General features: G+C 38.9%; 2 protein-coding genes across 3 annotated transcripts; one reads left to right on the top strand and one right to left on the bottom strand.

The window, feature by feature from the left end:
* Positions 1-16,063: 16,063 nt before the first annotated feature.
* IL7 (interleukin 7) lies at positions 16,064-26,501 on the top strand. The gene is made up of 5 exons (XM_067292345.1): positions 16,064-16,157; positions 19,417-19,559; positions 22,908-22,994; positions 23,796-23,948; positions 25,449-26,501. Exons 1-5 carry the CDS (start codon positions 16,148-16,150, stop codon positions 25,599-25,601), a joined length of 546 nt encoding a protein of 181 aa, XP_067148446.1. The 5' UTR covers positions 16,064-16,147; the 3' UTR covers positions 25,602-26,501.
* Positions 26,502-31,603: 5,102 nt separating this feature from the next.
* Positions 31,604-68,364, bottom strand: ZC2HC1A (zinc finger C2HC-type containing 1A). 2 transcript variants are annotated; one of them, XM_067290571.1, is made up of 11 exons: positions 68,337-68,364; positions 55,651-55,724; positions 54,876-54,992; positions 54,520-54,655; positions 50,863-51,011; positions 49,691-49,790; positions 48,698-48,806; positions 40,356-40,475; positions 36,140-36,247; positions 35,128-35,282; positions 31,604-33,152 (listed from the first exon to the last, which is right to left on the bottom strand). In XM_067290571.1, the coding sequence occupies exons 1-11, from the start codon at positions 68,350-68,352 to the stop codon at positions 32,992-32,994; spliced, it is 1,245 nt and encodes a 414-aa protein (XP_067146672.1). In that variant the 5' UTR covers positions 68,353-68,364; the 3' UTR covers positions 31,604-32,991. The 2 variants fall into 2 exon arrangements, with proteins under 2 accessions (XP_067146672.1, XP_067146673.1); XM_067290572.1 differs by having other exon boundaries at positions 33,066-35,282.
* Positions 68,365-72,089: the final 3,725 nt, after the last annotated feature.

Below are 72,089 nucleotides of genomic sequence, written 5' to 3'. Positions count from 1 at the left end.
TTTTGACTTTTCTTTCTGAGAAAAAGACAAACAATTTCTGGTTCTGCTCCATTGGGAAAAATCATCATGAAGAACTGTACAATGCTGTTAGAGTACTCAGACATGCTGCAAAGCCATTCTCCGGAGCAGTGATAGTACAGAGTTCCTCCCAAGATGATGTACAGAGAAATCCCATCCACGAATGCATGGGCTTCAGTGGGAGATATCACTAGACAGTGGTGTACCCGCTCTTTGGAGCTGATGGAGAGGACTTCAGAATGGTTCTGCCTTTGGGAGGTCTGACCAAAAGCTCTGCCGTCCTAGAAACAAACCACTCTGCCACACCAGGGCCAAACAATGCTGGGTTCCCTCTAGATTTGCCTATCAGGTTGGCTGTGAACTCAGAACACAACGTAAAGCTTTATAAATCTCTCTCTCAAGTTGATTACCTGGTGTACCACAAAGTGCAAGCTTACACTAAAGGCTTTCCTTCAGTCAAGACATTAATATGGGTCTCTTCAAACTACCTGATTGTTTTCGCAAAACTTGTAGGAATTGAGTGTCTTTGTGGTTGATGACTTGCTGCTAAAATCCGCCAATGAAACCACTCAAAATTTTGGGATAAGAAAGTACAAATCCAGTGAGAGCACTGTTGAACTGTTAGGCTGAGAGGAAAATGCTGCAGTGATGATGTAGTGGGTAGGGAAGGACTCCTTGCATAATATAGTTGCTTACAAGCCAAGTACTAACTGGCCCTAAATAAACTGTCTTTAGGAAAGTACTGACAACTATTAAACATTTCCAAAATTGGTTTAAATTGATTTTAGTTTCAAGTTTTGGAAAACTTGTTTTTAACTAATCTGCTTTATTCTATTGAGCCTTTAAAATGTTTTCTCCTGAGCACTAGAACTAATATCTCGTGTCTTTTTGGCAGAGAAAGGGGTAGATAATGGGGGGAGGGGTTGATTTCTCATATAATCCTCTTACCAAAACAGAAGAAAGCTCAAGGAAAAAAGTAAATTTTATAGATGTTTTATAGCCTGAGACTGCAGACAAAATATTGCTAGCACTCTGGCAGTATTGGTTGCATAGTGGTAACTGGTTTAAAACCAGCTGTGGAATAACTTAAAAACATACTACATATATAAAAGTCATAACAGAATGCTAGCAAATGAGAAAGTAAAACCTGTGTTTTTTAAAAGCCTCTGAAGTTCACATTTGTGATATTTAGATAGTAGGTATTATTGTCTAACTCTGAGAAAAGCTTGCCAGATTTATGTGCAGTAACTATTGCATTATTGTATGATCTAGTGCTACAAAAAGGTCAATTATTTAATAAATGTTTGTATCTTTAAAGTTTATAAAATAAAGATTTTTACATCCTCCACTGTCAGCACTTCACACCCTCACATATCAAAACATTAAAAAAGTCAAAATATCATTAAGGCACCTCTTCTCAGAATAATAACCTAAAATAGATTTTTAGACCAGAACTTCAAGATGAATTAGGAAGACTTCTTCAAAAGAGAGTAATAGGTATTCCAGAAACTGACCCACTTCTGCACATGCTATTTTATTTTTTTAATTACATTCCTTCCAAGAATCTAGAATCTAGATCCAGAAGAAGACACCTGTAAGGTATGGTACATTAGGGAAGTTTGGTATATTTGGGAGGGATTAGTGGAAGGTAAACTGTTATGGAAAGTCAGCTACCCCATCTATGAAGCAGATAAAAATTCAGACTTATTAAGAAACTCCATACAACAGCAGGTCAGAGTGTTATGATTTCAAATAAACAGCAGCTATAAAAGTACACAGCATATCTGACCATACTAAACTGGGCATCTGGTAAGAATAAGGCCTCAGCCAGTGATCAGCTATGAGGAAAGTATCATACCTGCTTTAGCGTTCAAATTCAATGTGTAAAACATCAGACAATTAAATTTCCAAATGCATAAAGGAATAAGGCTTCTTTTATGAGAACGCAGTATTTGCTGCAATTCCCTGAATGTGTTCTGTAGGGAAAAAAAAGGTAAACATGTCTATGCAGAATTTAGCTTTACAGCCTGCCTAGACTGCCAAGTTTCAGCTAGTAGTGTGTTGACTGAAATCTGTTACACTGAACAAATGTTATGTAACACATCTCTCCCAAACACTGAACTGGGCTCCACTTACCTAAATTAAAAAGGTAGAAGAAAAGGATTTGGAACAACTATCAGGAACTTGTGGCTTTAGACGTGAGACAGAGGATATAGTCTCATTTTTACAAGGGGCAACTTTCTTTGTTAAAGTCCTACTCAGAGCTCTCATAATATTGAAAAAAATCTTTAAGACATCCTGAATGTGATTCCAGGTAAGATCAAAACTACATTCATCTCCACCAGAGAAGGGAGACAGGGAGACAAAAGCATAGTTTTGCATAATTTTTTTATTCAGAACTGGAACAGTTTTTGTTCTACAAAATTACCTGAAATAACATGGCATCTTGAGAGGCACAATTACTCAATGCATGTGAAAAATATCAAGTGCTTTATGACCATGAGGATTACTCAACACGTAAGTGGCAGAGTTCAGAAGCTTCTGGCTTATAGATCTGTTTGACTTGAAGCTCCACCAGAGATGATAATATACCAGGATCATAAATAGCTCTTCTGGCTTCTAACAGGTCATATCCCATCATTATCTTTTACTTTGCAAAACTGCAGATTATTACTTTTACCTAACAGGTAACTTTCTTCAGGACAAGAGGCAAATGACCTATTATGTAAAAATAATTACACCTGCATCCTCCTTTTTCATGTCAATGGAAAGCTCAGTATGACACTTAGTAGCAGTAGTTCTGAGTACATAGCCACCACTTTAAGTGTAAGGCCAGCACTGAGTGTCAGCGGCACTAGTTGAAGTAGTTAACTCTGTAACAATTAGGGGTGCGCACCACTGGATTCAGTCAGCATTACACTTACAAGTTTGGCAGGTGCGTGCACTGAACAGAGATGTCCCTGCAAATCAAATAAACTGTCTTCCAGTGTTGGCACTCCCACTGATATCACCCTTTTTGCAAATCTTTTTTTGCAGTATGCATCTATTCATGTACCTTCAAGGGCGGGTGGGGAATGATTATATTGCATAGAAAAGGGAAAGCAAACAAAATGTTCAATGGTTATGGAAAAGGAGAAGGGAAATCTGATTGCTTTTTTGATAAAGGACAGATGAAATGTTAAATTACATGAGAAACAGCATGTACATGTTTTCATCAGATGCAACACCTTTTACTTTGGCCCTGTGTACGTGGAGAAACGAAATGCTAAGAGCCTTTTGCCATGTGCCTTCTGTGTTTTGGGGGAGCAGAGGTCCTTCTTTGCCATCCTACTGCCAGCACCCTCAAACAGCATCTGCACACACAAGCAGAGCCAGCAAACACTGACAGATATTGGCAAAAGCCAGCACAAACATTTTCTACAGCTGACAGGTCATATCAAGTTTTAATTGGAACACTAAAAATGCTTTGTATGGAGCCACACCAAATTTTGGGCAGATACAATGAACAAATTACATGTGTCTTAACAAGTATTTTTCTTCAGCAGTTGTCTTCCTTTCAGAAGTCAACCAGCCTGTTTTTACTTAACTTTTCTAAAATAATTTATCAATTAATATTGTCAGTCTGGCAACAGGCATGCCTTGCTTCAGTTTAAAAGTTAAGGGACACAAGAATAAAGCAGCAGCCAAGAAACTTCTAGAACATCAGTTTTATGTATAATTAACTCTATGTGTTACTGTTGTCTTAGGGGCTTTTTCCAGCTTGATCTGCTCTAGCCCCCTCTCTACTCTCTGAATAGCCTTGGGAGGGAAACAAAGCCATTTAACCTTTTCTTTTCTTTTTTTGTAAAGACATTTTCTAGTAGAGAATGTTTTGCAGGATATTTCAATAATAATAGAAGCTAGAGCCCTCTTACTTAGTGAGGTATGCTTTATTCACTTTTCCAATACCTGTATTGTATATGTTTGCTTAACTTCCTCTAACTCTTCTTCAGTGATTTTTACAGAGATGTCTGTGATGAACAAAAGCTATATGTGAATCCCAGTCCTTACTTCCTGGAATACTTCCAAATTTTAAGAAATGCACAATTTAATTTTAAAAAGCATGAACACTGCTGGGAGCAGAAACTGTCACCCAGATCTCTCCTAGAGATCAAGGCATTGTATAGACAATTTGATTCTCTTGGTGCCAGACAGAGAAAACATCCTACGTTCTTGATTGCACTTCTAATATTTCCAGACTGTCTAGCCCATAGTCTTGTGCCAGAAAACTCCACATGATCCACAAAATAGTGCAGCACCTTGTCATGTTATACATGCCAGCAACCCCTTCCCAGCCTGTCTCTCCTTCAGGGACATCTCATACCTGCCTTGTGATTTTATTTGGCTGCTAACTCTATTGTATCAGCCCACAGGCAATATAGGTAGCTCCCATGCCGCATGCAGCACCTCAACTTCACACATAGGACAACCAAAGCCTGTCTCGCCTCCAGAGCACCATGCAGAGAGCTACCTGGGTGAACCTACCTCCCATTTGTCTGGTTCCCTTGTTCAAACACAACCAGGCAAATGTGGAGACATAACTTACCAAGCAAAAACCTATGTGGGAACTGGCTACACCAAAACCTATGGTATCAGCTGGCACCACATGTATACCCATGTTCACGTCATTTGATTCTTAAACAGCTACTTTACTTGATGGCCCTGAGTGCAGCGATGCCAACACATTGTAAGAGGGCCCAGGTGCTGCAGAGCCCTGACAGTGATGTAGTCCCCACACAGACACACACTAGCCTGGGAGGTGAGCACTTCACGCTGGCTGCTATCCCAGGGCAAAGTCAGCACAGGAAACTCATGAACTGACACAACCTCTCTCCTAGCCAGCCATCAGCCAACTTCTGTGGTGATAACTGGGTTCTCACCTTTGCCTCAGTCTGCCTCTCACGAGGTGTTTTTTCCACCAGGTGCATTTTGTTGTGGCAAGCTTCTCAGTGACAGTTAGGAGAGCTGGCTGTGGCAAAAGAAACAGGCTAGACACTGAGTTTATACAAAAAAATAAAAGGATCTCTGACTTTTTCCCCATCAGTGTTGCATGGGGAAAATCAGGCCACCTATGCCTTCTCCCTATTCATTTTTTGTAACACCATTTAAAAAAAAAAATCAGTCTGTCATCTTTATGAACTCTGATTCCTGTTTGGGGGGTTGGGGGAAGGTAACGATGAAGTATTCTCACAAAGTATTTCTGGAGGGAAGAGCCAAATTCTACTCTCTACTTCTCTCATGCCCTTCTACTCTCCCGTGCTCAGATATAGCAAAATCAGGCAAGGAAGGTCACGTCACGCACATATCCCTGTGAACATTGGCCACCTCATGATTCATATGGAACAGGTTCCTTCTCAGCGCGCTCAGAGTTAGCACATTAGGGTGTGCATTTGGTGGGTACAGAGCTGAAAAGGGAGGGAAGGAATCCCTGAGTAATTAATAATCTTGTTTACCAGCAGGTCTGGCCATGTCCTATCTCTGCATACTCCCCGTGAGTCTTCCAAAAACACTCATCAAAGCCATGTTCCAGGGATTAGTACCAGTAACTCCAGCCCTTCCAGCCCTGAGACTCCTTATCAATTGACCTTTCATACTGAAAAAAAGCACTGTTTTTCTGAACCTTGACACTTTTAGAAACACTTCTAGAAAAGAGAGAAGAATAGATTCCACTGGCACCATGAGGACCTGAGGGGTATGTATCCTTTTGCTTGAAACACAAGGAATTCAGAGAGTCAAAGGATAGAAGCAGGTGTCCCATTCAATTCCCCACAGACATGCCTTGGGGAAAATGCCTCTGTCACTTTCCAAAGCTCATGAAGCTCACACTGGAAGCACCTCCTGGGCAGAGACAGGGAGGGTGTCCTCCTTTTCCTCCTCCCTCCATGCATTAGTCCCTCATGGTGTCACCCTGTCATGTTCTGACTACATCAATTTCTCGAGTGCCTGGGTAGCAGTTTCCATTTTGGATTTAGGTAGACCCTAAAGCACACAGTGGGATGTAGATCTCCTTGGTGGCATTCTAGGAAGTTTATCTATCAAAAGTTCCTGACAAAGGAGGGCTTCTTTGTAGGGTAACAGTTGAGAAGATATCTTCTGACAGAGTCAGTGAGGGGCAGGTTTCCAGGGTCCAGTGCTCCAGCACTTGGTTTCAGATTATTCCAGGATCCTTCCTTGGGTGGATTCTAGATGAACAGAGGACACTTGTGACATGGAAAACACAGTCCTGTGCTGCATATGAACTCCAACTGGTGCAGAGTGGAAAGACTATCAAGAGGCTGATAATCTTTTACTGAACAAAACTGGAAAAGCTGACACTTGCTAGCACTTCCCATGTACTAGACAATTTTGCTATTTTATATGCATTTAATTTAATTTAATTTCTATGCATTCATATGCCAAAATGCACAGAAAACCTAGCCAAAGGGAGACCAGTCCTTGGGAGGTGGAGTCTGACTGGTGGTGATGACTATGGTGCCCATGCACCATTATATCTTCATATTGTTCATTATGTAATCCCGTTTCAAGGAAAAATAGTCCACAAATTTCAGTCCAAACTTGTTTTATAGTGTTAGTTTTGCAGCCACATACGCAATGCTGTATCAATTAAAATACTGTTCTGTGAGATAGACTTAGTTTTTTAATGGTTTTGCAACCTGAGTAGGTTGCATAGCCTTTGTTTCTCCCATTTTACTCAACTATGGTGAGGCAGCAGGAGAGGCATGCTTCAGTTAAGGGGTTCATGGTCACCCACGGCTGTGGGGGCAATGGAATTTTCTATACAACATCAAGACCCTTGAGCGCTATTTTCTATGGGTACATTCTCTGTTTACCATCTCCAAGTGCTAAGAGACAAGCTTTCTTGATTTATACAACAGTAAAGATTTTTTTTCTTTTGCAGAATTAGAACATTTCTGTGTATCTTGTCTCCTGACTCACTCCCCTAGAACTGTATTCCCAGAACTCTCTTCCTAAGAACACACAAACCCAGGAAGTTGCCATGTCTTCTGCCTGCCAAACTAAGAGTAATTGTGAGCTCTGAATAAAGCCTAGAGGCTCTTCTCCAAGAGGAGGAGAGGTTTACATGTCAGGGAGATGGAGGGGACAGCAGTCATAACTTGTGTCTCAACATTTGGGAACAGAGAAAGCTGTCTGCACAGCTTCCAAATGCCCTACTCCAAACCAATGGAAGCAAATGCTTAAGGCTTTGATCTGCCACTATATATGCCACTAAGAACCAGGGAAGATTTTTTGCCGAAGTTCACATGCTGTATTATGAGCACTGTTGGATAATGTTTAGATTCAGACAAGACCCTTTTAAGTAGAGCAGGGAAATTTAAGTTTAGGTAGAGCAAGGATGAGTGGAAGAAGGATGCCACATAGATTTGAGATCAGTGTTTTACCCAGGAGCACCCCACATAAGGGTGCACTGGAAGCACCTTAAAGGATCTTAACAGAAACATGAAAACACTATGGCATAGGTATCCCTTTCTAAGATGTTCCTCAGAAGCACTTGAAGACAGTGCAGATGCTGCCATTGTGTCTACAAGACTCTGCGTCCATGGAAGAAGATGTGACACTTCCAAAACCTTCTAAAACCACTCCTAATTTAGGAGCCCAGGTTGCCAATAATGGACCAGAACTCCCAAAGAGTCCCATGTTCCTTCTACTGCAACCACCATTCATCTCCTTAAATGTCACAGTAACTCAGTCTTACCTACCAAGTCCTTTAGCTGGCTTGCTCACAGCCATGCCCTAATCTTAACCATACACAGAAAAAGGCACTAAATTGCATCATCTGGGTCAGACGTGATAAGAGACAACACTGGGTGTGACACATATTCAGAATGACACAGCTTCTCCCACATGTATAAAAACATTAATAAAATAGGTGGCAACATAGAATTCTGCCTGTGAAATGGCCTGTGAATTATGAGTAAGTTATTTTTCCTTCAAAAGGTGTATGGCCCAGAATTCAAACAAAGAAGCAAGGGATAAGAAATAGAGATGTATGGGATATTTTTTCAATGTATCTAGAGAGGAAGAGGTTAAAAACTGAGGACTCAGGAAGCCTTTACCACACATTTCCTAAACTTCATTAGCTGCATCTGCTATTGCTGCTGTTCCTTCACATTTATATGCCTTTTTCACAAGAATCTTCCTTAAAAGAGACTTGAATCTTTCATGCAGGACAGTGATTCTGCAGCATGTTTCCCAAATCACAACAGCTTATTAAAGATTGATTAATTAGATCATAATAATTGTAGTGTGAGGGGGAGAGAGCCTGTACAATCACGTCAAGCTTTGGTCCTTCATTCTCCTTTTTAAAAATGGTTGATTCAACTGTTGGATATTGTTTTTAAGAATAACTTCTGAATATCATGTAAAACAAAAAAGGCTACTATTGATCACTCATTTTTTCCTTTTAGTCTTAGAGTTTACATCATTATTTGATCTATTTTTGTAGATTAGAACAATTTATAGCTCTTTGCACATTTCCATTTCAGGTCACTTATTCTAATTCTTGACAACTTTAAGACTCCATATTGTTACCTCTACTCAAGGAGATAATATAAAAACACTGAAAGACATATGCACTGCTACAAAGTTAGCCCTTTAAAATGCTTAAGATGAAACAAAAAATACGGTATCTGGTCACTATTCCTGTTATGAAAAACATTTGGTAGGTCTTCAGGTAATATTTAAGTGTACTTTATGTACAAAAAACCCCCAAGTCTCAGCATGTACCAACTGTTTTGATTTCCCAAGTGATGTTTATAAGATAAATTGCATTACCACACTGTATTTTGACTGTAATTCTGTTTTATTCTTAAACACACCCCCTTCTATGTCACCCATGTATCAGACACTCACTACAAACAAAGAAAGGCATATTTATAATCACAGTCTTCAAAGGTAGATACGTGCTTGGAATTATTTCAGGGGGATTCCAGACACCAGCAAAACAAATGTCAGAAACAAGCCAAAGCTTCAAAATGGAGATGTTCTGTTTTCAGCTGAGCTTTAAATCTGCAAACTAATCTTTGGCTTAAAAGTAGTCATGTAAGTGAGCCATGATGAAATCAGAGCTAAACATGCACATTTACAGGATTAGGCCCACAAAGTCCATGCTGACAATAACTGATCTCTGTTTCAAATATATTTTGTATTGATCTGCCAAAACCTTAAGAACAGATTTCCTTTTCAAGGTAGTTTACTACCATAAAATAAATGCAGCTTTATGCTATTAAAGAGCACGCTTCACAAAAATTTTTAAAGGCACGATTGGCTTAAACAGCAAGTCAATTAACAGTTGTTATGACTGGAAAGGTACAGCTGGCAAAAGAAAAAGCCTTGAAGTTCACAGAACTCATCACATTTAAGTTTATTCTGACATTTAGAGAAAATAGTCAGCTTTCTGTTATGTATGAAAAACAGACTATCCTAATCTAAATTAAGCATTTATTCAGAGAAGGGATTTTACCCCCAAAAAAGAAAAAAAAACTTCTGGCTGGAAAAATTTTTTAAAAATGTGTCTTTCAGTGAGTTTAGTAACACACATAAACTCTTCATCAGAAAGTTCTTAATGGAACACATACATTTATTAATATACATCCAATACGATATGATCATGTATACTTACAGAAAATGTGAAAGCAAAGAGAAAATAACCATTCATGTCATGCAACATATTTGCAAGATTTAAGACCTGGAACTTATTGCAAGTGGAAGGTTCTGGTTCTACAAAAGTTCAGATATTTAATTTTTATGCCCCTGGCAGTGGTTCCACTGAAGTTGCTGACACTTCTCAGGGTGGTCTTATGCCTCCATTCAAAAACAGGAGCAAGTCTGAAGTGGAGGCTGGGATTTCACTCATTGTGAGCAAGGTCAAGGGTCCAACTGTTTGCAGGATCAGGGCCTAACAAAGACAGATACAACCGCATGCCTAGAAAAATGCAGGTCTCAAAAGCCAATCCTCTCAGAAGTTACCCTTAAAAAAAAAAGAGAGTAATATTTCAGGGTCATTTTGTCACAGTTATTACTCACCAACCACATTTTCAGAAGGTAAGTAATAAGCAATGAAGAAAAGAGAAAAGGGAAAAGAGGAGAGAGGAGAGAAGAGAGAGGAGAGAGGAGGAGAAAGAAAAGAGAAAACAAAATAGAAAGTGGAAAACAAAAGAGAAAAGCGAAAAGAGAGAGAGAAAAAAAGAAAAAAGAACCACCACAAAAGACACAAGCTGGTACAAATACTAAGAACAGTTGTTATAATTTTGGATAAAGAATTGTTAAAACTAAAAAAAACACCAAACAAATGAATTCCCAATACCCCCAGCTGCAATCATATTCTATTAAAAAAAAAACCAAAAAAACCCTAAAACCATACTTTATTAAGCAGAAAAAGCAAGTGAAAATGCATTACCAAAACAACTCCCCCAAACCCTTCTTTCTTCCATTGCTCACTAAAATAGAAGCAGGATCTTCACAATCTGTCCCGGTTGAAATACTGTTTTCTACCACATCTGACAGTCTCATTCAAGGCACCTAAACAGACAACATCCTGCTTGAATATTTTCACACAATTAACAGGACAACTCTGCAAAAGCTTTTCACTATAAGCAGTTTGACGTGGCCAACTGAGACAACTACTTGTGACCGACAGGCAAAGGCAAGGACTTGTTTCTGGGCACACCCAGAAAGCCAATAAACTGAGTCCTGAAATGGTTCTTGTGTCTCAGATACACTCACCCACATCTCTCCGGCACATCCCAGCCCTGGTGCCTGGGAAAATGCCTAACCCAACTGGCCTCCCCACAATCCTGCTGGAAAAAGGACATCATCCTTAATATCCTAGCAATCACTGCACTAGGATGAAATCCTTTACGCAACAGAGCAGACTGGGAGCAGTAGCAGAAAGTGTTCTGGGGCTGCTCCTCTTTATTTAAAAATCAATATTCACGCGTATAACGGTTCTGAAGCTGGTTCACCTCTTGGTGAGCTGAACCAGCATCTCTCTTCCTACCTGCAATCAAATAATAAATATTTTAGCAATTCAACAGGAAGTAAAAAAGTTTTCACAGGAGGACAGTGAGAGCCCAGAATATTCCTGGGGCTGAGGATCTGGCAGGAGTTTGAAGGTGTAGATTCAAATCCTTGCAGGCAGAGAGCCATGGGATTTGAAGCCATTTCTTGCCTCTTGCGTGGGTGTGCTAACAGGACAGACACCTAGAGGGGTACCAACCCTCCTGACAATGTCAAACAGGGACAGTAAAAGTCTGATTTAGATGCAGGCTCCACAATCAATTTACGACTGGGAATGTAAGAAGATGGAAGTGCCCCTTGGCAGCCACGAGTTAGGAGCCTAATTCCTGCTACAACTGCCTTCAGCCACATGTTCTTCTCACCATTTAGTAACAGTGAGTTTAGGAAATTCCCCCTTCCCGGTCCTTGATTATTAAAATCCCACTATTTGGCACGTTGCTCTTGATTCTTAGAATCTTTATTGGCTTCTCAAGGACAGGAAGATACAGTAACTGCTGCTTTCTATTGAAGATATAAGGTTTTCAACAGCATGATAAAAAGAAATATCCTGTGAGCTTTCCATGTGCTTCCTTGATTCCTATCTTAATAGCTTTCCAGGAAAATTTTCTTTTCTTTCCCAATTTTTGCTGGGAAAGCTGCTTCTGAATTCTTATCAAAAAGAGATATACAGTTATGTTACATTTGATTGAATGTAAGAGTTGACATAATCCTGCATTAAAAAAAAAGCCTATTAGTTCATTTGTTTTGTTAGCAAACGCTCCGAAGACAGGACAAATGATCTGTGAGGAAAAAGTCAACAAAATACATGTTTTGGTGCTACAACAAAACTGGGTTCCTTGTTCTTGCTTGAATACTATGGAAGACTAGATCTGCCCAAACCTGAGCATCCATGCATTTGGTGCACCGTAAATTTAACTCTGAATCCCCCTTAAGCTGGGATCCTTTCTCTGGGGTGAGGAGAGGAAGATATATGTCTCTTCCTCTCCTCCCTGCTGCCCATAGATGGAAGAGAACAATTTAAGTACCAGACACATTTACTCTTAAAAATAAGAACATTAATAATTTAATGTTCTTATGGCCACAATTCTTATGGCAACAACTCTTATGGCCACAATTTCTGGAGTTCCATCAGTTTGCGCCAATGCACCACTCATATTTTACTCTAGAATAAAAATCAAAACTTTCTATCTATATAAGGAATATTATCTAATGATATAATTATTCACTAATGGTAGCATAAGTCTGCAAACAGGATAATGTCAAATCTAAAGTCATGAGAAAAGATCATCTCAAGCTGACAAGCAACAGCTGCAAAAAGACAGCAGCATTCCCAGAAGTACTTAATCTTCTGAAGACTGAATCTTAACATGGAAGCAAGCGCTTTGTGATTCAAGTAGGTACTCAGAAATACTGATATTCCAATAGATTTTAACATATATTGACAAAATAACTGCTTTTCCAAGATGTAAATGTTACCAGGTCAAGAGACAGGTCTACTTTAAATTTAAACTATTTTGTTCTGAGGAACTAGACCTATCCTCAGAAAATGTACTGAACAGAATCATGGAATATGATCATCCATGAACAGATAAAATCACTGATGCCTTTCAGTTGTTAGCTATGCAATTTGCAGTACCTTCTTTTACTGTTTTAAAAACTATTTTCGAAAGTAGGGTGAAAGAGAAAACTATATACATTTGGAAAAAGGTCCAGCAGCAATTACATCTTTCTGAAAGTCACTTACTCAAATTTTTACTCAGTGAAATTATTTATATAGTAGAGCTAATATATCTCAAATTAAAACAGACAGCTCTATAAATTTTCAGGGTATTAAAGAGAAGTGAAACATCTGATGGCTGAGAAATTCTACAGAAATATTTCAGTTTTACTCTATCGCTGAAGTTTTTAACTGTTAAGCCATAGCTTACTTCTATCCAGAAGGAGGGTTTTGTAACCCTGTTTACAGTTGGATGAGGTTTTTATGCATCAAATGCATTTCTAAAAATGGACAAACCAATATCAATTTATACAAATCCTTCAAGACTCCTTTCATGAGTTCTTGATTAAAATGGGCTATTAAGATAATGTACATATAATCAATCTTTAATTCCTTCTTTCAATATTTCAACTGGTTGGTGTCCACTCATTCTTAAAAAAAATACGCAATTATGTTTGCTGAACAAACTCTTCTGAAGACTTGTTTAATCTTTTTGTAAATAATCTCCTTTTCAGAAAAAATCATTATTATATATTATCATTATATATCCTGAAACAAAATGTATATGATGATTCAAAATATAAAAAAGTACATAAAAGCTACAGTCAAAGCTTGAGTATTTATCATTCGCCACACATAAATTCATCAAATAACATCTATATCATAAGACTATATAATAAGCGTGTGCCACAATCCAGGGTTAGATCACCTAATAGAGTTGTTGTGGATTGATTTGGATCTAAATATATGAATAGGGACAAAGTACAGATCACACCATCTGTTTGTCATTTTGACTAAAGGAAAAGTTTCATATACATGTTTCCATATACATGAAACGGTTTCAACACCCAAGCTCTTCATTTTCTTAACAAACAGCAGGACAGGACTTTGCCACTACCAAAGATGAGAGCAAAACTCCTGTTACACTCAGGCATCATCTTTCAGAGTCATGATCAATTGCCCGTTACTACTTCAAGCTCCTAAGCCATCTGCTTCCATGATTTACATGGAGATTTTCTTAAAATTGAAATAATTATGAGTCTTTCTGGCATTTTAGTCAAAAAGTTATCATAACCAGCTAAAGAAGTGTGCCTGTAAATTTTACACACTGACAATTTACCAGTATCTGCATAAAATACTTCATTTTGTGAGCACAATAGTATTACCATAAGAAATTAGAATCTACTTGCATAGAAGGAAAGTTGATCTTCTGGATACCTTTTTGAAAGGTTGGAGCTTAATAGTGCAGATTTTTCAAATCCTTAGTGTTGAAAGTGCCAGATCACAAAAATAGCTAGTCATAAATTTGCATGCGTTACACCTACAAGTACTATTCCCCCAAAGAAAGCAGATTCCTCAGCATTCACTGTGACCTGAGCACACCAGCAGCTTCAAATGTGCATGGAGGGGTGTTTTCAGACAATATTTGCAGGAGGAGGGAGAGAAGACTTAACAAATGAAAAAGAATGACAAGAAGCATTGAAGAACTAGATCTTGCTATTAGTGAGGCAAAATCCTTGTCCACATTCAATATCTGAGCTACTTATCAAACGTAGACTGACACACACATTAAGGGAACCAGCAAGACAAGGACTGCTTGCCCTTTGAATGGAGATCTGTTGAGATTGACCAGTGTCCCTTGCTCAAACAGGACTTTAGTGATCTTTAGTTTTTTTATCACTAAACCCAATTCGCTTGAAGCTGAACGGGTGGAAAATATCCTCTCTCTTGAATCTTGTTAGAATACTTTTACGCAAGAGTTGACTATCGCTTTTTCCAAAGAAAAACTAATGAGGAAAGTATGCGCAAGCCAAAGCAGACTGCAGTCCAGGGGCGAGTTCCCAGAAAGTAAAAAGGGTTAAGCACTTTGGAGGCGTTTGTACATGAATGAAGAGGAAAGAATGAAAGGATGCCATCCTGAACGGTCCACAACCTAGCCAAGTCCATGTACTCGCTACTTGAGACTCACGCCCCAGTACTGCCTCCCTACCCCCGCTTAGAAAAGCACCCTTGTCAGAAGGGGATGGTATGGAAAGAAGCAGCTTTCTGTGCTGATGAAGAGTAGTAAAACTGATGTAGATCTCAAAACTGAAAAAGTATGGGATTTGGGGGGGAAAAGGAGATGGGAAGCGGATGCTATGAAGATATTTCATACCCTATTTATTTGTTTATTTATTGTTCTAAGTCTTTTCACATGCAGTGAGGCACCAATTTTTGCATTCTAAATTTAAGTAGAAAAAATCTAACTAGAAAAAAAAAACTCACTAGAAACAAAATCTAGCTAAAGCTGTGTCTTTTAAAACTTGAGCTTCTTCACATTACACTACAACACCTGCCTGAGGCATACACCGTAGTTTCTTAATCCTTCCAGCTTTTTTAAGATGGGATAGTTGTAAAAGAAAAAAAAAGAAAAAAAGGGTCCGACGACAGTCTTCATCCACCCAGCACTTTTGACCTGCTGCCAGGCAGCCCGGGTATCCCACGCTCTGGGATAAAGCCGTCCTCGCAGTTCCGCCTCCCATGGAGGAAAACGACCCATGTAAGGACAACTGAGCTGGCGACAGGAAACTGGGGAGTACCTCGGAGACCGAGCCTCTTTTTTCTTCCAAAGGAGAGACTCCAGAGCAGAGTGAGAGTGTGTGTGTGTGTGTGTGTGTGTGTGTGTGTGTGTGTGTGTGTTTTAAGGATTTCCTCCCTGCGGATGAGCGGCTCTTTCCACGCGCACTGCCAAGGTCCATCCTTCCCTCCCCGGCCGCGCACGGCACTGGGCGTGTAGCCGGGGCCCTATGTAACCCCCGCCGGCGCGGCACGGCCCCGCCACAGCCGCTCCGGGCCGCCCGCGCGGAGCCCCGACGGCGCCCGCCGCCGCCCGCCCGCCGCCGCCGCCCGCCCGCCGCCGCCGCCGGGCGCTCTCCGCGGGCGCGGGGCGCTCGCCGACCTCCCGGCGGCGGCCGAGGCATGTGCCCTCCGCTGGCGGCCGCCCAGCCGCCCGCGCCCGCCCCGGCGCGCTGAGGCCGCGCAGCCCGGCGCCGCGGCGGGGAGCACCGCGGCTGCGGCGGAGCAGAAAGTGAAAGTACCTCCCGCCGGCGGAAGCCCCATGGGAAAAGCAAAGCCCTGCAGAGCCAGATTCGGGTCTGACAGCGCCGCGCCCCCCCCCGGCATGCGGCCGGCGGGCAGCCGCTGAGCACAGCGCGGCTCCGCCGCCCGGCCCGGCCTCCGCGGCTCCCTCGCCCCCTGCGCGGCGCTCCGCATGCTCCAGGCACCATGGGCGAGACCGCGCCGCCACCATGACCGCGGAGCCGCCGGCGCAGCTCCCTGCAACCTCCCCCGCGGACCATGTTCCATGGTAAGGAGCGCGCCGCACCGCACCGCGCTGCGCCGCGGGCGGCGGCGGGCAGCGCCGCGCAGGGTGCCCCGCTCCACCTGCGCCCGGGCTGGGCTTCGCCGCCCGCGCTGCACCGCACCGCACCGCACCGCCCCGCGCTGCGCTGCGCTGCGCCGCCCCGCGCCCCCCTCCACGCTGGGTCCTCACCGGCTCCGCTCGCTCCGCGCTCCCGGCCGCGTCGCCCCGGCTCCAGCAGTGGCGCGGCGCTTGCCGGTGCCCTTTTATCCCCGCAGCGACGGCCGGGGAAATTCCCAGTTTTGCTTTTTTTTTGTCTTTCCCCCTAGAATGAAACTAAAAGCGCCCAGTTCCCATCCCGGCCGCTGCCGGGAAAACGGGGCCGGGAGTGGCGGAGGGAGCGGGGCGGGGGAGCCGGGGGAGGCAGAGCTCCGCGCCGCTCCGCGGCACCTGCCGCCCGCCGCTCCGCGGCCGCGGTCCGCCCCGCGGGCGCGCCCGGAGCAGGTGCGCGCAGGTCGGGGGCGCCTCTCGCTGCCGGCCGCTGCCGGCGCCTCTCTCCTCGCCGCGGTGCCAGCAGGAGCGACCCCGCGGAGCCCCGGCGCGCCTCTCCGCATCCGTGTGCGGAGTCAGGGAAGGAGGGGGAGAAAAAAAAACCTTTAAAAAACAAAAGGAGGAAAACCCCGTCCAGGCTTGCATGGGCTGCGAGCGGCGCCGGGCGCGCCCGGGGCACAGGGGCAGAGCGTGTCGCCTTCGGAGATGCGGGTCCCTGCAGGGGGGCAAATGATCTCCCAGGTACGTTGCTGCAGCCGGAGCCGGCAGGGTCCATCTGGCAACAGCTTGCGGTCCTTCGCCGGCACAGGCGCGGGCACGCCAGGAGTGCCACTTCCAGACTGTGTGCAAAAAAGTCACTTTTTTTTTTTTAAGAGGGGCTTTTTTAGATTTGGAAATACTGGAATGCTTACTGTTCCTGGCTTTTTGTCAGACAACTTGTTGGGGCTTTCCAGATACGACTTAGGAGTTTTGGGGAATTTTACTGAAAGGGCGCAGCATTCCCAGTAATACAAGCTTCCTTCCATCAGAAGCACTAGACATGTGGAGCGCAATCAGTTCTGCTTCTTTTGAAGCTGCTTAACTTTAAGAAAAATTCTTTCACTTCTCAGTTGTCCAAAGCTCTTGGCATTTTTTATGATACCACTCTACGGGGTTCCAGAGGACTACTTTAGATGTATCTAAACAGGTTTCTTTGTAGTGATTCTGCCATGGGTGGAGGGCCCTGCTGACTGTGCAACATCTCTTTTAGAATTATTTGCCCTTATTCTGCAATTTCTTTATTTAAAAAAAATCTCAATCTGTGCATTACAGAGAAACTAAAAATAAAGAAATAGAAGTGACTTGACTTTTTCCTGTGCAGTTTTCATCTGTTATCTCCACATGTGGCTGGACAAACAGAGTTTTAAAAGTGATGAAATCTGTTACATTGATTTAAATTTAGAGGATTGATATTTGTGTCTTTTGAAGTACATTTTAGAGGTAACATATCCAATTTAAGTTATTTGGAAACAAATATTACAGTTCCTTTTTTGTACTGGAATCAAGAGGTGTAATGCTATACTGGAAGGAGTTGTTAAGTTATTGCATTTTCTGTAAACTATTTTTTTTCCTTTTTTAGTATTAAATCCCAGTCCTACAAACTGGATTTTGGAATTCAGCCTATACAGGGGAAAACTTTCAGTCTTGATTCTAGGACAGGGGTTTATATTCACAAATAATCTATAAGGAAAAAGGAATTTGGTAGTCAGGAAAAATGGTATACGTTCTTCTTTGAAGAGGCAGCATTCAGTAGGAGTCAGCTGGGATGGACTGTGAGGGATAGGGTTTCAATGAAAGCCAGACCAGCGCACAGCGTGACTGTGGTTATTGCATCACAGAGGTTAGGTGGCTCAGTTCAGATCATGGACAAGTTCACTGTTTTCTTTTTTGAAGATATGCAACCAGAATATGCAACTTTTTTAAGAGTGGATTTAGGGATAGGTACTGTACTTTCGTCTCTAGTATTCTACAGTTCAAGATTTCCCACTGAAGCTGGGATTCACCAGTGAGGCCCAAGAGCATCTCTAAGTGTCAAACTGGCTGTGCTCAGTGGATCAGCTCCTCTCCTTGCTGGAGAGGAAGGACACTAGCAGTAGGATCAGGACATCCCTTCTGCTTTTCCTGTGAGCTGTGGTGTCTCCCAGTTGCGCTACACTGGGGCTACTCTTCTTACTGCTCAATGTAGAAGAGAGTAAAGGGCAGCTGTGAGGGTACAGAGTATCCGAGAGAGGTGGGATCGGTGTTTCTCGTATTATCCCAGTAATCTGCTGCAATCTTTGCTCACCCACCAACCTAAATTTCTAGCCCTGTTTCTGTTATCTTCTTTTTCAGTATCATTCTACTCCAGTCTCATAGCTGTAGGCCCATCTCCAATTATTAGCTTTGTAATCCCTGTATCATCCTGTTTCCCTCAGTTTCCCTCATTCCCAGTATCAGGCCAGTCACCTGCATCCTTCAGTTACCCTATCAGTTCTTTCAGGCTCTTATGGTATCTTGGTCCTTTCTCTCTTTGCCCTTCCTCACAGAGCTCCTGGTTTCCCAGATGTCATCCAAGGACAGAAGAACAGAGGTCTGAGCAAAGCAGGATGGTCCTGTGAGGGGAGAAGCAAAGCAGGGGAGCAGTAAGACTTGCTCCCAAAGATTGCAAAAATACTTGCAAAGAAGGTTATATTGCTGCTTCATCTCAGGTTACACTCACTAGCAGGGATCTGAACATTTGGGCAGCCTGAAAATGTGTTTCAACACATTTTGACATAGAGGCATGTTCACAGGCATTTGCAGAATTTAATGTAAGCAGAATTACAGTGGGATTTAGCTCCACATTAAGACACTTGAATTTATTCATCTACGTATGTGCTAGGTGCTTATGGTCCTGTTATGGTCAATGGAGAGACCTAGTCAACGCTTTCAGTAAAGCCTGGAGAGGTCTTCAGCCCAGCTTGTAGCATGAGGGAGTTTAGACACCTAGGGAGCATGAGGGAGTTTAGACACCTAGCACCCATATGGTGTCATAATCTGGAGTGAATTCTTTCCCTTAAGGTACAAGTCATTTGGTAGAATTGTACAAAGATCCCCTTTAAACTATTTTAGCAGATTACAGTGTATGTATGTTTGTTAATAGAGCATACACTCTATGGCATTTAAAATGTACTTAACTGTTCTTGTTGTAAACCAGCCTTTTTTAGATCTATCTTTTGGGTTCTGCCACTGTTCCTTGTTCTGCCACCAGTGAATTCATCTAGTTGTGCAATGGGAAATAGAACAACTGAAATCCGTGTGAAGTATGAGAATATACTAAGCCCCGACATCAATGAGCTGGTAGGTAATATAGTTCTTGGTCCTGCTAAAATGTTAATTATCTTAAATGAAAGCAAATAATTAAAAATAACTCTAATGTTAACCTATGATAAAAGTCAGTTTTAAAATTATGCATGATACTGGGTGGTGTCTTTATTTGGGTGTACAACAATCCATTTTCTAATGTTACTCTGAAATCTGTTTGTGCGTATCACTTACTTGCACATAGAAATAATGTGATATAGGTGTTTGTGCCTATGCAGCAAATAGTTAGACAGATGTACCATTTTGGCCTACATTGTACAATATATTACATTAAGAAGTACTCACTTCTGAAGTAATTTCATTTAAGTTACCCCAAGCCCTTGTGGATTTTTCCAATCAAAAGAAGAAAGCATTACAAAACCTATAATTTGCTCTGCTAACGGAGTCTTGATAAGTTTTATGTTGTCTGTTGAATACAAGTGAACAGAGGCGCAAAATTCAAACCACTAATTTTTAAACTGATTTCTACCTTTTATTCCAGACAGTGATCCCATTCAGCTGACCATTTTAAAGATGAAAATCTGCATTTGAAATTTTAGATTAATTTGGAGATTTCTGGGTACTGAAATGTTTCTTATGGAGAGTGACTGAAATCTTTCATTTTCCGAGCATTTAAGATTTTTGTTTCATTAACCAATGAGCAGAAAGTGGTATTATTTAATAGTCCTAAATTTTCATAAACCTCTCCTCATAATCACTTAGAATTATAAAGGCATCTTTCTTAACATTAACCAATAAATTAGTGCTTGCATAAATTGGCATGAATCTCATCTATATAACAATAAAACAGTTTCTCTGTGTTTTACGTATTAGTGTATTTTATTTAATCAAGAGTCAAGTTTTCTAGATGGCAGCAGAGAAAAACTTAACTTACTCAATTGCAACTAGTAGCCTCTCCTCCATTTTGGCTTTATCAGTGAAATAATATAGCTTTGCAAAAACTATCATCATAATTTAATGATCCCTGCCCCAAATCTACCTTTTGGCTCTTTATCAAGAATTATTAATAATTAAATTCATCTGTCAGGAATACTTTCATGGCAGAATAATATTTTACGAGGTTGGATTACCAGAGGCATTTGTGTGAAAATGGAATTTCTCTGACGGTGTGTCAGTAAACTAGAATTCACCATTCTGTTGCAGTCTTAAATCAAAATCTACTTGCATGAAATACAAGTGACATATGATGCTTTTCCAAAAATGAAGTCACTAGGGGTGAATGAGCTTTTGTATTTCTTCACACTTTTGATCCACCACTGTCCTTCAGAGTTTTATGCCAGTGGTTTCTAACCTTTCTCTGCCAATATATACATCAGCCCTCCTGTGGAAACAAATATCTTTAGGGTCAGGAAATGATCATTTAATCTTCAAAAACATTCTGTTCATGTCTTGTTTGTTGAGATCACGAAGAAGGAAAGGCTGCTTACCTAGGGGGAAAAATGTCATTATCCTGAACAAGACACAAAGGCAGGGAAAATAATCATGGCCATATTAAAACAGATAAATGGCCCCTTTAGTTTGTCATCCTATTCCCAACAAAGACAAGTGTTTCCCTGATTAAAAAAATAAACTCTTTTGGTAGGCATTTATGAAATAGTTGACCTAAAAGGCAAAGGAATATGACAGGATTAACTAAACTTGCCTCTGGGAACTACATCCTACAGTATTCCTCTGGGAAAGAGCCATGAGGCAAATCACAGACCTGCTGGAGCTGGGAGGTCAGGGAAGCCTGGGGACAGTTCCCGTATATATCCCATATATATATCATATATATCATATATACCATATATATCATATATATATCTCATATATATCACACACACACACGTGTGTGTGTGTGTGTGTGTGTGTGTGTGTATATATCACCGCTGTAGATGGCGGTGCATCCTGAGGCACTGCTGCAGTGTGATGCACTCCATGCCCAGGGTGCGCTGAAGGATTTTGATGGAGTAATGCAGTCTTCCCTTCTTCCAGATTCATTTTAAAAGTCCATATCTTTTTATTGTAATAAATATTATTGCTGATAGAGTTCTTTAGGAGACTGTATGAGAATTAAAACTATTAGCTGTTTAATTAAAAAAAAAAAAGCTTGAGAATTAATGTTTGTGAAAGGTAATAGGAATGTATTGGTCTCTGAAGTTCTTATTTCCTAGAATAGGCATGCACAAGCAACTAATGTACAAGTCTTCATTTTTCTGTCTGTATTTTATCCAGCTTAAGACACATTAATTTATCCTCTATGTAGAGTCAGTGCATAGTTTTGTCATTAGTTTACCAACAAATATTATTGATGATGCTGTTTGGGTGATAGCATTTGTCCACTAGAAACTTTCCTGCAATCACATAGCCAAAGTCAATAACTTTCAGTCCTTAATAGTCAACCTGATGTTTGGAGGCAGTGATCTCTGAAGTCAGTGAGAATGGGTGGTTAGAAAGTGAAGCCACCAATACCTAAACTAAGTTTTAGGATACTTTTTAAATCTTGCTGCAGCTAAAATTTCAGTCTTTTGTGATACAAGCATAGATGTGTATTATCTTCTCAATTTTTTTTGTCATTGGACATTTGCCTCCCAAAACTTTTGCTGATTCTGAAAACAATTCTTGTTTTAAAAAGTTCTATCCAGCTTGGGTGAGCTTCTAAAATACGGACAAAGTTAAACAAAATCATGCAGAAAAAAACCTAAGAATGACACTGACTGATGTAATCACATACGTGCTTATGTGAGGAAAGCTAATATAATATTGACACAAGTTCTCTGGGGGTGTTTTAGCCCTTCTGATAGTAATAGGTTATGTGGATGCGGGCTGAAGAAGAAAGGGAAGGATTTTTATTGAGTTGGGTTCAGTTGTCATCTGAATGACAAGCATGAAAGTAGAAGAAGGAAAAACAGAGAATAAACCATTCATAAAAGATAACAGTCAAGCAAAGGGAGAAAGTGTTATGACTTAGGATATCTAGAGATACATCTTCTGTTAATGCCTGTGCAAAGTGAATGCTCAGATCTCTTCAGATGCCTGGGGCATGTATTTATTGAGGAGAACAAACAGCCCACGTAAGATTTAAACATTACTGTATTTTTTTGAATGGTGAAAGACCAAGTAGTTCAATGGGATGTAAAGGTTTAAAATGAATACCTATACAAATTGTAGTTGGATCAGGCTTTTTTGTGCCTGCTTGCCAAGGAAAGCTCAGAATTGTACACTTGCTATGGCTGAGGAGATCCTAAAGAACAATTTAGTGTTCAGATCACCAGCTGTTAGTGAGAAATCAGGCTCACTTGATTAAAAGTACTCACTTGATTAAATATATATTATCTATTACAGGTAAATATGTCTGCAGAGTATCGTGATAGGTGCTGCAAGAATAAAAAACATGAAAATGCCAAAGTGTTCTTCTGCAATGATACTCAGGTAAAATTTAATTTCTCAGAATTTAAGTTAGAGAATATGAGCCCAAGTGTGGTTTTTTTTTTTTACAGTCCAATCCCTTAATAACAGATTATGATAATGATTAATGTTGCATTGTAATAGTCAAATCATGGTGTTCAGGATTGTCCTTTTTACTCTTTTCTGCATCTGGAATCAAACAGTCTGTCCAGTAAATTGTGATTTTTTCAATTAAATATTAATTCATTTGCAATATTAATTAATTCCATATCCAATGAATCTTTTTTCTACTGTAAAGATTCTTTAATATTTTAATCCAAAATAGTACCGAAAACATATCTTCTTTGTTTTGCCCATGAAAATAAATACAAACTTTTCCCAGCATCGATTTTCATTTTTCTACAGAAATTCATATTGGCTAAGCTTTTCACTTCAGGTTTGAAATCTTTAAAAGTAATAGTTTGAGGTAGATCTTAAATGACAGAAGGTACAATTGTCAGCTGTAGCTCCCGATTTTATCATGACTTAACAAAAGGACTGACTCCAAAAATGGTTCAGTGTTTTCCTAACTGTATCAGCTGATTTCATAAAAGGTATGAGTTCTCCCCAATATCCTTAGGATACTATTATTTCTACTACAAATTGGTATTTTGAATATTTTAAATAGATGGCAATTAGATCAGGTTGCTCAGGTAATTTATTGGAAAAGATTGGCACAATGACAGCAAAAGAAACTAATGGTCACTGATGGAACATTTTAAGACAAACCAACATTACATAGAATTAATGATGCACAGACTTTTCAGGACATATTTTTCTTTGCAGGAAATAGAATCACTACAGAGTATGGCATGCAACATGCTTAAATTCTTTAATAAGCAAAAAATCAGCAAAGACTTTAGATGGAAAGCTGCAATAGTCTCATGTGGGACGTTACAGGTTCTACAGTGCAAATGTGAAAGAAATAGAAAAGAAAAGGTGAGTGGCAATGATGGTCTACAGATTATTAGAAGTACATGACTTATTCCTTAGAGCTCTTCAGCACAGATGGAGTATCATATCTGCCTAAGGTACATCTATCTTGTACATGTTATATGCATGACAAATTTTGCTGTCTAGCATATCTCTTACAATAGATACTAAGCCTAGTGCAAAGACTAATTAAGCCAATGATCTGGAATTCTGTAGTCAAGAGGTGTGCCCTGGATCAGCGCTGAAACACCTCAATTAAATCTCCAGTAAAAGACAAAGCCCACACTTATGTGAAGAAGGCCTTTAACTTCTCTAGAGGATAAAGTCATAGTGTGAAACTCTATGTTGGGGTTCTACCTTAGATTAATGTATAAAATGCCCTATATGCTTAAATTGGTTCGTTTCACCAAATAATTAGTGGAAGTTTCTACCCTTTCTATAATCCCTTTGGCTTATCCTTGATCTTTATTTTAATCAGAATATCTCAAACTCAGCAACAATACTTAGATATGAAAATATTTGAATTTTCAGTCATTGCAGAGTCATTTCTTTGGAATGTCACTCAGCTCTAGTGCAGTGATCTACAGACTACCGTAGCAAGGGGAAAGTATTCTTTTAATACTTTGTGGTTCACAATTATGTACTGAACTCAAAAATATTGACCAACATTGAAAAGCCTTCCATAGGCACCAAAGCATGTAATTCTTCATGGTTGGCTTTACATTGTTTGAGTAAAGGTTGCATTTAATTTATTCTTTTTCTCCTTGAAATGACTTGCATAACCTAGGAGCATATCCTCAAAACAATGTTGGTTCTATATTTTCCTTAGGCAGCTGTAGTGGAATTTAACTTTTGCCTAAGTATAAAAGGCAAATTTAAGTCATGAAAGTCAAAGAGTGTCACCCTTGAAACTCCTGCCTGTTCCTGTGGGTGCCTGGATTTATTTAAGGACCAATTATATTAAAATCATTCAGTAAAAATCATAAACAGCAATTGGAGCAGGACAAGAACCGTGGTCTCCTGGTCTCTGGGAGAATCCTGAATGCTCAGCCAGAGTCTCATCTTCTAGGCATAGTACTGTTTTGTTCCATAAATCTCAAGGTACCACGCATATACCTATGTTGTTTAAAGATCGGCTCACAACTTAATTGGCTTTATTTTTCCAGTTCTTCACATAATTGAAGGTAAATTTTAAACCACTGATACAGGATGTACATGTTCTCAGTTGCACACATGGGTTTCAGAAGTCCTTATTTCCTGTGAGTTAAAGCTGCATTCTCCCAGTTTAGTGTGAAGGGACATCAGCAATGCTGTATCCAGAGTGAGAACTGGTGCAGGTTACATATTGTCACTGCAGATATTGTGAGCAGCCCAGCATTCTGGCTAAATTACCGAATAAGATACCTGCATTATTCATTGAGATGCAAGGTAATTAATTTGTTTCACAATATATGTATATAAAAAATAGGCACTTCTCAACTAACAATATAAGCTACTCTTTTTCAGGTTTGCACAGAGGTAAATACGCATAATAAAGAAGATACAGAAACAGGTGAACACTCAAAAAAGAAATGTAACCAAGAATTCTGTGAACTGAAAGAAAATATATCTAGCCTTCGATCCTGCTGGAATAAATTTGCAAAAATAATTTCCAGGTGAATCCTGCTCTTTTCTTTCAAAGTGGCATTACTTGGTATCTTTGCATTTTATGTGCATTCTTTAAGTAACTCTGTTCACTTATGTAAACACTTTATGCCAGAATTCTGATGGAAAGCTACTGTACCTTGTTCCTGGAGACAGAATAAATACAAACGGCTAAAAAAAGCTGCTGAAGTCCAAGAAGTGGAAATAAAAACCACTGTTTGAATGAAAGGAGTATAGAAGGCTGAGTTCCACTTCATGCTCTGGAAACTACTTTGAATTTTCTTATCTTTTGAGTAACTTTACAGTACCTTAATATGAAAGCATACTTAGGTGTCTACTGCAATTAAAAAAATTATCTTAGAAACTGCAGACCAGGAAAACAGTATGAAAAAGTAGCTGATTTCTTTATATCTATGTAGAACGTATCAAGGACCAAAATGAACAATCTACCAAATAAGCAACAGCTCTTGAGTCTGTTCTGCTGAAGCAATAATGTTTTAAGCATAGCCGGGGTTGCATTTAATGGGTTTGCAATCTGATTTAGGTTTGAAAAAATAGGGAAAAGGTTAACTTTTAAAAAAACTTAGGAAGGAGTACTGGCTTTTGAAAGATGTAGCACACTTCTGCTCGCTGAAGTAGAAGCAAGATAGTGAGGCCTATGGAAGGAGGGAAAGGGGATGCCTGAATGTAAGTTTGTTCAGTGGACCAGAAACAGCACTAGCTTTGTGCATTTAGGTATCCTCTAGTTAGCTGAAGGAGTAGCTAGAATTGCTTACCTTCAGATTGTGATTTCTTGTACACAATTATTTTATATAACATGTTTAATATGTTAGACATTACTTAAAGTTTGTGAATATTTTCAGAGGATAATATATTGGCATTTAACTAATAAAGTGTTCATATTTAATTTTGGATAAATAGAGGTATTTTTATAGATGTTTGTAACTCTTTTGCAGTTTCTTACTTTGATATTATAACTCCTTTGGTAATAAAATATTTGTCTTCTATGGAATTGGATTGTTGTATTTTGGGGCATCAATACTCCCCTTTCAGCTTTTTGCACAGCTAATTATTAAAAGCAGAGCTGGTAATATAGCCTCCAGCTGCTTGGCACTTCCAATTATAAAAGATCCATTTTGTGATTTGCTTATAACTTGGCCAAACACTTTAGGCTGACATTTCCATATCAGGTGCCTGCCTTGGGCTAAATGTTTTTGGAAATCTTCAATTAAGGCAGCTGTTGTTTCATGGTTCAGAGTTAGGGAAACATATATTGTTTTATCTATGCTAAAAGAAGTTTTTGGTGGAACTACTGACAGAAAACATTGATATTCAGAACAAAGACCTGCTTGTAATGATGGGATGCACTTCAAAGAACTGCATCGATCTCCTCTGACTGGAATAACATCTGCTATACTAAATCCATGTAACCCAGTGCGCCCTCCTGCCGATGCTGAGGAAAGAGGTCAAAAGCAAGACAAACACACTGTGATGCTTTCCTGGAATACCCTCCCCCTCACCACCTATTCATGGGCTAGACCTCTTGGCTAGGAGTAGCATCTTTGTAAAACTGTGATTGAGACCTTCACATTTTCTCTTTATCTCCTGCTGTATGAGGTCATTCCAGCTTTCACTCCAAGCAGTGACGGGGAGGGGGAAGTAAAAGGAAACAGATTTCCTAGTATCATACTGCAGGTAAGAGATTGCAATCACTATTGTACTGGCTTCTCTAGAAATCCTTCCTACTGAAAGAAGTCCCACGTTGCTGCAGGCTAAATTTGTCTCTGTTGCTGAAGGACAGCTGTTGTTTTTTGGAAATTTAGGAACACTTGAAAGGCAAGATCTATTTCCTAATGACCACTACTGGCAAGGAAAGGTCAGTGGGGATTAACAGAAAAACACAAAGGTGCAATATTAGCTGCTATAAAACTGAAATCACAAAGTCTATTTAGATGACTTACACAGCAGCTCACAACTTAAATCTAAGGCAAATCAGGCAGTTTCTGGCCTATCCCTAGGAAAAGCCAAGCTTAGATCCAGAGCAGAAATTTAAATTGAGAGATTATTGAAGTGTGTGTTTTCTTATTGCTTCTCTTAAATATTCTGCCTGCCTGATTCTTACTGCCAAGATTCCTGAGTTGCCACTTAGGGGCAAAGGCTAACTGCTAAGCACAGTGACTCTTGCACTTTCCTTTCTTCCCTTCCATTTGAGAAACTTGTATAGCCTTCCTGAAATTATGAACGTGACAAAAATAAACTGCTTTGCAGGAAATGGGCTAAGGAATGAGAACCTTGCAGGGTACCACTCCTACTTCCCTTTCACAAAATCCAGATTAAGGAGTGAAAAAAAAGCAGCATCTCTGGGTTGAACAGATTTTTTTAAATTAGGCTAGTACAAAGAAGGAACATGAGTAGGTCAAACCTGGGGTTTAGAAATGCATTAAACTTAGAGGAAGGTGGCAAGGGAGGACAAGAAGGGTATTTAATTTAGTTACAGGAATTTTAGCACTGTTGTTGCAAGGGACTGCAAGAATTAAGCAAGAAGCGATGATTAACCCCCGTGAGCAAGTTAATGTTGCACTTTGAATAATTTCCAACAGTAAGAGGGAGTTTGGTGCTCTGCTGTTTATAATGAGAAGGAAGAACTTCTGGTGTTTAAGTAGTCAGATCTAGGCAGGTCAACTGGAAGAGAAGGTCCAAATCTCACTTTACACTATCAAGCAAGTGTATTACAGCTGCTGTTCTTTAGTTAAAGATGCAGGAGTAATGTCTCCTGGCTGGTTTTACATTTCCTTCCAGTTCCTCCTCTTCAGCTTTGTGCTGAGCAAAAGAGATGTTGGCTTGGAAAGGTGGGTTGCAGATAGCAAGAGGGTTCATTCAGCAGCTACTGGAATGATTCGTGATGAACTAGAATAAAGAGGAAGCCAGCATGGCAATAGTCCAGCAGGGGGGCTGTATCTCAGTAGTGACAAGATTTTGCAGTCCCTTGGCATGCAGATGAATTTCATCCAGAACAATGGGAAAATGTACGTGATTTCCTCCGAAGAGGGTGTGGTGGAGTAAACAAAAGAGCCACCAGGAGGAACTTTCTCCTAAAAAGAGGAAAGAAAAGAGGAACTGGTCTCGACTCAGTGTTTAAAAAAAAAAAAAAAAAAAAAAAAAAAAAGCAACCTAACCCCTTATTACAATTTCTGTTCACATGAGTGAGTTTTACAGGAAAAATGTAACTTCTGCTTTTTTCCTGACACGAACACATTAGTGATTCATCATTTCACCAACAAAACAGTGCTCTAACTTCAGGAGGCAGAAAGAACAAACCCAGATTGAGTTCAGGTTACCTATTCTATCTTAGCAGCTTTATTAAAGAATGATTTAACTACAGGTATCACAATGATAAGCTTGACATAACCTGAACTCTCCACAGAGTCAGGAAGAAGAAATACAGAGATTAACTTTATATGAGCAGATCATACTAATTTAAATATTTGGTACAGAGCATTTTTCAAGGTGACTGAGAAATCTAATTCACATTTTCAAGTGAATAAAAAAAATAATGAAAACTATTATCCTTTGAAAACATAACTAAAGCAGTTGTCTCCCAACCACTAGGAAAAAACACTAGATAGTCCTCATGTTAGGTCTGGTTTCCTTCAGACTATGAACTTCATGCTATTTGTAAGGTTGAATGGTATTATGTATCCCAGTGTATTTAATTTAAGACAAATTCATGTTTGGCTACAAAGATGTGTGCACTGCAAAAAGTTTTATAGGCATATTCACTTTATTGTTTACAAGTGGCAAGTCAGCATTAGGTAATGATTTACATTTATGAATTAAAACACAACTGACACTTTAAAACAAACTTAATATATCCAATAAGATGCAAGCAAACTCAGCCATTCTGAAAAAAACAAACAAACAAAAAAAACACTGGATGGTCACAAACACAACTATTCGGCAGACTGAAGTGCAAAGCAAACATAACAAATGCAGTGCTGACAAATTTAATCACCTCAAATAAATGAATAAACAATTCATATAAAAACATGGAACACCAATAAATAAACTGATGTTTTTTGCTTATGAAAATGCATACTAAGTATCACATGGCAGATGAGCAGTGAGAGAGTTAGAGTAGTCATTTAAGATAGGTATTATAAGAGTTGTGGAATATTCAGCACTTTACAGAATCAAGGCCAAATCCCTCCACACTTCTGCCAGAAACACAAATACAAACGTAGAATAATAGTAAACCATGCATCATTTTTTTGAACTTAAGTTCAATATTCAGTTGTATCAAACTGAATATTTGATTTGCAGACTCAAAAATTACTGTTTTCATTGGAGAAAAATGATGCTGGTATTAATTACTTTTGTAAAGAGGAAACATTATTATTTAAATTAAAATCTAAATAGGCTGTTTTCTGGCAACATGAAATAGGGCTAAGTGGAATCCTCCAGAAAAGCATTATTTTGAAAAAAAAAAAGTAAAAAAATACATTAATATGAAAGACTAATCCCTTATATTTTGCATATTAGAAAGAACTGCTGAACATAGCTAAGAAATTTCTACCTAACATTACTTGCAACAACAGAATTAGGTGACTTGATACTTAAACCTTACTCATCAGGTTGAAAAAAAAAAAAAAAAAGCAAACAAAATCATCACAAATTGGAATAAGCTGTACTTCTTTAAAGGCAAAAAAGAAAACTATTTTTGTTTTAAAATTAAAACAATGTCATCAAATGAAAATTCCATCCTCTCACACAACCCAGATAATTATTCATAGCTTAGTAAAACTGAAAAGGTTAAATATTTGCAACAAGTGCTCTTAAAAACACAATTTTGTCAGCAAAATTTTATTAAAACTTGTAACAATTTTGTTCTTGTTATACAGATTCAGAATCAATGCAATGGATAACTAGCACTTCTTGAGAACTTTGTAGTATGTGGACAATGCCATTTCATTCTACACTTAACAGACTAATTACACTGCCTACATCCATGTGTGCTGCTACATGCCTTGTTCATTAGCATTTAAACAACTGCAGTCATATCTCCTTCCAGTGATTTGATACATGTGCATCATGAAACAGTTCTCTTCACACATTGCATGTCAGACACTCGCTCCTGGTTGCAACGGTGAATTAGAAACAAATTCCACCCAGGTGACTAAGGACTTTCATGATGTTCAAATATTGGCTCAGGTTTTAAAATACACTTTTAAGTTATTACTCTGTGTTCCTTGCTACCTGCGACCTGTGCAGAAGAGCTCGTGCAGCCGCTGCCACTGTGCTGCAAGAGCAGGCTCAGCATCAAAGCACCATGGAGAGCTCCAACCACCAGTACGTCTCCTTCCCGGACAAGAGTTCAGCCAGGTTGAGCTTTTCCAATCCATCTGTGGAAGTTTAATGGCTCTCCAAGTCCCTTTGGCAAATTTGAAAAGTTCCGCGTAGATGCTTACTTGATAGGTATGAGCCGAAATGGTGGTAAAGCACCTCCCCATTCTCACTTTCCTGGAGTGGTGCATAAGATTGAGGGCATAACTACACTTGCTGTATGTTGTAGGGATACCCCAGGTAGTTTCAGAAACTGGAATGAGTATCATGCATAAGTATTACTCTGTGTAAGAGAAAAGCCATATAAAGATTAGGGCTTATGCTATGTTGTTTTCAAGACTGAAGCTGGTATATTTCAATACCACATTGCACTTCGTCAGTACAGTTCCAATGCTGCTGCATTCCTTTTTAGCACATAGACACGTCCTATATATGTAAGATATTCACAAGGAATTCAGATCAGGTATGCAAACACCCTCACGTAGGACCCCAGCAATAGCCTTCTTTCTTTTTCTTACAGGATTCCACTGACTCCCCCCCCCCCCCTTTTTTTCTTCCTCCCGAATGGAAGAGCCATAGCAAGTACATTAGAAAAATATAATGACAGACAGTAAAAGAAATTCTGTCATAGGGTCATATGTTGAAACAGGTAACATTTGAATAATCACATCAACAAGTAACACTTTAAATATTTATTGACTATATTAGTCAGCTGTTTGAGGCTACATAATCCTCCAGTAGCATTTGGTCCTGTCTTGTATTAACGCTGCTTTAGTGATTTTTTTTTTTTTGTATCTGTAAAACTTAAGAGTTCTCACAAAATAAACATGTGCATGCGCACACACACTATATATACACACACAACTGGAAAGACAATGTTAAATGGAGTAGTCATATCATCCTAACTTTACACGTTAAATCTAGAGAATTCAGGCTTTTAACATAAACATCTCTCAAGTCAACAGCACATCCAGAGAATGACACTGGTTACATATAAACTTATCAGTGCACACGCACCAGGATTCATCCAAGGGTTTTATCTTCACAGTTATTGAAATCTGGATTCCTGGGACATTTTGGAAAACTATATTTTCAGCACATGTATCCAGGTTTTTCCCTCCCATGAAAACCAAGGCATAGAGGCAGGAGGAAGAGTTCAGGCAGGAGGACACGGATGTCCCTAGGTCTTGTTAGTAGAATTTTTCTGACACATGTAAAGTATCTAAAGACTTTGATTCAGAATCTTTACTCATTCTCCTTACCAGTCTATTTTTTCCTTAAATATTAAAACGAATCTGTTATTCATATGCAGTTCTGCAAGGGCATTCTGAAAACAAACCTACCGTTTGCTAATAAACATTTATATGGAAATACAGCAGTAAGTGCTGATAACTTGTCTACAGTCTATGTCGATAACATCAAGTACTTTAGAAACCTGTAATTCAGTGACAAAACAGTTGAGCTCAAGTGGAAATACACTAGGCCTCTGATGGTCAATTGTATTTCATTGTCTGCTTATCTTTATTGTAGATTCAAACTCATGCACATTATTAAATATTACTCTATCAACAGTCATTTTTGTTTCAATAACCTTCTTGCAAAGCCAAATTAAAAAGTTCAAGAACTCTTTTTAAAACTCTTCTTTCACTCCAGGTTAATCCACCATTTAGTTCTTGCTATAAATCATAGAAGTGTAAACAAAGTAAATGATATGTCACTCGAGTAATTTACTAAATGCTGCCTTGGAAGCACAGGGTTATACAAACAACTCAAAAAGCAGAAGTTGAATCAATCCACATACAGCGAGCATAGAACTGGGAAACCTGCCACTTGCAATTCAAAGCAGAAACTATCAGTATTTTTTTTCCCTTATTTTCCCAACAAATCCATTCACCTCATTCAGGGAATTACAAAAAAAAAAAAAAAAACCCAACCAACCAACAATACACACACACACCTTGTAGACCTGGAATACATTTCCTTATTAAGCTCTCCCTTTGAAGAATACATTCTTAATAAATGGTAAAAAAACATTTTTCCAGCAGAAACAAGAACTGGAAGGTCATTAGGTCAGATAAAGGGATTGATTCCTTGATAGATGCACTGGTTGATCAAATGTGTTCTGGACTTGCACCTTTTGTGATGGGCACCCATAACTTCCAATGATTTTCAGTCTGCAGACCTCCATGACCCAAGTCCAGAGCAAATTTTCTAGAGCAGGTTTATCTATGCAAAGGATGCAGAATTTCAGTTTTTCAGGTACAGATATGAACATTCCAAAACATGGATCCTAGAACCTAATTTGGCTAAGATTTGTCAGGTCTATCTATCATCAAGTTATCCATTCTATCATATTCGATAGTCAGTTTATGCAATTATGAAAAAACAAGACTACACTGAACAGAAGGATAATTTCTAGAAATAACTTTCAATAAAAAGTGTAAGACAATTCCAAACTATTGAACTAGTTCTAAACCATCAATAGTTTATGGCCTGTAATGTGACAGCATCGAGGTTCTTAAAACATTCTCCAAGACTAGTATATGCTTTGGAGATGTTTTTCTTCAATCTTTCTTTGTAATTGGCCCCATTGTTTGCACTTTCAAAATCTGTGATTGTTATCTACAATCACATTACTAGGATGCAATACTGCAGTACATATTGCAAAAGCTACAAAGTATGATTTCATAAAAATTATATAAATTGATACTAATGGTGTTCGTGAGCTAGAAGTAACCATTTCTGACAAAGAAAGTATATTTATTGTGGGGAAGGCACAATTAACTTTTCAGATTGTTCTTCCACGCATAACTAAGATGGTATTATTACTTCAAAATAAAAATTCACAAAAAATAAATTACTACATTCAGATACAAGTGAAGTGATTCAGCTTGTGAATGTTTTATAAATGACATAATATATCAAAACAACAAAAAAATTACAGGGCCTGATCCTTCTTCCCAATGAATTAATGCTAGGTTTGTTACTGACTTCAAGCAGCTGCTATTCAGATCCCAAGAATATACAAGATTGAAAGAAAACAGGTTAGGTATTAACATATAAACGCATGGAGCACAGTGACTCCACTATGCACTCGTACATAAGCTGTGCTATTTGCACAGGAATAAGAATAAAAAAGAGTGACTATTTATATCAAATTCTACTGTACTAATAACATTTTTATGGATTTTTTTTGTATTGGATAAATCAAGAAGGCTGTTTTTAAAACAAGAATTCAACATTATAGATAGGATAAGTATAGATTTTGTCCTTCCTTCAGGAAGTTAGGGAAGAGAAAAAGAGCAGGACCTTTGGAAACCTTTCAAGACACAGAGCAAGGAGATTTTGGATATACCGGTCATGGTGGAGCATGGGAGGAGGAAGACAAGTGTTTCTGAACAAAAGGAGCTTATTAAAATGAGGATACCGTATTTGTCCTTATAAATACATAAAAATATTAATTGGTTCCTATTCAAAAACAGAATGTGGAAAGCTACCTAAAAAATCCAGGTTTTCTTATATTTGAATAGACTTTTCAGACAGTTTTTCCTCTTTATTTGATTCATTAAGAAAACCCAGAGAAAAATTAGAAAGTCCAGTTAGGATACTACTGTTAAAGAGATTAGATGGATCCAATCTTTTTGGTACTTTTAAATAGGAATTTATAATGTGTTGCTCATGTTGTTTTCACTTAGGACTTAGACAGTCACTTCCCAGGTTACTGTCACATAAGAAGGAAATTCCTTCTCAGAGACACCTCCAAAGCCCAAGTTCTTCATGGCTAGTTTCCTATGGGTGAAGCACCACATAGACAATATAAATAATGTTTTTTCTGGCAGAATTACATAGGGAAAAAAAAAATTGAACCATTTCTGCTACCTAAGTTACTTAGCATATTTCTATCTTAATTTAAAATATTTCCAACAGAGATTAAAGAGTATTTCCTTGAATGGCACAGTTTTAGGTACCTGTTGTTATTTTTATATACAGTATATATATTTATATATAAATTACTGTGTAACCAGAAGATTGCACTCAGAAAGCTACAATATGATGTTTCAATATGTTTGCAGCATGAACTCTAACTGGAAGGCGTGCTCTAGCTTTCCATGCAGCGGTATGTAGTAGACATTCTCTGGTTCTTTTCTTTTTTGCTTTTCAGAATGTGTTCACATAACCATTCTTCGAATTCCGCACTCACAGCAAAACTTTGCCCATTCCACCGGATACCTTGTTCCACATTCATGACAGAATTTTGATAAGTGTACAGGTGAATTGCCTTCGCTGCTCTTTGAACTTCCTCCATTGACTGAGGATGGGTAGTCTCCACTATCATACCCAATTTTACCATCAGACCTGAAAATCACCAGATAAAAAGCATTCGTTGTAACGCAGTTCAGTATAACTTAATGAAAATTTATGTTAACCTTTGCATTGAATTACTACTGTTATCTAGTTTCATTCTTACACTTTCTATTTATTTACAGTAGTATACATTATGACTTCTCCCCAGTTCCCCTACGTATCTCCAGATATCCTCCTTCCCTATAAGGAAACAAACAAAATGCCAAAATTTCAGGAGCAGGATCACATATTTGAGGCACTAGTCATATTAACCAGAGTTTCAAAACTTAAAACTTAGCTTTTCAGCATAAGAAAGCTGCTTACCCTGCACTACATTTTTCTTCCCCTACGCTTTAAAAGGGCAGGCACCAGAAAATTTTCTGTGCTGAACATGCAAATTTCACTTGACTTCAACTAATAATGTTTGCAAAGGCAGAATGCTAGGCCCTTCGGTAACTGCTTTAGGATCCATAACTGCAGAACTACACCTACTCAGCATTCTCTCAGCTTCCAAATCATCGTCTTAAAAAAGAAAGCATACCAACAAAAAACAATTCTCCTCCCAAAAAACCCATCCACTTCCTATTTGAAAGATCCAGTCACCCATTTTTTCAAGAACTTCTAAGAAGCATGTGGCATTTCTGATGCTATCTGGGCATATCATATCTGGGATGGCTGATGAAAGTGATGTTATGTTAGGATGGTAAACATGCAAAATACATTCTGAGTGTCTTAAATATGGCAAATAATATGGACCATAAGTTACCCATTAACTGCAGAGAACAGTATTTTCTCCAACTTTTCCTGTAAGAATACTCTCTTTAAATGAAGTTTTTATTACTGACAAAACCCACAAAATTAAAAGCTACCTTGAGTAACTTTCTGAATTACTAGTTTTTCTTTTGTTTGTTAAAGCACCAGTGCTCATGGCTCTTGCCACACTAGGAGGGGTTGATGTCCGTGTTTTTGTTGTGCCTCTAAAACAGAATAGATATTTGGTCAATTATATACATACAGGAGTATATAAAAGAATACATATTTACAAATTATTAAAAAAATAGATGAGTTCAACAATCTACACATCAATTCACTGTATAAATAATATACCTTATTTCCTACGAATAGCAGACAGAAGAGCTTTGGCATGAACTAATATGACTTGGATTGAAAATAAATACTTAAGTCTTATAAAGACACAAGCTAAAAGGCTTAGCAAATGAAATGCATGAATGGGAAGGAAATTGCTATCACACTATCATACAGGTAGAGCACACACTATTGATTGTTTGTTTAGTATGTTCGCATGTCTTCCCTGACAGACTACAAGTCGCTTTATAGCACTGGCAGGGCTTTCAGAGAAATAAAAAGCAGCTAACTGCAGGCCTCAATAGTGCAAAAATAATTTAGAAAGGATACAACACTCACAGCCTTCTGCTACTAATATGAAGTTAGTCACATGACTTTTTCCTCCTAGACACACACTTTATTTAGCATGGATACATCTCAGACGATGCTTGGCAGTCACTTTTTCTCCTAAGCATAAATATTAAGAGCTTGCCACAGTGTTTTTACAGATGGCTTCAATAGTATGACCACACAGTTGTGAAAGCTACTCTCAAGAGGGTTTTATGAGAAGCTAGTATGCAGTCAACAGCACATCCTAAACACCCACAAAATCTCACTGGTTGCTCTGATGAGAACAGAATCATCAGAATCCCCTGAAAACTCGAGCAGCACTAAGAAGAGAAGTGGGAAGGGACATCCTTTTATTATCAGGGACCAAAGACAAAGCTTTTCTGTATTGTTCAAGAGAATTACCATACACCAAGATTTCTTCTTTTGCTAGACTTCAGTGACTATATTATCATATGCATGACACACCAGTATCTTTTTATTGTTCCCATTCTTAAACACTAATGTATAAATGAAACTTAAGTATGGGACTAGCTCACAGACATGAAAAAAGTTAAACCAATATTCTGTTTAAAAAGTTTTATTCACCAAGAGCCCAATCAAGAACAAAAACCCAGATGAACTAATTGCTCCTCTCAGAATTATGAACAACTTTGTCTTGATTTTCAAGAGTATATAAGGAAATGCATTCAGCTTCAGTAATTTCAAATGGAACACTAAAACAGAGGAACAATGCAGTATCTTTTGAATTTTACAAAGCACATCTTTCCCCATGTTACCAGCAAAGGCTAAGGAGGGCTTTTCAGTGTCATCCATTTAGAACCAGTTACCTGAACACTTCAATGGAAAAGTGACCAAATGATTAAGCACAAAACAGTGCAATGAGGAACTAAATTTAAAGATCAAACTAGGTGAAATTACACATAATTCCAGCACTCAAGTTCAATAGGAATGGCATCTGCCTACAAAAGGTAGATTGGAAATGTCTCCAATGCTCAAAGGTTCTGGAACACGTGGCAGGACACCAGCTCTCTCCTTCAGTTCTCCTGTCTGCCCTCTTATCTAGCTAACAAGGATAGTCTAAAGAGGATTTCATTAAAACTCTACAGACTCAAAAGCATTTCATAAGCTATAAAACAATTCAAACCTATTAAAAGTGATAATGTCAGTCTTCCAGAAGCTACAGAATTCCAGGATAAAGCTTCTAAGTATGGCCTAAAATAAGCTGTTACAAGCATGCATGACAGTACTGATTCTAAATATACTATGGGGTATTATTTCCTCCATCACACTTTACACTGAGGATGGACCTTTCCTTAAGTAAAATTCATTAGAACTAATAGTGGAGGAAAAAAAAATACTGGAGTGTTACTTGTTATGGAAGCTAGAAAAGTGAATAAAGACTAAAATGACTGCAGATACAGAAATGGCAAATCTCACAGGACCACTGAACAATAATGTAAAGAACAGAATTGTGCCCCAACATCTATTTAGACAATTCCAAACAATTTAAACCAAATTTTTAAAGTGTATTAATGAATCACACTTTTTTCTGGATTCTCAACAGTAGACTCACTTATATCTTCTTCAAAACTGATAGCAATAATTTCTTAAACTGAAATCTGTAGAGAATATAACTGAATTAACAGGTTTTGAACATAGTATTAGATAACTGGAAAAAGAAAAGAAAAACATTCAAAAGTGTCCACTACTCTTTCCTGTACTTCAACCATTCATATCTGTAAAATGTGTGTGATAATATATTCTCATTCTACTGAGTATTCTGAAAAAAGTCACCTGATGCTTTAATATTAGATGCATACTAAAGAAATTCCCCCCCCCCCAAAAAAAAATCAAAAAGTATCTTAAGAACATGGTTTGAATGGTGTCCAGTAAGGCATATGGGCCACAAACTTGAATGTAGAAAAAACAAAATATTGAAAAGTCACATTGAAAGTGCACTGTCCACCCTTTCTGAGTGAAACACACAGTCCTGTGAGTGGTTAAAACATAATCCATTAAAGATTTAAAAGGATACTTTAATTTTGAAGTAGCTTTGTGTACAATTTCTGCAGGTTTTTTTTTTCAATTAGCTTTTTGAAAATTCAGCAAAACCACTAATCTACTATCAGTCTGATATAAAAGCTTAGTGTTACTGTTTTAGAATTAACTGTAATGATTTCTGCCATTTTGATGAACAAATCAATAGAAGTAGCAGACTGCCACTGTCTACAGCTTTATGCACCCAAGATCTAGATACAAGATTAGCATTGAGTTTCATGTCTATTTGATGACAGAAATCTTGAAATTGCATCTTCAAGTTGCAACCTGATCTCTGGAGAAAGATGTCTTCCAATAAGCCTAGACATCCTTGATTATCTCCACTTCTGTCACCACAGTTTGATCTCTTCCAACCTGTCCAGCCTCTGCTGCTTCCATCTACTTGTCCAGTTCTATTTTTCATGTAAAGATATATAAACCGCCGTTCTAAGTTGTATAATGTGAAATATTAATGAAGCAGATGAGGCTGTATCTTTAATTCTTAAAGTTAAGACATAGCTTTAAAGATATTTAGCATTCTGACTTTCCAAATTTCAAAAGAGCCAAGACTGAAGGGGACCTCTTCTCCTAAACAGCTTGAGTTGTATTCCATTCCAACTACTACAACACTTCTCAAATCAAAAACTGAAAGAAATTTGTAAAAGAAGCTTGTCCACTTCTACTTATCATTGTGCTAAATCGCAAACATGTTCTTTATGACTACTGGCAAGCCAACTGAAGTCCAGGAACTTTTGCCATAAATTGTAGTCACCCGCATTGCAAAGCTGAATGTAACAATGGCTAGTGGCTATTTACAAGACATTTGTCCCCAACTGTCGGCATATAGCGTCTTGAATAACCTGCCGTAAGGAAGGCAGACTTAAGCCATGATTCTAGGGGGCATTTGAATAAGTACAAACAAAACAGTGAAGTTATAAAGAGCAGAACAGGTGCCTATACTTTAAAAGAACTTCTCTCAAGAAGAAAAGTCTGGTCAGGGTGCTATGTCTAAGGGCTGCATAAAAGATGATACTTACTCTAAGCATATTTAGTAGGCCACTAAGACCAATTATCAACATCTTAGGAACAGATTATAAAATGAAATTGACCTAATTTGGGGGATGCTCATCATTCACAGCTCTAACCAAATATGCAAAGGAAAACAAGAAATCTGTATCTCTAAAAATTGCCATTTTTTAAATCCCTTTGCTTCTTAAAATAGGAACCCAAATCCAAATATTTTGGTCCTGTCTCAAAAATAGGTCAGCTTTGGTTATAACACTAAAACAGCATTATGAGATTTAGATCTGTAAGGCACTTCTGTACTCTTAAATGCTTACTTCAGTTTTATCTCAGGTTTAGAGAGATAGAAGTTCATTATTCTTAATCCAGAATCAGTGACAGAAGAAACCAATTCTGAAAATGGTTTTCATCATGTTTCCTAACCTACTATTAGAAGCAGTTTATTTAAAATGAAACAGATGCTTATATTACATTCTCTTCTCTCACAACATTTTATATTGAAGACATACTGGGCAGCAGATATGCATCAAGATCACATTTTTACTATTCCAGTGCTTTTGAGGAACATTTCTGAAAAACAAATAAACCACACTGATTTGTAATACTTACTTCTTAATAGGCAACAACTCATTTGGTCTTTTGACGGTACTGTCTGTTTTTGTATCAGTGTCATACAACCTTTGCACATCTCTTCCAGTTCGCAGTGGTGGGCCTAACTTGTTCATCTTACTATTAAAATATATAAAGGGGTACTCATAAGGAGATTGCTAGATTGCTATTTAAGTTATAGCAAAAAAAATTAAACAAGTAGTCACAGTTAAACATTTTGTATTAAAAATCCCATTTACAAAACAAACAAACAAAAACCCCCCCCAAAAACAGATTTTAATATTCCAGCAAACATAAGAGTTCTACTTTCCTAAGGGGAGCATTTCATAGACTTGTATTTGGATTAGGCTTCCAATGCTTTTTTTTTTTTTTTTTTTTTTTTTTTTTTATAAACTAACACTAGTTATCTTCACAAACTGTGCAATGCACTTAGGTTTGGGCTGTTTTTTGTTTATTTGAACAATCGCTTTCATAATGTTAAGTTTATCACCATCTAGAAAAGGGAGCTAATATTTACAACTCATATCAATTTTATTAAGATGCTAGGAAGTAACAAAGATGCAAGTACAAGCCACCTTGAGTTCACAATTAGCAAGAAGGAAAACTTTTCACTATTTTTTTTTTTTTAAAGGCTAAACACAGTGCCCAGATAAAGTAACATGCCTTGTATTCTCTGTTCTCTTATGGAAATGAGAAAAGGACAGAGGAAAGCCTGAACAAAAAACAACTTATATTTAAATATATCAAAAAAACACTCAGAATATACAGCACTACACACACAAGCAATACTCCTTTTAATACAATATATAACAATTCCCAACCAAAAAGTCCTGGCAGAATATCGGGGGGGGGGACGGGGACACACACCTCTCTCCCCCACCTCCCCATCATAAGGAAAGCTGTATCTTCTGCGAAGTCACAACTTATGGTAGAAAAATTTAGACTTCTTAGTAAAGTTTTTTTTTTTTTTTTAAATCTCCAACAATACAGTAAAACTTGCAAAAACTCAACTATATTTCCACTCCTAGATTAAGAATTAAATAGAAATTTCTTTTTATTCTCAAAAAAAAGTTTGCAAGGTTTAAGTCCCAACTGAAAAGTAATAACACTTCTAATCTCAGAGCATTTTTACTGATCTTTCTGAAATTTAAGAACTATAAACAGACAAATTTAATGGAAGTGCCTGGGTAGCTGAACTGTTAATTTGCTTATCTGTAAGTTTCCTACTAGGTATGGGAAGTAATAAGGGGGGGGGGGGGGAATAAAAAACCAAAACCAAAACAAACCCCCACACACTTAAAATCATTGTGGAGTTTTCCCAACTCTTTTGTCATACAACCTTAATGAACTGCAAAGCCAGAAACATTACTAAACAAATAGCTTATTACTGTCAAGGACACACTTATCTTTGATATAGCTTTTATTATCTCACACAAAAACCCAAAATACTCTTGTGCATCTCTAACATCCCTATCATACTTCTTTCAATACTCTTTCTACAATTCCATCATTTTAAAAGGCACAGATCCTACACAGTTTGCAACATCAGCAGGTTTTGGAAAGCTTCTGGTACGAACCTTGCAATTCTCATTACATCTGTACAGCATCAAAGGAAACCCCCATATAATAAACAAAAATTTAACAATGCTAAGTGATATTCATGCATTATAAAGCCAGAAGGGAGCACTGAAAATTTAGTCTGACAATTTAGCCTGCAAATAATGCGGGTTGTAAGGCAAGTTCTCCCAACTTTGTCTTCCCAAACAGATGTTCTAGTTCAAACTAATTAACATGGAAATGCTTGATCAATTCCCATTTGACCAAATACATACTCTCTACATATTTCCCTAAGGTTGAGAAGCAAAACTGATGCCTTTGACACTGCAAGACTCATATTCTAGCCTGTCAGGATTTTCTTAGCTCTTCCTGAACCTTCACCAATTTAATCAACATAATCCTTGAACTCTGAGCACTTAGAGCATAGAATATTGAAGATAATATCCTAGCAGCGGTGGTGACACTGCCAAAATAAAGAACTGAGGTATTCTTCCACACTTAAAAAAAGTTTCCAAGTTAACTCAGCTCTTTCATGTATTAATAAACCAACCACAATCATAAGAATGCTTTGAAATGCAAAGTGGACCAAGACAACTTATCTGTTTTCACTGAACAAAGCTGTATAAGTTATAGTCTTAATGAAAGGAAATGAACAGTTTTGAAGATATAAGATTTTTAAAGGCTGCATATGCTGCTGGGAAATATATAACTGTAATTTAAAGTTTACTGGTGCTGGTTAGGTGTGCATTCATGTTGCATTTGAGCTATATGACACAGTACTGGGTGTGTCAGTAATAGACATGATTCCCAGCAGGCATACCTTTGGTGAGTTTAACCTTAAATAGGACAAATTATCTCAAGAATAAAAAAGATAAAGTAATTACTAAGGGTTCATTTGCCATACTAAGAAACACCACATATATCTTTTTCTTGGGGCTTCAAAAACTATTTCCTATATGAAATAAGCAGAGAAAAGAAATTAGTCTGTACATGCAAAAGATCTCTGGCTGGCCAGAAACAGGGGTATTAAGTTCTGCTATTGAAAGCATAATTTGGGGGTGGAGTTTGCCTGTTTGCTTAGCCTAAGGATGAGGAAGAAAAAGAGTAGGTTCTCCCTATGAAGATCTTTAGTTAGTTCTGGCAGCTTCCTAGAACTCCCCCTCCCCCCCACAAGTAATAGAAGATACAGTGCTAAACTCAGTACTCCTACAAAAGATTTATCAAACTTAGAATCTTAAAATGATTCATTATCAAAATATAATCCCGGCTACAATTTATGCAGAATTATTTTCCATTTCTCCGTTCTTCAACATCAACTGACTACAATGCAAAGTCACAGTCTACCCCTGCATCCTCACCTGCTTTTCTAGGATTCAGGAATGATGCTGTTATGCCATACTTCCATTAATACTTGTATTTGGAGGTGCTCTTATTTTGTTCAGGCAGGAAAAAAAAAAAAATCGTATAGCAGAGTTCAGCATGTGCAGAATAAGTCTCACTAATGCTAACCTAGTTTATGTTGATGATACTGCGGTGTGCCATCTCAGTAGTATTTTCGCTCTACTGTTTCTCCTGTCCTGCTCCCAGTAAAAATGATTAACATACAAGGGAGTTCACTTGATTGCATTTCCATTCATATAAAATACATTTTTTATTATCAGATGATATTCAAGCATAATATGAAATGAAGTTACAGAATTTTCCTTTATGGAGCTTCAACAGCTCAAAGACGTTTTAGCATTCACCTTTAAAAACAGACACACCAAGAGCTTCATCAGTCAGCACTTACTTTCACAATAGCTTCAGGCAGCAGTTCAAAAGTGCCATCTAAAGAGCAAGAGGAGAACTGCATTCCTATGTATTTTAATCACTTCTGGCTGTTGTACTAGCCAGTGAAGAGATGAAAGGGATTTCTTGCCCCTGAACATACACACCACAGAGAGCAGGGACCATGATCCCATGGAAAGAAGCAGTGTCTAGTTAACTACCCCCTCTCTGATATCCATATAATTCATCCTTAAAATGGCATGTTATGACTATATTCTATTAAGCCTCACTCTCTCTGTGCCAAATCTGGGACCACATCATCCAGGCAAAAATGGAAAATTTCATCTATATTAAAAATACATAAAAACATGAAATTATGGTTTGTCTTAAGGAATGACTAACACTGCAGGAGCTCGTTTCTTACAGTAAATATGACAGTCAAGCTAGAATTTAACTAGGCCAAAAGAAGTGTATAGTCTCTTAAATATTTACCCCCCACCTTTCCCACCCAAGAAAAATGTCATGCCATCTCTTGACATTTCATTTGAAAGACTTCTGTTAAAATAACATATGTACAACACTGTGCTCAGTAAATCAGTTCATTAACAACTTAATCCTCCCAACCTCAGCATTTGGTGAAAAAATGTTTCTCAATTCCTGATATAATTTTGTAGGTATTATAATAGAAGCCTCTATATTTTTTTCCCCAGTACTGAGACTAAGTCAAAATTGTTACTAGTGACCCATTTGAGGTTCTAACTTTTCAACGTGGTAAGTGTTCTGACACCTCTTTGCTCCAATGTTACTTTCGCAGAACTTGTTCTCAGGAATGAATGTAAAGCAGCCAAAAGAAAAACAAAGAATTGCAAGGTCCCAGGTTGAATACTTAGGAAAGCAATGCAGTAAATGGCCTTCTGGAGAAGACTGGTTAGTATGACTGGCAAGAAATCACAAGGACTGTTTGGCAAAGACAAGAAGAGAACACAAATTTTTCAGAATGAAGAAGTGATGAGGACTGCAGGCAGAGACACACTCATTGTATTCACCCTCTTAGAAAAATGGAAATTGTGCAGGCAATTAAGTCAGGTTATGAGCAAAGCTAACATTCACTGCCTCTCAGCAGAGATCATTATCTCAGAACTACGCTAACCGGAAGTCACTTTATTTGCAGTTATAGCATGTGTGAGCAGAGAGCACCTGTGCAAACATCTCTCCAGATACTACCACTTTTTTACTTGACTATGTCAGGTAAAAGATTCAGAAGAGGAAATGGAGGATTACAGAATACAAGACAATGAGTCCAGTGAGCAAACTGACTGGTAAAATCCAAAAACCCCTTCCCTGTTAAGAAGACCAAAACCTATGCCCCGTCACAAACCCATACAGACTGTGACTAGAAGCTCTCTCACTAAGAAAAAGCCCTTTCCAGGTAGCTCGGATTCCTTGCTGGAGCCAGAAATACGCTTTAAACAATCTCAGCTAACTTGTTTTACTGTGGTTTGCAGACAGACTTGTTTGCCACTCATGAGTAGGTTTTATTTCAACCTCTGCATCTCAATTATCTTCTTCCTTCTCTCCATTGCTTTGAATTTGATTATCTCCTTTTCCCAGTCTTGTTACCCTTGACCCTCTTGTGCAACCAGCATTTCCACCTATTCTTTCTTCCCTGTACTACCACTTCCCTCCTGCACTGATCAAAGTTTCACATACTTTCCACCTCTCTGCCTATGCTAACATTCAATTGTAACAATGCTAGGCCTATCCAGCCCTATCCCACCTGCTTCTGGTAAAAATACTTTCCTTTTGCCCACATTTGATTTATAGCATTTCCCTGACCCACAGAAATTCCCCTTTCCTTTATTCTCACACTGCATCAGATTTATTGTTTCTGGAATATTAACACTGTCTCTGATTACATCACAACCATCTGCAATGTATCCTTAAGTTTGTAATTCTAAGTTTGGGAGCTCTTGCCTCTTACAGTGATCTAGAATCCTTTTACCTGATTTTACAACTCATCAGAGAAGACAGAGGAAAAGAAAGCAGCAGGAACACCACTGAAGACTGATGCAAGACAAAAAAGTGAAGGTCTTCACCATGCAGGGCAGCATAGCAAGTCTTTCCCATTTCCAGCTACAGTTTGCTTCTTTTTCTAACACTCAGATTAGCATTCCTTTCCAAATTCAAAGGCTTTCATCCTGGCCACTGGAATTCTCCCATTCATTTTCCACAGTTCTGATGATCATGCAGTTTCTGTTTATTTAGTCTTCACCATGCCCCAGGGCTTTCTGTGTTGGGAACTCCTAGCGTTAGAAAGTTTGCCCCTACTTAAGCTTGTCTTTTACTAAGCCACATTATAAAACAAATGAAAGGGTTAAGACTCCACTAATGACCCATATGAAATTACATGCATGACAGTAGCTGGCAACTTCTAATTGGCTCTCTTCCATCATTCAGTTCAGTGGTTCTCATCATCCTTTCTTTCCTCCATATATATTGTTTAGTCTTGTCACAAGGGCTCTTAGCACAAAAGCATCTCCTTCGGCATCTGCTTCCTCTAATTTATTTACCAGAAATCCTATATGCAAATTAAGCTTCTCTATTACATGCATTTTCTCTCTTTCCATTCTGTCATTTCTCAAGTAAATAATTCTAATGCTTGTTTAACTGAGTTCCACTATCCAGCTATTTTTTGATGGCTTCTCAAGCCATTCCCTTCTTTTCTTCCATAGGAAGTTTACTTGCTTTTCCTAAGAGACAATGACCTTTGTGCTCTCAGCTTACCTTCCTACTCCTTGAATGATATTTTCTTTAACATCAGAGAGAGAAGGGCTCATTTTGTCGTCAGCTTCCAGTTGTATCACCAATTTCACATCACAGTCTTTACCTCCTCCACTCTCTTCCCAACCCTTTTGCTTCCCCTAAAATAGACTTTTCCAACTCTGTCCCTTCAGACTATAAAAATACTATATCCTCTGCCATCTTAGAAAACCCTCCATCCTTGCACAAGCCAAGAGGCTCACTAGGCCCATATAGCCAGGGCCTCTGCAGGAAACCAGGAGACTGTCTAGAGAATGTGTCAAGGTCAACAATTTATAATTAAGCAGCTACGGGAAAGCAGGATGCTGTGTGAACACAAGAGCACAATGTGGAAAAAAAACATGTTGCTCTGGTACACGGACTGTTTACTTATAAGAAAGTGCTTGCTTAATTGGCACTAGGTAGAGGTATCAAGGCTCAAGTCAAATGATTTGACTTAGAAAGTGTGTAAAGCAAGCAGTGTGAACTAGATAACTGAAGAGGAGTTCGGGGGATCTTTTAGGGACTACAACCTTGTAAGGCCACCTGTACCTAGGTAACCGTATCAGTCACGCCATATAAGGCTACAGACTTAGCAAATTCGGATACAGGCTTAGCAAAACTGGGACCAGTGAGGAAAACATAACTAGAGGTAGGGGTTGCTTATTTGGGAGGAGAGTGGGGTGGAGAATGGGTAGTACAAAGGTGATGAAAAGGAGGGTCCAGAAACAGGAGGGGGCAGGGAAGGAGAATGAGATAAAAAAAAAAAAAAGTCAGTAAACAGAGTACAATCCTCTGATGGTAGGAGTGTAGATGTCTAGAAACAGTAGTGACCTGCAGATCCAAGCCCATGGGGACACTGGAGAGAAACTTCTCGGACAACCTGTCAGACTCTCCCTCAGGCCTGTGTCTGAAAGACCTGGTGTGAAAGGGTAGAGTAAGGAAGGACAGAACTTCACCCTAATACTACGTGGTGTTAGGAGGGAAGGGTGACAGAGCTACAACTCATACTGGTGTGCAATTAAAAAGACTTAAGACTGATAAACTGAAACTCAGTAACTTCGTGTAATTAATAAAGCTGCTCATCCTTATGAGTTCCTTCAGCATGTCCCTTTTCTTCCTCACAAACATTAAGTTGTTTTTCTTCACTTTATACAGCCTTCTTCCAATCTGTTTATAATCTGCTACTCATTTTTACAGGAAGAAGTCATCTTCGAGCATCAGCAATAACAACTGCAATCATGTTCTTGTTATATTTTGTGTTTTCTCTCAGTGCTTCTTGGTGCTCTTCAAACTTCTGGAAAGATACACTATTTGTCTCAACTCCTTCCTTAAATTTCTTCTTTGAGATAGTGCCTACCAAATACCCTGCTGAAAAAAATCAGTAATGGTCTTAAGTATACCAGCACCCTGACCAAATACCAGTGATCTACCACTTTTTCTTGCTGTTGTAATGCACTATTTTCTACTGCCTTATCTGTGCTCATTCATGTGTTGTGTCTTCTATATTTTAAACCTGGGACAGGAAGGGGGGTGGGATGGGGGGGGAAGGTGTCTGACTTTGTGCTAACAAGGAAAATACTATCACATTTGTTTTCTAGTCAGTGAGAGGCCTCTTACATTCAATAGAAATAAAATGAGATTAAAAGTAAGAAATGATGCCAAATGTCTTTTCACTTTTACCAAACACACACACACACACACACACACACACACACACACACGGTTCCAGCCACGTCTGTATACTTTATTTTTAATCTACTTCTGTATATAATTTTACCACTTTACCTCCCTCCCTACTTCTGTTTCCATTACTGCCTTCTACATAGGATGTGCTTATCTTTGCCTTTTCTCTTATGCAAACACTTCATTTGCCTCTTAAACAGCAGGGGGCTGTGGTGGGCAAATGGGAGTGAGGAAGCAGACTACACAAAAAAGGAAGCAGTTGCAGAGATATGATGCAACACAGGTAGTTCAGGATTTTCTTTTGCTGTTATTTTAACACTGGAAAAAAAAATGCATCTTTGTCTATTCCAATTTCTTTAAACTTAACCTCGCTACATTCATTGCTTATATAAGTAAAGGCTGAATTCAAACTACTGCACTTTTAAAGCTTGTAGAAAAATCACAAGCAAAACAGCCCATAGATACTTCTTTTAAAACTAGCATAACATAAATGTGAAATAAAGAATGAATGCCAACATTACGTAGGGACTTACCCTGCTTGTGGGTTCACCATTCCCAGTGAGTTTTTATGAGCTGGTGATAACATCTGAATTTTGCTCCCACTGGACCCAGATGAAGATAGCGCTTTACTTGAAGAGGCACCTTACAGTTAAAAGCAAGTATGCAAATATAAGAAAATACAAGATCCTACTACTGGAATTACACAATTGATTACACAATTATTTAATCACAAAATTCAAAACAACAGTTTGAAAAATGTCAAGATATTAGCAAATATAAGATATTAAGAAAAGACAAGTACGATTCTGAAAATCTACAGAAAATATCCAGCTGAGACAATGTGTTCTATTGTAGTCTAATAAAAAAAATTAGACCATCATTTCTTAAGAAAAGGAGCCTAAAGTGTGTACAGAATCCTATTGATATCTGCAATTAGATTAAGACCAGTGTTTGCATAATTATAATATACATTTCCTCTCTATATATTTTTACCAATTCACTATCATATTCTGTATACAAATTAGTTACAAAATTAAGCAACAGAAAAATCTGATGCGAAAGACCAGAATTAGATATAATTATGCATTATTTCGCTGAATGATTTTGCAGTTTTAATTCAGAAAAAACCCTAATTTAAACTGATATATAAAACACAAGACAGTCCTATCATGTGCTTAAGAGTCTCGTTGAATAGGGGCCAATCTGTGTTCCTTCCAGCTTTACTTTAAATGATTTTTCGCAAACAAGAACATCAATTTCAACAATAAAAGATATGGTCATCACCTATGTAATTAGGAGAATTACAGATTGTTGTTCAGATTACAGAGAAATTTAATAAAAAATTAGTATATCATAAAAACCAGAAGTCAGCTACTCATGTAACACTGAGCTCCTCCTATGAAGCTTTTATTTCTTCAGTCTGAATCACTGGGCAACTTTGTAGAAATCCTTCCAGCTATTAATATTATACTATCTTTATTATATAGTTTGAATTCTAATATTTAGAAAGAACATTCATTTCATACCCACAACAGTTTTGCTAACACCACTTGGCTGTGGTAAGCGTGATGACGATGATGGTACTGATCCTGCAGAAGGCATCTTCTTAACCGCAGTGGGTTTGTACTGTAAGAAAAGACACCCTAGAAATTTAAGCAGTTTAATCAAACTATCTATATAGCACCATAGATAGTTATCTAAGGCACTGAATGGGAAAACAGACTACAATTAGTTACTAGCTAACTTGTTTCTGATACAGGGGTTACACAAATGGTTTCTGCTAGCTTGCTTTCTCATGCATATAAAGAGATATTAATAAGAAAGATTATCCAGCTTTACTTGGTAGCTTTGTTTTTCCAATTAAATTATATTGTTGTGTCTTTTCCATTTCTCTACTGCTATTCTCATGTTTTTCATTAAGTGTGTCTTGAGCTTAACATCACCACCTCATTATCAGTTACTTTCTTAAAAAAAATGCTCAAGGACAAGACTATTATTTCTTTCAAATTCTACTTTTACCTGCGAGCTCTGGACCAGTCTCAGCACTGACTGAGAATATAATGCAAGAAACATAAGTGCTTGCATCTGCTTTAGTCTTCACCGTTTCCAAAAAACCCCACAATACCACCGTCAAAGAAAATGCACATATACTTCAATCACTTATTTGCTTTACATACTGTAAAACATGCCTCCTCCTTGACCATAAACTTTTTCCATCTGAAGTCTTCCACTATAACTTTGCTGCAACTCTTAGCTTAATATACTTCATCTAAACCTCTGATTAGCCAAGATATTGCTGTCAGTTGTCATCCAGCCATGTACCTTTTATTTGTTCACTTCAGAATCCACCTCAAGACTGTTTAAGACTTGAACAGAAATTCAACTTTGTTTACAAATACTCCATCTCTACTTCCTGCTGCTACAATACCCTTACCTGTCATTTTCACAAATCTCTGAATTACATTTTTGACTATGTTTTCTTCTTTGCAACTGCTGCCATCTGATTTATGAACCTCCCCCCCAGTTTTCATTAGAAAGCAAAAACTTCTTCCATGCTTATGATGTCTAATTTCAGTCTATCGTAACTATTTTATTTGGTAATATTATTATTTAATTCTATTTAAGAACAACACAAAATATTTAATAAGCTTGATTTTACAAATAAAAGTTGCAAATTAAGAAAAATATTGTATTTCACCTGTGTTCGAGTAGGAAGCTTCCCTTTGGTATCAGCAGCCAGTTTCCCCTTATTAGTAATACGTGCTGCTTGTTCCTTACAGAAATTGATGTGTCTGTCAGCTGCATTTTCATTAAACCTCCTCTGGCAATATGGACACTGAATGTAATCTTAAGAAGATAAAGTCCAACATTAGGAAGTAGGAAAGCAACCTTTTAAAGATCACATACAAGCCAGAGAAAATTAAGGTCTCTTAAATCTGAAAATGAAATACAGATTGGTGGAGAAAAGCTTAGTACCCACATGCAGCACACAAGCCACGTTTCTCATTTGCTGGATAAGAACAAAAAGAATGGCTGAGGATCAGAGATAGGACTGATAACAGAAGAAGCTTGAGAGATGCTACTCAGCAGAGAAAGTGGCCAAAAAGTTAGACCAATGTGGCAAGGAACTCAGCTGGCAGGAGGCATAAGAAGAGAAAAGGCTAAACAAACAAACAAAAACAAACAAACAAAAAAATCAAACGCAGTTCAGCTTGGTCAAGATATGAAAATGCCTTAAAAACTTTCCCACTCAAATAACAAAAGACAACAAATTCATTTTGCTCTGACAGTTCTGAAAGAACTGAAAAATACCCACTGCAAGCAGGTATATCACTTCTCTGGAAGTGATAATCTAAAAATCAAACACAAAATCAGAAATGGGACAAGAAAAGCCCGAATTAGAGGAAACTCAGACCAAATTAGGAGATATCTGTAGAGAAATGCAAAACAGGATCGATTGTGGTCATATTATTTTTTTCATGATGTATTTAGTCACATTGCAAACAGTCCTGCTTGTAGAAAATGTCATTATTGTTTATATATTATATATAGAAAGACTATGTTAATATTTAAGATACTGAAGGTCCCTGATCTGTATACTGGAAATATACCCCTTAAAATATACTGTTCTTGGAAAATAAAAATGTTTGGCCTGCAGTTTCAGATAGATATTTCAGTGTCTAGAGATATGTATGGTTTTGAAAACTAATCTGGGGAATTCAAAAATACAAACATCAACTTCAGAAGAGACAGACACTGGCATAGTGGGTTAAATTAGTATGTTTCTAGGCATATTAAAGAAGAGAGATGACAGTCACTGCCTTTAAGATTACAGTTAATATTTTATACAGTCTGAAAGATTGAGATTACACATTACTACTCCAACGGCAGCAGATCTGCTTTAAGTAGCTATACTTTAAAATAAACAAACAAATTTTAAATAAGTCAAATAATTTAATCATTTCCAAACCATGATTAATGACACAAGCAGTGGAAACAGAGGACAAGGGAAGAATACAAGAATCCTTCACAGAAGTGACAGCATGGGAATCTCAGGTGACAATAACAATGAATTATTTTTTACATTGTCTCCAGTACTGTCAGAATACTTGTACATAAACTACACCCTAAGGGACAGAAGCTCATAAAGAAAAGAACTGTAGTTTCTCTGCAGTAATACCAGCTTAGGTCCCAAGATGGGCCATATGCAAGGGAAGAAGAGGGGGGCGAGGGAAGAAGGGAGTCAAAACACATGAATTAAGCAATGATGGAAGCACCTAGATACAAGAAAGACCATTTCTTCAACTAGGGCACAGCTCAGTTCCCACAGAAGGCTTCCAAAGCCCACTAAAGTAAATGAATCAGACTATAAGAGATTAGCATATGCTCTTTAAGTATCAGAGATTATATCTTCACCCTTTTGTAAAATGCTTAGCACTAGTCAGACACACGTTTATCTGGAAATACTGTTCCTATTGTCCCATAGAACTGTTAGGATTGAATGTAAGCTTTCCACAATACAAACTAACCAAACAAACCAGCAGTATACACATACACAGCCAAGTTTGATGCAAATACAGGTGACTTAAGATCCTTCTCAACATCATCAGGTTATTCAACACTATTTCAAAGGAAAGGCGGAAGAGGAAATAGAAGAACCCCCAATACTGCTCATTTGCGAACTCAAAGGAAGGAATTACATAGGGAATATTTATAGAATATAAAGAACTCTTGGACTAGTTTTTAAAAGGTTAAAAAAAAAAAAAAAAAAAAAAAAGATGAGCAGCTAGCTAGAAGTAGGCATGCCAAAGAGAGCTGAGTGGGAGAGAGGATGCATGTACTCCATGGTATCCAGTATAATTCTCCCTTTCTCTTACATGTACAAGTGGAAAAGGAACAATTGTAGCTACTCCTGCTCTGTTTATTTCTTCTGTTCTATTTGGAGGAAGAGAGGGATGTTCACTGATTGATTAGTGCATCTTCTCTTCACTCCTAGTTCCATACGCTAAATCTTACTTGAGTCTTACCTTGCTGCAGCAGGATGAACCCAAGGAACAACACAGACAGTCAGACTGGAAAAGTAAAAAAGGGAAGGAAGAGAAACAGAGGGGTAATACCTTTCTCCTCCCTTCACCTCCTACCCTCTTTCAAGTAGACTGAGTACAGAAGCTACTGTCTTTCTTTCCTTCAAACTCATTTGCAGTCTCTTGCAAACTACAACTAAAGGAGCACCATTTTAGTAGTTTTTGTAGGCTAGATTTAGTTCTGGACTCTTCTGCTTGTAATCCAGAAACTATACTACTGGTTTATTGATGGAATTATATAATTAATCCTATAATTAGATAATTAACATAAACCTATGATTAAGCCATATATTTCTTATCCGTAGTATTAGTTATTGGATTTATTTTACTTTAAAAGGCATATGACATTTCAAGATACTGTATTGAACACAGAATAAGAGTCTTCACTTCTTAATATGAATGAGCAGTTGCAGTCCTGCTACTGAGATTAATGTGTCTCCTGTGGGGACAAGGTGGGAAACACTTGCCTCTTCACTTGATGACAGACAGGCAGAATAGAAAACAGATGTAAAGTTTGCAATCTTTCTGAGCATAACCACTGAGCTTATCAAATCGTTTAGCTCTTATGGCAAGAAGAAATTTATTCTCTAAGCTAACATCACATCACAGAAGTTCACTGAAAAATTTATTTCCTTCTCTCCTTAATCACATAAGATTGCTTCAACTCTTTATCCAACCTCCATTACGAAGGCATTCAAGGACTATCACTCCCTTGTTAATATAAATCCCAGGTCCCTCACATACTCAAAACACAAGTATCCTCACCACGTGAGGAAGGATCACATGTACGCTGGAGCAGTTAACTGCATACAGTGTATGCATGGAACAAAACATGCATCCAAAAAGAAATGAAAGTGACTGCAGACTGAAGAACACAGTAGACATGTCCATCCCTACAATGCACTGGCTGCCTAGAATTGGCAGCCAATTAAAAAGGTGGTCTGCTCTTTCTGAGCAGATCCACAGTTGCAGACAGAAGTAAGATGTTGAAACAGTTTATTCAGCCTACAGATTATACTGAGGTAGTAAACTGAAAGATGGCCACAGCTACCTTTTGATGTGCTAAAAACAAAGTCATGGGCATTGAAAACTAAACAGGATGCTAGTCAGTCAGACCCACAGTCACAAATCAGCATCTGCATAGGGATAATCAGACAGTAATCTTTTAAGAACTTGTGAACAGTGTATTTCAACAAATTCCTTTTCAATTCAAATTTTTACAAATTGTTTATATTACAAAGACCTCTAAAGAACTTAACTGTTTTACATACCAGGATCATATGATGGTGGAGGTGGTGGAGGGAGCTTTCCACCGTCTTTAAGATTAAGTCCTTTGGCTGCTCGTATAGTTGCTATAAATTCCTCATGCTTTCGTCTCCAATTGGATGGTTTTTTGGGGGGCTCTGGCTAAGAAGCCAAAAAAGAAAGAGCTTCGTATGTCTGGAGCTCTTACTTTGCAATAAATAACATGCTTTATTTTAATACACAATATGATAGTTAAATTTCTTCTGGGTCCTAGCTGATCTAATTATTAGAAATTACCAGCAAAAATGAATCTTATTGTAATTAATACATATTTTGCCTAAAATGTCCAGAGTATATATGTTCAGAGTAAATTATAACCTACCCGTGGCTTAAGAGGTTTTACTGTGGGAATGTCAGTTCCTTCTGCTCTCTGTCGGCTGGAATCAAATGTCTTCCTTTTCTTGGCAGAAGTTTTTTGGCAAATGGGTCCATGCTTTTTCTACAAGCAGAATAACAAAGAACACAGAATTTAGTTTTGAACACAATTTATTAACATGCTATTTCCCCCTTTCCAGAAACACCAATCAGCAAATGAGGCCCAACTCCTGATCAACAAGATAGGAATGCTTTCACTCAAGTACTTACACCAACTATGACTTTTTGAACAGAACTACAGGAATTCACAAACATATACATGACCACAAAGACTTGAGAGTTGAGAAAAAAAAAAGAAGGCATCTATATCTACTCCTTGCAAATACAGATCTGATGGTAGGTAGACAGAACTTGCCCTGAGTAACAATAAAAGTCAGTAGTGCCTGAAATTCATATTCATATTTAAGAACAGATCAATTTCCATGAAGACTGGAGAAAAGGGCATTTCAAAGACAGCTAACAAAAACACTTCATTTACCAGATGGGACTAGATGATGCTAGGGCTTACACTATCAGAGGTAAGGAATGACTCTGTGCCCAAAAGAAGATGCTTTTAGAGAGACTTGTGTTTTCAGAAAGTGATGGGGCACTGAAAAAAAAAAATTAATCTCCTTTGAAAGTACTTAGCTATTTAGTATTTAGCTATACTGACAATTGCTTAACTCTCACACTAGTTTATAAGATCTGGTAGTCAACAAGCATAAAGCGTTCATACCACTCACCAGTGCTGCTGGAAAGAAAGTCCTTCCACAGATCCTACATGGCAACAGATCTCCAGTTTGCACTGTAACTTCACCTTTAAAAAAATATATATATATAAAAAATGCATACTTCTATAAGCAAATTTTTTTTATAGCTGTGATGAAAAAAAAGTTCTCCTAGATTGCTGACCTCATATACTTAGCAATATACTTTTACAGTGACAGCTGTTAATGCACTATAGGGACCCTCTTTCAACTATACAGAGACTAGCAAATCAGAAAGCAAAACCAATTTAATATACTTCTGGAAAACAGTCAGGCCCAGTGACAAGTCAGCACAAATTCTGCTGATTTACAACATGAAACTCTGCATCTGGGAGGGGATGCCTGCTTCTCAGTGAGCAAATGACAGATTCATTTTAAGTCACACTGACAGCCCAAACACACACCAATAATCATGCTTCTTGGATATTGAGGTCTCTGGAAGGGAATCCCCCATTATAGTAAGTCAAATGTAAGTCACATCCCATCACTTATTTTTCTCTATTAAGCTGAGGTATTCCAGTTTCTCTTAAAAAAAAAAAATCTAAAACTATTTTATACAGACTAGTACTGACAGTTTATACAAGCATCTCTCCTGTTGCTATTCAGGCATTGGTAAACATAAATGTATATACAACGTACACCTGTCTTCAGTCCTGTTAACTCTTTACTCGCTCAACACCCTGCGAACAACTGATTCATAGAACTATGTAAGAGACTAACAAATCAAAGCATCTAAGTCTATGCAAACAAAGTATATTCATATAGTATGCATTATGCAATGGACTCGAGGCATAGATCAAAACCTATACAAGGTCTCCCAATAACAGGCATCTACTGTATTTATTACTGTACTAGACCTATAGGAATATTTTTATATAGTTGCGTATCTGAGTAAACAGGCAGTAAGTCTGAGACTTTAGTTTCTTCTCCTGTACTCAGTCTGACATTTGCAGACAATACAGCTCCCTCTACTTAATGTTAAGACAATTACTTTGAATCAACTTGTACTTTTTGCACATTAGAGGCTGAAATTAAAGAAGTTATGAACACAGGAGAGTTCTTCTACAAAAAGATTTATCAGTTTTTGTTCCCAGTTCCTCAGTGGAAAGCAGTTTTTTAACCTAAACATACACACTTGTCCATTAACAGCAGGATCAGTCCTAAAGAACATGGAAAATTTAACAAAGTGTTTCAAGGCAAACAAATGAAGATTCAGGCAGTCATGGTTCCAGCTGCATATGTTCTTTCCCAATGTTGAGATTAAAGTTAAGTAGGATTTCTAGCACAAATACATGGAACTATTAAATCAATTTCTGCCTTTTTCAATTAATTAACTGAAATATATCATCAGTATGTAAATATTTATAAATAATATATTAAACGCTATTGAGCACAACCCATTTCAAGAATCACAAGTCATACAAAGTGTTCTGCACTTTAAAAACCAGCTTCTTCAAACATCATTTTTTCATTAATTTATATTCCTTTTTCACACAGACATAAACACATCCTTATCACAGCATAATCGGACTGTACTGACAATAATCTTGAGTTATAACACTTAAGTGATAATTAAGCCTCTTCGTTTCCCATCTAAATGGGTGTTTATATGCATATAAAAGTAGGGAAAAAGGAGGCAAGATAGAAAATATTGTAGGTAATTCAGATGCAATAACAGAAGAAAAAAAACAAGACTTGTGTTTAGACCAAAACTTACTAGGAACTTTTTATTATTATTATTAATGGTAATTTTTCAATCTTTATTTTAAACAATGATTTCTGAAAAAAAATCCACAGACTTTTTTTTTTTTTTTTAATTCTCAAGCTGGAGCATAACTTTACTCACTAGTAATGATGGTCCGGTATAATACATTTTAGATGGCTGGAACCTGACCTCACTCTTTTTCACAAGACAAAGCAGCTAAGCCTGTAAAGGCTTTTCTCCATTCTCCTACTCAGAAATACAAGGTATGCACAGATTCATTTTTTGTTTCAATACTTAATTCTTCAGAATTCTTGACACTTAATAATTCTAACAGACAGTATAAGAAACTCACTCCTGTTAAAAAGAGTTCAACTTTATCACATTATCTAGCACAACTCTCAGCTTTGCAGAAATTGTCAACAAGTGAGAGTAGTAATTCAGGGAAGTAAGACTGCTTGCGTCTTTATTTTTTCTCTTTTCTAAGAAGTTAGCTGAAATAAATTACAATTAGCGATCTTCAAAAATCAGATGCATAACATTCTCTCACTGAAATCCTTGATCTTATAACTCTTTCCAGTATAAACATTAGTAAATGAAGAATAGCTGCGTTTTCCACCATATTCTTCTATTCATTGAACTCAAACTGTGCTTAAATTTACCATTAAAAAAACCAAAGCAAAGCAGTAGATCTGACAGATGCTCAACTGATCCAGGAGTATTTACATACAACATAGCCCTGTATAATGAATGTCAATTAGCACTCACTGCAGCTACAGTCACAGAGCTGGGTCTCCTTCCAGCATTCCTCACCCTTCTCAGCTGCTGGCAGCTGCTCAATAATCACATTTGCCAAGAGCCATGTCTACTGCCAATGCTTCCTCCCCCATAACACAAATCACTAATTCGAAAACAAAAATACAGTTATTTAAAAAATTACAGTTCCTGAAGTTTCATTAAAACTGGGAAATCTACAGTCCTTTAGATCTGCCCACTAGTCCCTTCAATTTCTTAAGTTATTCCTCTGAATTTCTTCTCCCTTTAAAGGGGGGGGGGGGGAATCCACCAAACCATAACTTTTCTGTACAAGAGCCCAACAGTCTTCCCATAGAGAAGGGTTAGCAACATCCACAACATGAGATCTGGTAATTTTAAAATTAAAAAAAGTGAGAATAAAACTGAGAGATTGGGAAGGGAACAAGAAAGTTTAGCTATTATACACAAATGCCTTTTCTAATAATGTAGTCTGTCAGCATACCTGTTATGCAAAAGCTATATAAATAACCAGTGATACAAATGCTCATAAAAAAAGAAAATGCCTTCTCCTCATTTTTGGTAGTAATGTCAAAAGTTAGTTTTTTAAACACCAGCAATAAAAAGGACAACCTTTTGTTTTTCTCCTTTGAAATGACTGATTCATTTTTGGCATAGTTTTCCATAAAAATACTAGAAAAAGCATCAGAATGGACAAATCTTATTTCAAGAGATTTTAGCCTGATAATGAAAAGCAAATAAAAGTAAGATCTTACAGCTGGAAATTTGGGGATTTCTTAGTAAGAAGCACAGAGTGACTCTTTTTTCCTGATCAAAAGTTAACAGAAATAGGTTGTATTGACATAACAAATAACTTCAGCAAGGTTTTCTCTAAAGCAGCAACTCTAAATTTAGCAGACGATGTGGACAGAGCCTTAAAAATATAATAATAATAATAACTCACAGAAGCAACCAAAATTTGGTGAGGTGTGCTACCTAACTCCTCCAGTGCTTCATGCTTCCTCTGGGTTGACCAGAGCACACAAGACAACTCTGCAGATCAGCTAGGATTTCTCCAGCCAGCTTCACTGCTACAGGTTGGAGATCTCTCCTGCCACTGCTACTTTCCATCACAGAGGGGTAAAACACCCATCAGAGCAAGAAAAGATACCCCACCATGGCCTTGTTGACCTTCACGTCAAGCAGGGTTGATTGGGGGGGGGGGGGGAATCAAAACTCAAAAGCAATGACAAGAAAATTAGTAAGAAGTGAAGGGGAAAAGAATAAAATAGCGTATGGAAAGAAAAAATATGCAATAGGAAAATGAGGAACAGCCTTTATTGGGCTGTAAGGAGCAGGGGGGGAGAGGGGAGGGGAGTAAAAACAGGGAAGACTCAAATCAAGAAACAGAAGAAAGGATTTGCCTGGCAAGCAAATCTGAGAACAGAAGTTGGTAGCAAGACAGTGTCAAATCAGTGCCTACATTTTGCTTCAGTTTCCTTTAAGCCAAGCAACAATGCAGAGATTGCACTACTTTGGTTATGCAACCACAGAAAACTCACGATCCAACAGCTGCACTTCTTTTCCCTTTTACCATCTTTAACACCACTAATCACTAGCAATTTACATGCCTATATTAAACACGAATGAATTTAGTTATCTTAGAAAAGGACATAATTACTGTTATCTAATCTAAATACACCTAGGGAGAAGAGCAGGACAATCCGTTCAAATTGGGTATGTGAATACCAAAGGAAGTAGAAGCATTTCCACTGAAGGGATGCCATACCTATGATGCCCAGCAGCTCTACACCCTTTTCTCCTACTGTCTGGCTCACACCAGGTCTCAGGTAAAAACAAACTGAGTTCAACCTAGTAAGATGCTGGTTGTCTGATTTAAACAATTAGATTGTTTTACTGCTGCTAATAAAATTTCCAGTCTAGGTAAGGTGAGTCTATCCTCAGGCATGAATGGCAACAGACTCTTATCACTTGTCTTTCTAGTCTGTCCCCGCCTCTTCCAGCTACTTTCAGAGTACAACAGTCTTCCAATTTTTTTTGCTACCTGCATGTGCCTAAGTTATTGCACACATTCTTTTTGCATATGGTCACAGACCAATTACCCATACCTTCTGTTCATGAAGTTGGAGTTTTGATGTAAAGTTTGAGTGGTCCTCAAAGTCTGACCGCATAGCTGTAAAGACTCTCTCTCAGATGTCAAAACCCCATTATAGATGGGTTTAGACTCCTTTGAGACTTAAATAGCTAGGGGACTTCTCCCTCGCACGTTCAAATAGACCAACTAATTCACAGTGGAAAGTGCAAGGCGTCACTTCTCAGATTTATCTTTCATGGTACAATATGCAGGCCCATCAGATCATCTTTCATGGTATGGTACGCAGGCCCATCAGATCATCCATATTCGATCTGACAGAGCCACAGGCATGCTGCTAGTTCTTGCTGCTAGGTTTACAAAGTAAGCAGTTATGCAAATAGACCGCACACCCAGAGGGAGTAAAAGTGGTATTCCTGAACTGCTGTTAATTGAAATTGTGTTACAGTTTTCTCTTTTGGAGAGCTTTGCATACACCAGCATACATCTGAACCTAGAAAAAAAGTAGAAAATGCTTTAAAGAAACACAGCTCCTCAAAGATAAAAGCAGTATTAAATCCTAATAACAGCAGTTTGTCATGTCGTGAAATTTGTTTGACTGCCCTTCAAAACCTTTTATTTATCAGCAGCAATGACAGTACTAAAAGATTTTGGCCAGACAACTGTGATGATTATCACCATTAAGCCTTAACACATTCAAGCTTACAGAAACACTCTGGTGTGACCTCCAGCTTTGAAATTACCTACTTGAAACCAACAGGTAATCTACAACTGTTGAAAGTATTAGCTGGAGAGTGCTCACCCAAGCGTTCTCCTGCAAATTTCTAGTTACTGCTTTTAGCATAAATCCCCTCCCATCTCCAACAAAAGCAAATGATTCTTCACTCATTAAGAGTTCCACATGCTTCACTTATGAAAAAACATTTCAGTCCTTATACTCCTCACCTTAACTGGAATCTATACCATCAAGTCACAGCACCACAGTCTCTTGGGAACTGTCACTCTCCAACATATGTCCACTGATCAGTGCTGACTGGGTTGTATTTTTTTTTAATCAACAACATTCACCCCTGAAAAGCCTGATGGCAAACAACACTTATTTGAAAGGCTTACTACACCAATTTAAAGAGCATTAAATAATGAAAATAATTGTGAAAATACAAGAGTAGAAAAAAAAAAAAGGATATCAATGATGACAGAAAAAACAGGGTTGCTAGTTTTGCAAGTTTTCATTATTTTGCTACCATGAATACTGAAATGCAAATGAGAGTCAGACAAATATATCATATTAACAACAGAAAATACTGTCAACACTTTGCTAAAATCTATTTGATAACTGCGTGATGCGCATGATTTACCTCACCAAAGCAATCCTTTCTAGTCCGGATATGCTATGCACTAGGTTGCAGAAGAATTAAGGAAAGCAAGAGAATCATAGTAAGCTCTCTTTCTCTTAGTATTCAACCTTCCACATACTTCAAAACTGTTATGCAATTAGATTATGAATAATTGTATAACAAATAGCAAACGAATCTACTTTTATCTATCCATCCCTAATTTTAGAGGAAAAGACTTATGAAATCTTTTCTACTTCTGTATTGACAATGCAGTCTAATCTTGTGTAAAGCTGTCAATTCTGCTTCCAAAAGATAACAAAAAGCAGCATACCTTCAATTCCTTCAAGTTGAAATGCTTAAGCAAGACTTTATAGAACCTCTGTATGTTTTCATATCAGTTATTCAGACTGACAATGCAAATGCATATTTGTCAAATTCACTGTTATAGTTTTGAATATAAATCTGATGAACTTGAGTTCTGTATTATTTTTTTGAAAATAATGTATCAAGGGAAAGACTCACCAGTTGAAAAGGGACAAAATGGAAGAAGATCCTGTGAATAAGGTTTTTTGTGACTGAGAAATAAATTGCATTTAGTCAAGAAAGGTTGCACATGGTTACATGTGCATGCAGCGCATGCACAACTTACATCATCTTGTATTCTCCTTTTCTTTAACCATCTGTCCTTCTTCCCTCTTCCTCATATGAAGCATAACTTTTTATATTAAAACCTACCAATGTCACACTATGTACCCTTAAAAATCAACCACATCTCCAGGACACCCCTTCTCTCTGGGACAGTATCTCACAGGATTCTCCCAGCAGACCTGTGAAGAGGCCAAATTCTGCTCTCCTTAAGTCTAGGGCTGTGATCCTGCTATTAGCCTTGCTCCCTCCTCTCAGGATCCTGAACTCCACCATCTCACAGTCACTGCAGCCAAGGCTGCCCTCAACCTTCACACCCCTGACCAGTCTTTCCTTGGTTACAAGTATGAGGTTCAGCACAGAACCTTCCCTCTTCGGCTCCTCCATCATCTCTGCTGGGGACTTGTCATAAATGCACTCCAGAAACCTCCTGGATTGCTTGTGCTTGCTATGTTGCCCTTCTAGCAGGTATCAGGGTGGTTAGAGCCCCCTATGAGGCCCAGGGCCTCTGGATATGAGGCTTCTTCCAGTTGCCTGAAAAAAGTCTCACCTACTTCTTTCTGATCAGGTGGCCTGTAGCAAACACCCACCATAACATCACCCACCCAAGCTGGTCTGCCAGCCCTCAGCTGGCTCCTCACCCGCCCCCAGGCTGAGCTTCATGCACTCATGCTGCACTCCAGACATACAGGGTCACTCCCCTGCCTTGCCCTCCCAGCCTGTCCTTCCTAAAAAGCCTGTATCCGACCACTGCAGCACTCCAGACACATGAGCTATCCCACCACCTCTCTGGGATCTCAGCCCTGCAACCACACAGGTTGTTCCTCCTATTTGTTCCCCATGCTGCGTGCGTTAGTGTACAGGCACTTCAGAGACACAGCTGGTTGTGATGATTTCCCTGAAAAAGTATGGCAGTTTCCCCTGTAATGCATAGGGAAATGCAACAAAACTGAACACAAATAAGCAGTGTTATTTGATCCCTTTGACTTTCAGATACATTATTTGGGCTTCTATTAATGAGTTTTAAGATCAACAGCCAGCAGAAAGGACGTGATCCGCAAAACCTGTGTATAGTTACAGAATTCGATTTTGACACCATAAGCTGTTTTCCTGTATTAGGCTACGAGCACCAGGATGACTGTAAGTAGGTAGTCAAGTGAAGGCCAGCCTTTTTACATTAATCTTGTACCAAGACAGCTTTGCACCAGCGACCCCAAAAGCAATTCTTGGACTTAAACCCTCTATTACTCAAATGTAACTGGATAGAGCAATCCCACTCTTCTAAGTCTGCCTGTTTAGCAGAAGTTTACCTGGCTAACAATAATGTGTTAAAAATAATTTTGATAATAAACTTAATTTATAATACACTGATTCCTTAATATTTTTGTAACAATATCTTTAAAAATCAAGCCAAGAAGAAACTGCCAGACACACTCCTTGAAGTAGATTTTACTGAAATGCCACAACAGCTTTTGATAATAACCACATCATACACGCATGCAGGTAAAACATATTCTTCTTTCCACTTTAGCAAATTTAACCAATGGAATCCAGCGACTAGATTGATCTAGTTCCTGCAGTTTAAGCTAAAAAGGCTGTAAAATTCTGTTAAAAAAAAATAATAATGCAGAAGAAAGGGTAAAATCTATTAGTTGTAAGATGCTGAACAAGCAATAACCTGAAACATTCGAATTCCTGTCTACATGTATTACTTCCTTTCTTTAAAAGTGAACTATATTCTGAAACCATATCTCCCCTGAATTCAGTTTTCAGAAGTTTTCTCAAGTAAAACATTTAATTTCAATTTCTTCCCCAAAACATCAACATTAATCACAAATAAAAATATAAATGCATTGGAAAAAAATAAATACATTGCTCACTATAATGTAGCGTATTAAAATGTAAAACTTAAGACTACTTAACAGAGCTGCAAGTATGCCCAGTGAAACAACAGTTTGATGAAAAGGCTGCATTTCTCATTGTTTTAACAGCTATCAGAGAGAAACGAGTTCTTAGAAATGTAAAGCTAATATTTATTTTTTCTTTTTATCTTTAATCATTTCCAACTTGTTGATTTAAAAGCAGTACTGTAAAGTTAATCCTTCCTGCTGTTCGATGTATTAGATTAAAAAAAAAACCCAAAACAAACAAAAAACCCCACACCACTGAAACGTTATGAAGGGCTGGGGCCTTTCTTAAACAGAGCTTAAGAAAATGGCTGCCAAAGTAGGGAAGCTGCTGCACACATCCAGTGAGGACAAGCATCAACACCAAAAGAAAAGGAAGGCTTACATTAATACCATTTTTTGTTTTGAAAATAGAAATAACTTTCCACACTATTAAAAGAGAGAGAGAGAATGCAATGGCTCATTCAAAATTCTGCGTAAAAGCAAGCATGTGTGCTTGCTTCCACCAGTCACACATTAGTAATGTAAAATCCCAAACTAGAAAGCTTGCACCTTCTGGGGAGGGAGCAGAGCGTCTCACACATTCAGGGTCAGCGAAGGGTCCAGAAACAAACACTATTACAGCACTGCTCTCTCTACGGAGAAGACATTATACAGCGTGCTTTACCCCTGAGAGACCTCAAGGGCACACCGAGACTGCTCGGAATCTAAACGCTTAGTCACAGTAGTCCCTGCTTGGCAGCTGCAAGAGAAAGCTCTGGGTTTGAGACTCTGCTGCAGGCTCTTTCCTGAGCAAGCAGCCACCCATCCGTCCCAACAACAGCCAGCCCGCCCTGGCCGCCAGCACACAGGGTGCAGGCAGAACCGCGGGGCCAGGCAAGTGCTGCCTCTGCCTGCCCCAGACAGCTGCGCTTTCACGCAGCTGCCGCTTTCCCCTTTACACCGGAGGCAGCAGCAGGCCAGCCTCTGGGATGTGCTGGGGACAAGTGTGGGAAGAGGCATTTGGTCAGCTCAAACAGCTGTTGCCAGGCATCCTCCCATAAAAAGCAACAGACTGGAGGCAAGCTGATCACAGACCACCATTGGGCTGTTGCGGCTTACATGAAGTCAGGAATTCAGTGCTTGGATCCCCTCCTCCATCTCCTTCAAGCAAAACAGCGACAAACACGCCAATGTGACAGCTTTTTTCTTGTCATCCAGCAGTGAAAGCGACAAGCATGTGACAACCCATCAAAAATGGTCCAGGGATTCAGGACACGATGGACTATTTGGGAAAACCTTTTAAACTCACCTTAAAGATCAGTACATTTAAAGTCAATAGCTCATTTAAAAACCACAGATAGGCTTTTACTGCAAATATTTTCACCAGCATATTAATGAAAATTGAAAAAGAACCAAACACTGTACAGACTGCAAAGTAACAAATGCTGGGCTAGCAACTTCAGATTTAACTTTTAAGGCATACATCAAATTTGTCACTTGTAGTAACACACGCATGCACCGATTCCTTTTACAAAATTTAAGAGTTCTAAATTTGCCTTTCAGTATCAAGATAGCAATATTGATATACTAATATGAAGAAGCAACAAACTTCCAGAAAAAAAAAAAAGCCAGAAGTGAATTTAAAAAGCAACACAGAGACCTACTTTACCATTTCACTGAACCTTTCAACTTGCACACAGTGAAAGAGATGATTACAACACAAGAAATACTATTCAACTCTTCAAATGTCACTAATGCAGCTCCACAAACCAGCCAATACACTTACAACTCTCCACATGATGAAAAGAATCATGATAAACTAGGTACAGCCATTCTTATTAAAAGCATGCTCAAGTAAATAGGAATAAAACAGATCTTGCATCTATGATGATGAGCTTCAGAAAACTGAAGCACCATCTTCCAAAGGTGGAGAGTCCAGGTCAAGCGTCCTAAGCGGGAGGGGCCCTACCACAGCCACACACACCAGCAGGCTGCTGCCAAAAGACAAAGTCCAGCCCTCTACCCCAACCACATCCCTCACACACACTTCTGCCAGGACTAGCTGTATATACCAGCTCTGGGAATTGATTTTGCTGAGAGCTAATCCAAGGGGGAGGAGGTGGGGAGGATGCAGAGCCAGATTTCCAAAGCAGCCCATGCTTTCATGTTGGATAGGAATGACTGAGCACTTGTGCCTCCAGTTCTAAATTTAATCTAAAATGGCAACCAGCAACATTCTTCTGAGTTGCCAATGCAACAACTGGAAAAAAGCATAATACCTAGTGGAGTAATTCATTGTTGTTGTTGTTGTTGTTTTTGCCTGCTTTTTCCCCTCCTGGGGCCACCTGTCTATGCACATCTTGTCTGAACCTAATCTAAATGTACATCAAAAGAGACAGCTTAAACTCAAAAGCTACAAATAAAAGCCCTGTTTACTTCTGTATGCAGCAGCTCAAGCAACACTGGTACACAATATTTTGAAACAAAAAAACATGCTTTATGAGAGCAATTAAAAAAAAAATAAAAGCACAAAGTGACCCATGAGCAAGCCAAAGAACACATTCTTCAGCTTCAAGAACTTTAACATTCAAGAATGCCAGACACCAGTGTGGAATAAAGGATTTCCCAAAGGAAAGGATATATGAAGGTTTTGAAAATGGCTTATTACTTGTGCTACTCTCTAATTAATCTCGAGTGTTGAGAAAGAAAATCTCATGTCACAGAAAACAAAAATGCTTTGGTAAACTCTAGCTTTTGAAAGTACTTTCAAAAAAAGGCTCATACAGTAAACATGAGATTTGACTCTATGATTTAGTAGTTCATCCTTCCACTCCCAATACCTACTGAGATACAAACAAAATGTAAACCATCTCCAGAAGACTAGCACACCAGCAAAGCTGGACAAAATCTACTCAAGAATAACAATTTTTTAGGCTTCTGCTGAAATCTGTGGATCTGCCCACCCTCTGTTATGAAGGTAGTAGAGCCTGTACGACACAGCTGGCATAGCCAGCCTTACAGCTCACAACCAAATCAATTGATAGATGAACTGCATATGATATGCAGTCCCAGCTGCAGTCAGCCATATAGCTGACTCAAAATTAGAGCAAGCCTTCTCTTTCTGGATAGGGAACACAGGATTGTCACAGCACTGCTGTGACAGTCTGAGTGCCAAAAAGCATTTTTTGATAAACCACTGGATGCTATCTTTCAAATTTAAAGAACATTATCATTCAGTGACAACTTAGGTAAATCAAATAAAAGAGAAGCTCCTGGGCCTTTTAATGCCAAATCGTGTTCTCCATATTTACACAGTCTTGATGCAGAAGAGGAGGCATAAGAAGAACGAGTCTGATGATTGTAAAATCTGTTAAAGATAAAAAGCAGGTATTCAGTGAGAATTACTTCTGTTCTCTAGGGGCAGGGGTGTGCTAGAAGGGACAAAGAACAAAGGCCAGTTAACTCTCCTTCCTATTTAAGGACTCAATTATCTAGAGTGAAGCAGAACATGGGAGACTTGATGACCATTTAGTGGTCCTTACTCAGAACAGGTTTGTATTATTTCTTAATAATATTGTTAAAGCAACTTGCAAAACACACCAATAACAGGCCTACTGGGATGTTCAGATAGCAAACAATAACTTCACACATCCCAAACCTGCATCTGTGCCACGACAGATACCTTGGAGGGCGAAATCCTCCTTATTCCAGCTGGCACAGGATGAAGTTGCAAAAACTCTATCAGCAAATAAGCACCCGGCCTTCGGCATTTCCCTACAGTTACAAGCGCATCGCAGAACCTAGCCCACTCCTCTGGCTGCACAAAACGAGCCGGGGCAAAGCCGCCCCGCACAGCGCGCTGCCCGGGGCACCTGCGGGCCGCCGCGCACCGACGAGCCGGGGCGCCACGGCCTGGCCGCGGCGGGGGGCCGCTGCCGCCCCCGCAACGCTCCCGCGGGAGCGGCGAGCGAGACAAAGCGCCGCCGGGCCGGCCCCGGCGCGGCCTCCCCCGCGCTCCGCGCCGGGCAGCGAAGCGACGCTGCCGCCGGGGAAGGGCCGGGGGCGCCCGGGCCGCCCCTCCGAGCGCCATGTCCCCCCTCCCCGCCGCCGCCCCGAAACATGCACAAAGGCCCGGCGCGGCTCGCCCCTGCCGCTCACCCCCTCCGGCAAGGAGGTGAGGGGAGGAAAGGCCCCGCCGCCGGCGAGCCGCCCCTGCCGCTCACCTTCCAGGCCCTCCATGGCGCTCCCTGACTGCGGCCGCCACTCCGGCCCCGCCGCTGCTGTGGCAACGCCGCCACCGCCCGTCCCGCCAACATCCGCCGCTCCCATTGGCTCGGGCGGCGCGGGCGGGGCCGGCCACCGCCCTCCCCCCCACGCCCGTCCCGCCCGTCCCGCCGCTGAGGCGCGAGGCCCCCCCGTCCTCCCCTGCCCCTGCTCCCGTCCCTTCCCCCGTGCGCTCTGCGGGCGCCTCCCCCCGCAGCTCTCGTTTCCCCCCGGCTCCCTCCAGCACCTCCCTCCGCAGCAGCCCGGGCGGCGGGGCTGCCCGTATCTCACCGCTGCCCCTTCCTGCCCTCCCCCCCCCCGGCTGCCCCGCGGTTCTCGCCCTCCTGCCGCCCCGCGCAGCGCCGTCTCCCCGGGGGGGCTGCGCACTGAGGGCGGCCTCGCCTGTGCTGGAGGCCTGCGGGGGGGGCAGGCACCAAGAGGCTATTTCAAGCCCTGTTGCAGATGTCCGCGTTAAATGGCAGCGAGGGAAAGGCCGCTCAAGGCCACCCTGCGTCCACAGCCCGCACCTGCTTGACCGCCTTTGGTGCGTTTTCATCAATTTTTTTCAAATCCTTTTCGTCGTTTTTTTTTTTTCCCCAAAAGAGTAGAGTATTGGGTCTAAACATTTGCCTGCACCTTAGCTATCTGTCTGGGTAAAGGCGAGCACAGGGGCTGAGGCCCCCGAGGGAGGCTGCTGTGGTACCCCGGCCGGCCGCCCCGCTGGCGGGGGCTGCAGTCCCAGCGGCATCGGGGCCGCTGCGGGGAGCAGGGAAGGCTGCACAGCTCTGGGAATTGAGGCTTGCGTGTTTTCTACTCACGGAAGAAGGCATTTGAAAAGTATCAAGGCTGAAAATAGAGGCCAAGAACGCAGAACCGTCCTTGGCCCAAATTCTAGTGTATTCTTGCATATGGTGTGGTCTATACGTTGAGATTATACTACAAGCACTGTCTTTTCCTTCTAAGAAGAGCACTTGTAAATGAAAAAGACAGAGGAATAAAACAAAACATGGGGAAGAAAGAACTACACTGTCGAAACAGCACCGAAGCAGCCATTCCCTGCTGGCAGAACTGAGGCAGTGCCGGGAGTACACTGCCGCAGGCACACTGCCTGGGTCAGTCAAAAAGAAGCGTGGCAGGGAATAAAGTGCAGCGTATGGATGCAAGCTCCTTGCTTGCATGAAAACAAAGGATCATGAAAAATCGAGGAAAAAATTCCAAGGGGCATTTTGAAAAGCTATTTACTTAGTGTGATACTGTTTATCAGTCAAATGCATGTCTACTGCCTCCAGAGGTTATCGCATACTTCAGTCTGCTATTTAAGACAGTACTTATTTCCAGTACTTATTTCAGTATGTCTTTGTTTCTTAATTCATACATGTCTTCATACATACAAGGTTTTGACATGCAGCATTGACTTGAAACTCAGCTTTTCTGATATGTGTCCAAGTTTAGTTCCCAAGAAAATATTATTTCCAAAGCTATGTTTGTGGTAGGAATGGATATAACACCTTGTACAACTTTGTACCAATTAAGAGAATTAATTTGAAAATTGAATATGAGAGCATTTCTTGATGCAAAAGTCCTTTCAGTGTGCATGCGAAAACTACCAAATGTGCTTTCAATAATGCATCTGATTTCCTGAGATCAACTTTTTCTAAAAAAAGAACCAAGCCAAATGCAAAGTCGCATACTTCTATATCACCACTGATTGTTTTCCCTTTCTGCTTTTTTCAACATTGCCAGTCTATTTTTAGTTTAGAATTGTGTTTCTGGTGAGAAAATTTGCTGTGAATTTTTAATTGAAACTTCTAATTAGTGCTTTCAGTCATGTCAGTTCACACATGATCACAGTTTTTATTTTAAAACTGTACCATCAATTTTTTTGCACTTGTAAGAAAAATTAAATACCATTCAGCCACTGAAAATACTTTTCGATGGTGCAGCTTCATCATCCTCAAGAAAATTAGAAATTACAGCTAAATGATCTTAAGTAGTAGAAGGAAAACATATAAGGATCTTTAAAGATCTGACTGTAGAATCAGTTTTAAGATCCTTTATTTGTCTTGCCTTTGACAATCTGTCATAAGTAACTACAAAAATTCTTCCGTATAAGCTACAATAAATCTTAAAGAAATTATTACTGTCTTTACAGACAAATGAAAATAATTTCTCTGCTTATTCTAGAAAAATTGGGTGATACAGGTTTACATTTCCATAGAGTCACAGTTACTATCCAATCACAGTGCATCTGGGAAAATGTAACTCAAACAAAGCAAAGCAAATACATAAAACCTAAATTCAATTTGAGATTATGATCATGTTGTCTGTCTTCTCTGCATTCCCTTAGCACTGGATAAGTAGATTCCAGATACTGCATGCCACACAACCAGCATTTAAGCCATGATAATGTATTATAATCATAATATATGATTAAAATCATCCTTTGAAAACAAAAGTTTGAACATATAGGATAAGTCTAGCCGCAGTTCTTCTAAGTATTTTGAACCATTGTGAAAACACATGTCAGATTTGCCTTTGATCTATAAAGCTTCTGCCTATAAAATTACAGGCCATGCCAGAAGGAACTAGTTTGCCGCCATGTTCCAGAGTCCTAACCTTTGCAGATTATCCAGTAAGTCTTTGTCCTAAAACTTAAACGAACCCATAGCTCTCAAACATCTGCTGTTTACCTAACCATTAGGGCAGCATATCAGAAGTTCACTTTCTTGCATGATACTGCCTTACTTGGATTGCAAATGCATAAACAGAGGCCTAGGGTAATTTCATGTTTCAGGAGACAAACTCTCTAGTGAGACACAAACACAATTTTTATTTCATGTTTGCAATTTAGTGAAGGATTTGGACAGTATTAGAGGAGTATCTTGTTTGGTTTGGTTGGTTGTTTTTCTTTGAACTTTGTGGTTATTTTTGTTTAAGAACTAAGGCAGGAGATAAGCCCAGCTCACCCATCTTTTGTGTCTACCTGTTTGTGTCTACAAGCTGGTCTGAGCCAGCCTACATCTGAGCCAGCTGTCTAGGCTCCCATTATAGTCAATAGAGATCCATCTCTGTAGTTAATATAGTCCATAGAATTCAGGGCACAATTCATCTGATCAAATGTAATGCCTGTTTCAGGATGAGATGAATCACAGTCTAATCTCCACCTAACTTATTGACTAATTCTCCACTAATGACAAAGTGAATCTTTATTAGTGTCAGATGACTTGCTCAGATGTTGACGACTTACTAGTAGACACCTTCATTAGATTAGTTGAATCCTACCCTGGATTTCTTCAGACTGAATCACATACTGGAAACAGACATATTGCTCAACAAAGACATCACTGATTTGACTTAGCCATCCAATTATTCAACTGAAAAGTGAAAGAAGTAAGAGCTGGCTCATAAAAATAATGGGCAAGTGGCTATTCTACTGCAAAGGTAGAAGATTCTCCAGGCTCTAGTGGCTGGCTGTATGAACATTCATTATGTAACTACAGAAATGGACAGCATATCTTAAAAGGCTCCTGATGCTGGAAAGTAGCTGTCTTTTATTGCTGTGTCCTGCAGGGAACAGGGGACTGGAAGGAACCTCCTAGATCAACTTTAGATCCTCTGTTATCATAGCCACCACGCTCCATGAATGCCTTCATAAATTTATCACAGAATCACAGAATATTTTGGAGGGGCCTCTGGAGATTGTCTGGTGCAAC

The sequence above is a fragment of the Apteryx mantelli genome, chromosome 2, assembly GCF_036417845.1.
Source record: "Apteryx mantelli isolate bAptMan1 chromosome 2, bAptMan1.hap1, whole genome shotgun sequence".
Lineage (NCBI taxonomy): Eukaryota > Metazoa > Chordata > Aves > Apterygiformes > Apterygidae > Apteryx > Apteryx mantelli.
The sequence above is the reverse complement of the archived record's forward strand: the minus strand, read 5'-3'. Positions and strand labels throughout refer to the sequence as shown.

What these genes read in the sequence shown, in the direction of transcription:
- IL7 (XM_067292345.1), top strand. An exon ending in TCTTCTGCAATGATACTCAG is followed by an intron (nt 22,995 to 23,795) that starts GTAAAATTTAAT and finishes TTTTCTTTGCAG; the next exon opens with GAAATAGAATCACTACAGAG. An exon ending in AAAGAAATAGAAAAGAAAAG is followed by an intron (nt 23,949 to 25,448) that starts GTGAGTGGCAAT and finishes ACTCTTTTTCAG; the next exon opens with GTTTGCACAGAGGTAAATAC.
- ZC2HC1A (XM_067290571.1), bottom strand. An exon ending in TAAAACCTCTTAAGCCACGG is followed by an intron (nt 54,656 to 54,875) that starts GTAGGTTATAAT and finishes TTGGCTTCTTAG; the next exon opens with CCAGAGCCCCCCAAAAAACC. An exon ending in ATGGTGAACCCACAAGCAGG is followed by an intron (nt 40,476 to 48,697) that starts GTAAGTCCCTAC and finishes ATATTTTAATAG; the next exon opens with TAAGATGAACAAGTTAGGCC.